We start from the raw sequence: 72,089 nt of genomic DNA, 5'->3' as shown, positions 1-72,089 counted from the left end.
GGCAGAGTCCCCCACTTCAGTCTCTGTGGGAAATTTTTATTCCCTGGTGACTGAAATTTTTTGCTGCCCTGTGCACATCTGAGAATGATTATGAAAGCATTGTGAGTACGAATTTTGGTGTTACAAATAAAGTTTATCAAATAGGCAAATTTGCAAACAGAGAATTGCAGAAATGAGGGTCAATTACAACTCTTGAATCTATTTCTCTCCATTTTTTCCCAAGTAGCATAGTTTGCATTAGCTTAGTAACTACTGACTCATCCACTGCTCCCAAAGTGACTCTTTAAAACATAGATATAGTCCTGCGACCCTTTGTTTAAATCAAATCAGTGGCTTTCTACTTCTTCTTGTTTTGGGGGGGAGTACAAAGATTTTATTATTATTATTATTATTATTATTATTATACTTTAAGTTCTAGGGTACATGTGCACAATGTGCAGGTTTGTTACATATGTATACATGTGCCACGTTGGTGTGCTGCACCCATTAACTCGTCATTTATATTAGGTAGATCTCCTAATGCTATTCCTGCCCCTCCCCCCACCCCATGACAGGCCCTGGTGTGTGATGTTCCCCTTCCTGTGTCCAAGTGTTCTCCTTGTTCAGTTCCCACCTATGAGTGAGAACATGCAGTGTTTGGTTTTCTGTTCTTGCGATAGTTTGCTGAGAATGATGGTTTCCAGCTTCATCCATGTCCCTACAAAGGACATGAACTCCTCCTTTTTTATGGCTGCATAGTATTCCATGGTGTATATGTGTAACATTTTCTTAATCCAGTCTATCATTGATGGACATTTGGGTTGGTTCCAAGTCTTTGCTATTGTGAATAGTGCCGCAATAAACATATGTGTGCATGTGTCTTTATAGCAGCATGATTTATAATCCTTTGGGTATATACCCAGTAGTGGCATGGCTGGGTCAAATGATGTGCTGCACTCATCAACTCGTCAGCACCCATCAACTCATCATTTACATCAGGTATAACTCCCAATGCCATCCCTCCCCCCTCCCCATAATAGGCCCCAGTGTCCATGTCCCTACAAAGGACATGAATGCATCCGTTTTTATGGCTGCATAGTATTCCATGGTGTATATGTGCCACATTTTCTTAATCCAGTAGTGGCTTTCTACCTCTAAATTATAAGGAAATGCACACATAGCTTAAAGACCCTACCTGGACTGGCTCTCCTCACCTCTCTCACCACATTGACCTTCTTTTATTCTCTTCTTGTTATAATCCTTCCTTGTTTGTATAGGATAAGCCCTCCACCTAGATACCTGGTACTCCTCCCTCCTCTTAGCTAACTCCTCCTCACCCTACAGATTTTACCTTGGATGACCTTCCTCTATCAGGGAAGCCTTCTCTGACCTTCAGATAAGACAGATCCTCTGGTTTTGAGCTCACCAAACTCTCAAGAGATCGCTCCATTTCAGCATCACCAACAGTAGCTGTTGAACATCTGCTTGTGTGATTATGTAATGAATATCTTCCCTTTCCCAGTCTGTCGATTGCAGGAGGTTAAGACAGGATGCTCATCTGGTTTTACTCCCTTCTATATTGCCAGACTGGCACAGTGCCTGGTCCCCAGTACATGATTAATAGGTATTTTTGTGCATAAAAGAAGACAAGGAGGGAAGGAAGAGAATTGAAGAAGGCAAGCAAACTAAACTAGGACTTGAGAATGGCATTTTAAGAACAGGGGAAGGAACAAGACAAGAACAATGAAATGAGACAGAAGGTGATTTTGTCAGAAGCTGAGCCCTGACTTCAGGACACATGAGGTGCAGGTCCAGAGTCGCCCCTAACCAGCTAGACAAATTGTGCTGTGTTTCTCCACTTATAAAACAGCCATTGCATATCCTATTGTGGCCTTCTTGGGAGAATATCTGCTGTAGGTTTTGGGGATAGTTATTTTTATTGTAAAATTTACACGGGTTGGACATAAGGTTGCCCCATGAACAAAGAGAGATCTAGTGAATCAGTACAAAGAAGTTATATGGTGCCATTTAAAAAAGCTAACAAGATACGACATTCCTTGAATTCAGGGATGTTTTCTGATATGTTTTCTTCTCATTTCTATATCTTAGCTTCGAAATATGTCTGAGTGCATCTCGGCTGCTTCCCTTCACCCCTGTATGTAACACATGTGTGCACATCTATATCTTTCAAATAAATGTATGAATAATGAATCCTAAGATACATAACAAATCATATACCATGAAGAAATAAAGTATTGTTACCTCAACATTAAATTTAGCAAGGTCTTTCATATTATTCTCCATTTTCTTTAAGACTTAATCTTGTAATATAAATGAAATATGGAAAGTACACAAAAAGTCAAATAAAAGAATTAAAAATGCTTTACGATCTAGACTAATCATATGAGGTGAAGCTAAATGAGTCAACACTTCTAGTTCATTAACAAATTCTACAAGGACTTTTAAGAAAGTATTTGTATGAAGTGAGATATTTTGCATAACTAGAACAAATTCAAGTTAATAGACCTACTGATGGAGTTGAAACTGATTAAACCTTGAGCTCCTTTTGAAATCATATGTCTTTAAGAGTCCACATTTCATTGCAAACTATCCTCTATCCAGTTAATAATAAATATTATTAATAAATTCTAGGATAAAGAATCAGTTGAGTATAAAATGAGGACCAAGCTAGATGATTTAGACTAAACTGGATTTTTAAGTACATACACCTGGTATGTTTTGGGGATGAGGTTTGGCATGTGGAATATCAAAATGGGGTGTAGCTTAGCTGAGAATTCAGGAATAAGAAGAACTTTAGTAATCATTCATATATATTAGAGATGCTCTTTTTCATTTTTTTGAATTAAAACTCATTTCTCATTTCCTCCAAAGCTATAATCTTCTCTGTATCAAAGTGTCTCTTAACTTCATTCATTCCTCTCTTTTATCTATCTATGAAGGTGTTCTAGGAGATAAATAACTCTTATGAATATGTTCTAGGAGATAAATACTTTTTGTAAAATTTTTCTTTCCAGTGAGTATTTCTGGCCCCAGGACCCCTCTCCTTCTTCTTACAACGTTAACCAGTCTCCAAGTCCACAGCTCCTGTGATGGTGACCAAATGTCACTAGATTTTATTTTTTTAGGTACTCTTTTAATTCTTGTTAAAATTAGATTCAGCTGTTCTTTCTCTTTATATTAATGTCACCTAGCACCACATTCGAAGCAGTGATAACTTAGATATTCTTTGAAATACATAGTGCATTAAGTGTGTTTTCCCCGTATTAAGAATCTGTAAATAGTGATTAATTTATTATAGTCCAATAAATCCTGTTTCATACTTTCTTTGCTCTTGATTAGTAGAAAGATGAACGAGATTATTTAAACCTCCGGTAGGATCTCCAAATGCATTCTATAGGTACTTGAATCCACCACCCTGCTGACAAGGGGCTTGGAAGCATTTCCATATGTTGTCATTCTGTCACTTGTAAATCAAGATGTACTGGGTATTGACTCAGTGTTGAATTAAGCATCTTGCAAACAGCCTTGTAGTATGGTGATGGAGGTGGGATTTCTGAGGAGGGTCAAATAAAGAAAGCTAGAAGGCCAACTCCATTGACAATCTCTGTCCTGAGTTCCTGCTTTCCCTCCAATGAGTACACTGCACTGTACTAAAAGTAGGATGAATATGTCACTGGAATACACACATACATGTTATATAACCATAGTTATATATATATATATATATATATATATATATATATATATATAATAAATGTAATATCATCTTGTTAAATCAATTGTTTAATTCTGATCATTCCATAGTTTAGCTAAAAATTTGATTTTTCATATCACATGATACTTTGTCCTAAAAACTTTTTAGTTTTATCAAAATTATCAGGATTAAATTGAATTACCTTATGCTCTAGCTACATGAATATTGGGTGATGGGGGAATACTTTACCATTTTTGTTTAAGTTCAGAGTAGAACTTATAGTTGCTAAAACCACAACACTGCTCCAATGACCCTTCCTACCAAAAGCTGTATTTCCAGTCAGACATGTAAAATCAGAAATAATATTTCTTTTTTTCCCTAAGATTATTCAGAAAAGATTTATTATAATATATTTCTTTAGTATAAAACCTTTACCTAATTAAAACTTTTTTATTTTTAAATAGTGTCAAACTTATGATGAATTTCAAATATAGTTCCAAAAGATTTCCAATCCCCTAGTTGTTAACGTTTTATTTTCACATCTGTCTTTTCCTTTTTGTTATGTCTTCTAATATTTTTGAACCATTTGAAAATAATTTGGCTGGGCACAATGTCTCACGCCTGTAATCCCAGCACTTTGGGAGGCCAAGGCAGGCGGATCACGAGGTCGGGAGTTCAAGACCAGCCTGGCCAACATGGTGAAACCCTGTCTCTACTAAAAACACAAAAATTAGCCAGGTGTGGGGGTGGGCGCCTGTAGTCCCAGCTACGCGGGAGGCTAAGGCAAGAGAATTGCTTGAAACAGGAAGGTGCAGGTTGCAGTGAGTTGAGATTGCACAATTGCACTCTAGCTTGGGTGGAAGAGTGAAACTCCATCTCAAAACAAAAAAAATTAAATAAAGAAAATATTTTTTACTCAATACTTCATTAACTTTAGATACCACAGTGTATATTTCCTTAAAAAAAAAAGTGTTCAACATCGTAAGTCATTAGCAAATTACAAGTTAAAATAACAATAAGATACTACCACATACCTATTGGAATGGCAAAAATCCAAAATAATGAGAATGCCAGATGCTGGTGAGGATGTAGAGCAGTGGTCCCCAAATCCCTGGCTGTGGACCAGTTCTGGTCTGTGGCCTGTTAGGAACGGGGCCACGCAGCAGGAAGTGAGTGGCAGGGTGGGTGAGCATTACCATCTGAGCTCCGCCTCCTGTCACATCCGCAGTAGCATTACATTCTCATATGAGCATGAACCCTATTGTGAACTGTGCATGCAAGGCATCTAGGTCACATGCTCCTTATGAGACTCTAACTAATGCCTAACGATCTGCGGTGAAACAGTTTCATCCCGAAACCATCCCCAAACCTGCATTGTCCATGGAAAAATTATCCTTCATGAAGCTGATCGTTAGTGCCAAAAAGTTTGGGGACCTCTGATATAGAGTGACAGGAATTCTCATTCATTGCTGATAACAATGGAAAATGGTACAGCTACTTTGCAAGGCACTTTGGTAGTTTTTACAAAACTAAACACACTTTTACCGTCCTATCGAGTAGTTGTGCTCCTTGGTATAAATTTAATGAGTTGAAAATGTATGTCCACAAAAAAAAAAATCTTAGACAACCATGTTTATTGAGGCTTTATTCATGATTGCCAAAACTCAGAAGTAACTGAGATGTCCTTCAACAGAAAAACAGATAAATAAATGGTGGTACATGTAGACCATGGATTACAGACATACCTCAAAGGTATTATTTGGTTACAAATCACCACAATAAAACAAAGATTGCAATAAATTGAAGCACTTGAGTTTTTTGGTTTCTCAGTACCCACAAAGGTTATATTTACACTATAAGGTACTCTATTAAGTGTGCAATAGCATTATGTCATAAAATGTGATGTACATATATTGATTAAAAATACTTTATTGCTAAAATACGCTAATGATCATCTCAGCCTTCAGTGAGTCCTAATCATTTTGCTGATGGAGGATCTTGCCTCAGTGTTGATGTTTGCTGACAGCTCAGGGTGGTGGTTGCTGAAAGTGGGGGTGGCTGTGGCAGGTTTTCTTTTTTTTCCCTTTTCACATGGTGTCTCTCAGTGAAGAGGTACAGTTATAGCTCACTGCAACCTCTAACTCCTGGGCTCAGGCAATCCTTCCACCTTAGCCTCCTAAGTAGCTGGGACTGCAATAGGCACCACTAAGCCCAGCTAATTTTTACATTTTTTGTAAAAGCCGGGTCTCACTCTGTTGCCCAGGCTGGTCTTGAACTCCTGTCCTCAAACTGTCCTTCAGCCTTGCCCTCCTAAAGTGCTGGAATTATAGGCATGAGCCACTATACCTCACTGACAATTTCTTAAAATAAGACAACAGTGAAGTGTGTCACATTGATTGACTCTTCCTTTCCCAAAAGATTTCTCTGTAGCATGTGACACTGTTTGATAGCATTTTACCCATAGTAAAATTTCTTTTAAAATTGGATTTTATCCTCTCAAATTCTGATGCAATTTATCAACTAATTTTATATAATATTCTAAATCCTTTATTGTAATTTAAATTGTGCTCATAGCATCTTCACCACGAGTAGATTCTATCTAAAGAAAACGCATTCTTTGTTTACTTATAAGAAGCAACTCCTCATCATGTTCTATCATGGGATTGTAGCAATTGAGTCATATGTTCAGGTTACACCTTTAATTTTAAATACTCTGCCATTTCCACCGCATTTGCAGTTACTTTGTCTAGTGAAGTCCTGCACTTCTCCAAGTCATCCATGAGGGTTGCAGTCAACTTCTTTCAAACTCCTGTTAATGTTGATATTTTGACCTCCCATGAATCACAAAAGTTATTAATGGCATCTGGGATGATGAATCCTTTACAGGTGATGTTTCAATTTACTTTGCCAACATCCATCAGAAAACCCACTATCAATGGCAGTTATAGCCTTATGAAATATAGTTCTTAAATAATAATACCTGATATTTGAAACTACTCCTTGATCCAGAGTTCAGAGTGGATGCTGTGTTAGCAAGCTTGAAAACAGCATCCATCTCCTTGTACATCTCCATTACAGATCTCTTGAGTTACCAGGTACATTGCTAAATAAGTAGTAATATTTGAAAGAATTTTATTTTTCTTAGCAGTAGGTCTCAACAGTGGGTTTAAAATATTCAGTTAACTATGTTATAAACAAATGTGTTGTTATCCGGTCTCTCTGTTGTTCCATTTCTAGAGCACAGGCAGAGTAGATTTAGCAAAATTCTCAAGAGCCCTAGGATTTTCAGGGAGGTACATGAACACTGGCCTCAAATGAAAGTGACCAGCTGCATTAACCCCTAACAAGAGAGTCAGCCTATTGTCTGAAGCCTTGAAGCCAGGCATTGTGATCTCATCTCTAGCTATGAATATCCTAGATAGCATCTTCTTTCAAAAAAGGCAGCTTTGTGCACATCACAAATCTGTGGTTTAGTGTAACCACCTTTCTCATTTATCTTAGCTAGATCTTCAGGGTAACTTGCTGCAGTTTTTCCATCAGCACTTGCTGTTTCACTTGCTCTTTTATGTTATGGAAATGGCTTTTTTCCCTAGGATACCTGCCTCTGCTAAACCTCAAACCTTTCTTCTACAGGTTGCTCACCTCTCTCAGCCTTCATAGAATTAAAGAGATTTAGAAACTTGCTCTGGATTAGGCTTTGGCTTAAGGGGTTGTTGTGACTGGTTTGATCTTCTATTCAAACCATTCAGACTTTCTCCCTATCAACAATAAGGCTGTTGTGCTTTCTGATCATTCATGTGTTCACTGGAGTTGCACTTTTAACTTTCTTCCAGAATTTTTCTTTTGCATTCATGACTTGGTTAACTTTTTGGTGCAAGAAGCCTTGCTTTCAGCCTATCTCAGCTTTTGACATACCTTCCTCTCTAAAGTTATTTCTAGCCTTTGATTTAACCTAAGAGACGTGTGACTCTTCCTTTCGCTTGAACACTTAGAGGCCATTGCAAGTTTATTAATTGACCTAATTTCAGTATTGTTGTGTCTCAGGGAATAGTGAGGCCTGAAGGGAGGGAGAGAGGACTGAGGAACAGCTAGTTGGTGGAACAGTTAGGACATATACAACACTTATTGTTTACGTTTTCCATCTTATATGAGTGTGATTTGTGGTGCCTTAAACAATTACAACAGTTACAGAAAAGACCACTGGACAGAGATCAACAAACAGATATAGTCACTTAAAAACTTTTAAATTTTACACAGAGACATGAAGTAAGCACATGTTGTTGGAAAAATGGTGCCAACAGACTAACTTAATACAGGGTCGTCAGTAACCTTCAATTCGTTAAGAATACAGTATCTGCAAAGCATAAAATATTAGGTCTGCAAACATTACTGAGTGCTGAGAAGAAATGAACTATCATGGCATGAAGGGACATGAGGAATTCTTGGGTGCGTATTACTAAGTGAAAGAAGCCAATCTGAAAAGTGCACAAAAGGTATAATTCCAACCATATGACATTTTGGGAAAGGCAAAACTGAAAACAGTGAAGGGATCGGTGGTTTCCAGGAGTTTGTGGGATGTGAGGTGTGAATTAGTGGGACACACAGAATGTTCAGGGCTGCAAAACTTCTCTGTATGATATTCGAAGGGCAGCTACATGTCATTATAGATTTGTCCAAACCCACAGTTTGTTCATCATTAAGAGTTAACCCTCACGGAAATCTTGGACGTTGGGTAATGACGATGTGCCAGTGTAGACTCATTGGGACTCGTGTAGCACTCTGATGTGGGATGTTGATAGTGAGGGAGGCTCTGGAGGTGTGTGGTCAGAGGTTGTACTTTCTGCCCTTTTTTTTTTTTTTTTTAAGATGGAGTCTCACTCTGTCACCCAGGCTAGAGTGCAATGGCATGATCTTGGCTCACTGCAACCTCCTCCTCCTGGGCTCAAGCAATTCTCCTCCCTTAGCCTCCCTAGTAGCTGGGACTACAGGCACGTGCCACCACACCTGGCTAATTTTTGTATTTTTTCTTTTAGAAGAGACGGTGTTTCACTATGTTGGCCAGGCTAGTCTTGAACTCCTGATCTCGTGATCCGCCCACCTAGGCCTCCCAAAGTGCTGGGATTACAGGTGTGAGCCACCACACCCAGCCCTTTCTGCCCAATATTTTATGAACATGAAACTGCTTCAAAAAATGAAGTCTATTAAAAATGTTGAAAGTATCCTACATAATCAAAGTTCAATGAGCATAAGTAGGAAATTAACATTGCTGCATTATTGACATTGAAAAATCAACATGTCATCTGCAGATTCTAATCTAATTTGGCCTGTTGTCCAAATGGTGCCCTTTATTTGTCCAGGATCCAATCCAGAATCACACATTGCATTTAGTTATTATGTGGCATTAACATCTTTAGTTCCTTTCAATTGGAAAGAGATCTTCCCATGCCTGATGGCTGATCAGCCCTGTTTACATACCCCCAGCCCCTCACTCACCCATGATTGGCTCTGATCAAGGTTGAGGGAAAGGAGGAAGAGAAAAGAAGCAAGGTGAAAATGAAAACTTTAGTTTTTAAAATTATTTTTATGTGTCTCATATCCTCAAAATATCTTTATAGGTAGAAAAAGCATATTCTCTATCCACACTTAGAAGACAGAAAAAGAATGCTTAGAAATTTTAACTGAGAAGCTGAAGCCAAATAGAAAGAATTAAAATTAATCTTTATAGTATTAAAAGACAATTCTTGATTAAAAATAGAAAAGCAAAATATCTTTATATTGTATCTGAGGAAGTTAAAGCACAAATTTTGAAATGAAAAAAAATCTATAGGGGGAAAATGATCTAATTCAATTCAACATACACAGCCTTTCTGATTGCAATCTATGCACATATGTATATATACACATAAACACACACACAAATACTAATATGCATGCAAAATATATCTCTCTATATAGCCATCCATACATACATATGTGCATGTAACTATATATATACATAACAAATGCTGAATGTCGCAGAACGATTAGAGACAAATAAAATATCATAGTCTTTTTTTTTTTTAACGAAGAGCTTATACTCATTTGAAATCTGGTTTGGCAATGTATGACATAGATTTTTACTTTTATTTTTCTTATAAGAGGAATATACCCTAGAAACAGTCTTTCTCTTTTAAGGCAGTAAAACAAAAAAGTAAATTTGAATGCCATATTAATTATTTGGGAATTCTGATTTCTAAAACATACTTGTATGTGCACCTGTTATGAGGCATAGTCTTTTCTTACATTATCTTGTTTTTATGAAATGTACTGCTAAAGCAGTGTTGGATATGTTTATAGAAAAATACTTCTGCATACAGATTGGCTGCCTCAAATACAATGGTAAGAAATGCATGGAAATGGGGGAAGTGAGATTGCTCCCCAAAGAAGGAACCTCTGAGATTATCGCTACCTCGTTAGAGCTGAACACTTAAAGGAAGATATGACATTTACATATCCTGCACTCAGGTGCAGAGAGGCTAAGAGGTATTCTAATTTCCTGTTTCTGGGATGCTTCTGATATACTTTACTTAGTCTTTTACATGACTCTTCCTTAAATACAAACCAAATGTGAAGAAGCTATTTGTTTTATTCAAATGTATATTGTTTTTCAAAGAAAGAAATGTTTGACTTTCATAAAACATTTTTACCGCCTTGTTATTTTCTGTACATCAAAATCTTATGAAAATGGATGGATATTAATGATCTATGGTCAATAAAATTTATTTTATTGAATCTCAGTACCAAGATATACACACGCATAGAAACGAAGATTTCTGTATACTTGCAGTGTCTCTCCAACATCTGTGTGTGTGAATCATAGGAGATCTTATTAAAATATAGATTTGGCTTCAGTACCTCTGGGGTGGAGCCGAAGTTTCTGTATTTCCAATAAGTTCCCAAGTGTTACATATGCTGCTTGTCTTTACATCAATTTTTTTAGTGACAAGGAAGTAGAGAACACATAGAAATATAGCACTTCTATTTTGATTTTCACTTTATGAAGGAAAAAAATACACACCCCATTAAATTACTATTTATACTGTAAATGTATCTTCAAATATCCTGTGTAGTTTTTTCTCTGTCTTTGCTGGATTGATTTTACTGTTTTAATATCTGAAAGTTTTTTCACACATTTTTTCTAATATACAGTTTTCTTGGCTCAAACAATACACAGTAAGTAGGAGATTAAATTGTGCTACTCTCATGGGAATGTGAAAAACCAACATGTCCTCTGGTTTCCAGTCTGGCATGTAAGAAACCTGGAAGTCATCACTTCATCCTATTAACAATTAAAAAGCTGCACAGACTGAAAATCAATAACCTTTCCTTAGATCAGTGGAAGAAATGAGGTCACAGGGCAAACCTCAAATACAGAGAATCAAAACTCACATGAGCGAAAATCCAGCACCTAAACCTCCACGGAAACCCATGCCGGGATAGGAAACCTGTAACTGTAACTGATGAATTACTGGGGGCTCAGTGTGGACGAGTCTGAGAGACAAAACCCCCAAGGGGACCTGGTCATCAGAGACCGCCCCCACCCCTCCGACTTTTGTGAGTTCTACCTCCTGGAGTTCTACCAGGTTCTCACAGTGAATATCAAAGGGAAAAAAATCAATCCCGTTGTGCTTCCACAGGGAGAAGGAAAAAGGAAATATCTTAAAATACACCAGAGAATTCTGTTATTATTAACAAGGTCTGTCCTTAGGACAAACTGCTTAACCAGAGTCTAACCTACTGGGAAATTATCAGAACCTAACTTGCCTGCTAGAAGGGAAATACACAATTCCAACCCTTTCTAACTTTCCTCGTGGAGGAAGAGAAGTAAATACCCAATTTAACTATCCAGTCCCACTTGGGGGCGAGGGAGCGGGGATCCTGAGAAGAACCAGCCAATCTCACGATCCAGGGGCACAGGCTCTGCCAAAGACTGAAATCTGATTGTGAGACTCCAGGTCACTCCCCCAACATACACACCTTGCCACCATATTGCTACAGGCCTATTGATAGCAGTTCCTTTTACTAAGTACAGCGTGCCTGGTTATCAGGCAAAAATTCCAATGAATTTTTGAATGTCTGAATGTCCCCCCAAATTCGTGTACTAAAATTTGATACCCATTATGGTGATATGAAAAGGTGGGGTCTTTGGGGCATGATTAAGTCATGATGGCTGCACCTTCACAAATGGATGAGGCCCTTAGAAAAGAGCTGGAGGGTATCAGCTTAGACTTTTCTGATCCTTTGCCCTTCTTTCCATTCCACCATGTGAGGACAGCCTTCCTCCCCACTGGAGGATACAACTGCAAGGTGCCATCTCAGAAATAGACCGCTGCCCTCACCAGTCACCAATCCTGCTGGCACCTTCGCCTTGGACTTCTTAGCCTCTAGCACCATGATAAATGCATTCCTATTGTATATAAATTACCCAGCATATGGTATTTTGTTATAGAAGCACAAACATATTAAGACACAAGGCAGGCCAGGCGTGGTGGCTCACGTCTCTAATCCCAGCATTTTGGGAGGCCGAGGCAAGTAGATTGCTTGAGCCTAGGAGTTTGAGACCGGCCTGGGCAACATGGCAAAATCCCATCTCTACAAAAAAATGAGAAGTGTTAGTCAAGTATGGTCGCACAGGCTTGTAGTCCCAACTATTCAAGAGGCTTAGGTGGGAGGATAGTTTGATAGTTTGAGCCTGGGAGGCAGAGGTTGCATCACTATACTCTAGCCTGGGTGCCAGAGAGAGACTCTGTCTCAAAAAAAACAAACAAACAAACAAACAAAAAAAAACAAAACAGCAACAACAACAAAACCAACAAGACACAAGGCACATTAAAAGGCAAAATATACAACTTGAAGACAGAGCAAGCATCAAAACCAGGCTCAGGTAAGTCAGGGATATTGAAAGTATCAAACTTGGTCATTTAAAACAGCTGTGATTAGCAAAATAAGAACTCTAATGGGTAAACATAGATAGCATGCAATTTAAGCAGAGAAGTTATTCTAACATAGAACTGAAAAAAATGCTAAAGAAACACAGTCACAGAAATGAAGAATGCCTTTGATGAGCTTATTAGTAGACTGGACACAGCTGAGCAAAGAATATATGAGCTTCCCATATCTCCACAGAATCCTTCAAAACTGAAGCCCACTTTACAACTAATGGAACTCACAACTATGAACATTAAATACCAACTTTTCTTTCAAAGATTTGTATTTCTGCATATAAATATTATTTACTTTCATTCTTATTGTGCTACTTATTTAAAAAAAAACAACATATTTCTGAAGCCCTTGTGAAAGGCGCGGCAGACATTATCAAGAGTGAGGGTGAAAATATGCATGTATTGCAGCAGAGAAAGTATGTTTCCCCCCAAATACCCATATACTTGAAGATAAGTCAATAGTATTCTAATATTAGAGCTGCGAGTGGCAGAAAAATCTTTCAGGGACAATGAAAGATCAAGGCTGATGTAGATGGATAGAAATTGCTAAAGTATTCAAACAAACAAAGATATTCTGGTGCACAGATACTCTCATCATGTTGCACAGAGATGGGAAGTTCTCATAAATTCTATATTTATAATTAAAATTATATCTTTTACTCATTTACTTTTAAGTCCACCACTAATTCCATTATTTTCCAAGGTGATTGAAGCATTAGATTACTAGCAGATAGGACAACTTACGTTAGGGAACTTCTGAAGAAAATTGTGCCCTTGAAATTTCATCTGTACTTCGCCATTTTACCATCTAAGCGAAGAAAATATTGAACCAAAAATCCCGGTATCTAGAGTCCTCGTGTGTCTTCTGCCCCTAAACCATGGATAAAGTGGCCCCCTGTTCTGACTTAAGTTTATTTTCTTATATGCCCAAACACACCCAAATCTTGCAGATGTCTCCAGGCTTTCAGGGAGATAAGGGAAGCAGAAAATTCCGACAAGGATTCTAGGTGAATTTCTGCACAGAGAACATGGAACCCAGCATGAATACCTCAGTAGGAAAAAACAATCTCCGACAAAGAGCAAGGGAAAGGAAATAAGATGCAAAGGGGATGCCTCTATATCTAGTCAAGTCTTGGGAGGAGAAGATTAAACATTTCAGGAAATAGCAAGGAAGATAAAGGATATTTCCCACTATATGATTTTCATTGTATTTTCTAACCCATAATCTGTTATACTCCTTACATTTTTTTTAAAAGGTGCATATTAAAATATTTCTAGCAAGACTTAGACAAAATACGTAGTTAAATGTAAAGAAGGGACAGTTGTTATAAAATGTAGCTTCCCTTCCTGATCCAATGCAATTAAACAGTGAAAAGTTTAATACTCTCAATACAGACATTTGTATCAAGAAATTAAATGACATAAAGCCACCAAATTGCAAAACTATGTGCTAAACAGTTATTTATTCAAATTTGCAGGCAAAACTTAAGAAAATATAAAAGAAATAGATGAAAACAACATAAACGTGATATAAAACCAAACTACCAAAACACAACAGCAAGATCTCATTTTTTAAAATTTAGTTGAATAATATAATCTTTTAATGAAGTTAGAAATTGATAAAACACTGTAATTCTAAAGCTAGCGATGGGTAAAATGTTGACATTGAAGGGAAAACTAAATAGAATGTAGAAGCTAGACAACCTAGTAAAGCTCACAGGCTTCAGTTTTGCATTTAGCAGCTGTATTGCAGAGGCTTCCCACCATTCCTGTGTCATCAGCCTGGAAATAACTAACTAACCTTAGAAACAAAAGCCTACTCACAGAACGTGTCTGCCTCTGAAAGTCATTGCTATTTTACTGCACATTTCTTAGGTGCAATATCCAGAGCATTGTAACTTTTTCATTGTGCTTTAGATATTAGTCTACCTGTGGATGAAGAAAGCTCAGGTAAATATAATGGAAGATTACAACTTTGCACATTGATAATGAAGATGTTTGCCAGATATAAAAATGTTATGGATACAGCTTAGCAAATAAAAAAATATATATAAGGACTTTAAGTTTGAATATATTTATACTTAAAATATATTTCCAAGACAGAATGAACTCCCAAAAGGGACAAATTAGTATTAGAAAATAAGTAAACTCTTTGAAAAATAATTTTGGGTGTCAACTCATTTCATAAGAAATATAAAATAATTACAAAATAATCCCTAAGTTAACATTTATGTGACTAGACTGTAAGTAGTTTGAAAATGTAGCTCAATTTTAGGCATTCTTTCTTAATCATTGTTAAGCCAACAGAAGTAGTATCAAAATTACACTTCTCTTAACATACTAATTATGTATTAAAAAGCACATGAGATCTGCCCCAAAAATAAAATAAAATAAGTCATTCAAAGAATTGTGAGCGAAATCCGTCATTTACCTAGACTTCCAAACTAGAAAACACTTACGCAATAACAGAAACAGAAGTAGTTGTTTTTTTGCTTCCCATGGAAATAATTTCCTCCGGCTATAAAATTGCAAATTGCTTTGAACTGCCTTTTATACTCAGTAGGAATAATGGAAATAATATTGCCTGAACTGTGTTATCATTCACAAAGCATGCCCTTAATACTAATACTTTTGTACTTTGATAGAATTTAGATCCCAAGGATTCATGATCATTAAACATTTATTCATCTTGAAAGAATCTGCAAAATATGCAGGTAACAGATACCGTGTTAACTTAGAAAACAGAAAGAGAACACAAACCCTAAGAAACAACAAAAATCAAGTACGCCCATTTTTATGTTGATTTGATGACACACAAAGTATTTTTCTTATTTGAGGTATTAGCTGTGATTTCTGAGAGGGTTTACCACTCAGTATTGGATAAGTCACACAATAATACGGTGGCAGAATGGGATGATCAGAGACTCAGGTAATGGCAAAAAGAGCAAAAAGGTGGAGAATAGGATCATAGTTTAACTGGTAAAATATATGAAACTTCATGATGTATTGGCAGAGTCAGGTAAGAGACAAGAACGTATGTAGAAGTAATTGGAGTATATTTCTTCATCTTCAGCATTCTTAAACTACCTACCTTCCTAACTAGGATGGGTTTATGAAGAGCAGTGTTCAAATTATTTTCATGAATTTTGGTACCCTCTCCCCTCTAATCCCCACATGATGGAAACCTCAGTCACTGCTGTGGGTTTAGTCATTCCTGTACCAATTAAGAGACAGTGTAATTAAGCCCATGTTCGTGATGTATGCAGCTTGGACCATCTATAAAATTGTGGTTCATTTCTAAGTATCCCATAAATATAATGCCTCTAGGAATTGAATTTCATGCTTGCTTTTATACGGCAGAAATGCAAATTTGATAACCTTATCACTAAACTACTTTAGTTTATTCTTAGGAATCCTGATTCCAATTGTAGCCAAATACAAAGGACTACATATATTTTCAAACCTCCCTGAAGGTGTATCTTTTTATGAGATGAGATTTCTACACATTTTTATTTTTAAAAGTCCTTAGTAAATGAAGGTATATACCATGTTCATGAACTGGAAGACCTAATATTATAAAGATGTGCATTCTCCCCCAATAGATCCCTAGATTCTATGCAATTTTAATAAAAGTGTGAATAGAAATTTTGTTTTGGGTAGAACTCAACAAACTAACTCTAAAATTTGTGAATAGATTCCAAGACAAGCTTTAGAAAGAACAAAATAAGAGGATTTTCCATAACAGATGCTATGACTTACTCTAAAGCAATAGAGATGAGGAAAGTGTGGTATTACCACTCAATAATATGTTTATTAAAGGTAGAACCTAATTGAGAGCCCCAACACAGACATAACATGTAGAAACTTGATTTAGAAAAAGGTTTGATGCTGAGGGTCAGTGGAGAAAAAAAAAATGGTATTTTTAATCAATAAATCTGGGAATACTTAGTATGCATATTTTTATAAAAGAATATTTTTCTTACTATATCCAAAAATAAATTCTAGATAAATAAATTTGGAAGAAAAAACAGCCGGGTGCAGTGGGTCACGCCTGTAATCCCAGCACTTTGGGAGGCTGAGGTGTGTGGATCATGAGGTCAGGAGATCAATACCATCCAGGCTAACACGGTGAAACCCGGTCTCTACCGAAAATACAAAACAAAACATTAGCCGGGCGTGGTGGCGGGCGCCTGTAGTCCTAGCTACTCGGGAGGTTGAGGCAGGAGAATGGCGTGAACCCAAGACATGGAGCTTGCAGTGAGCTGAGATGGTGCCACTGCACTCCAGCCTGGGTGACAGAGCAAGACTCCGTCTAAAAAATAAAAAATAAAAATACATTTTTAAGAAAGTCATTTAGGAAAATATCTCAAGTTAAGGAAAATTCTTTTCAACAGGATACAGAAAGATCTACCCATAAAATAAATTAATAAAATGTTTTATTACATTGAGATTGAGAGTCTCTGTTCATCTAAAACCACCACAGTAGTTGTTCAAAATAATGTATATAGGGTAGGAGAAAGCCTTTACCATACAGATAAACAAAAAAGCATTTATAAATTTATAAATAAAAACAAACAACATACACAAAAATCTCTATACATCAATAAGAAAAAGTCTGATAACCAATAAAAATGAGGAAGTGACTATATAACAGGCATAGCATAATACAACGATTCCAAATGGTCTCTAAACATATGACAAAATGAACTACTTACTTCATTAGTTATCAGGAAAATGCAAATTAAAACCAAAGAGAGCTACTACCACCACTCACCCACCAGAATTGTTAAAATATAAGAAGAAACAGAGGAGGGTAGGGCAAGATGGCCAAATAGAACACTTCAGTCATCGTCCCACCGGCAGGAACACCAAATTGAATTACTGCCCACACAAAATAGCACCTTTATAAGAACCATAAATCAGGTGAGTGATCAGAGTACCTTGTTATAATATTATATCAAGAAAAGAAGCACTGAAGAGGGAAGGGATTACAGTCTTAAATTGCTGACATCACCCTTTCGCCATTCCCAGGCAAGGGCTGCACGGTACAGAGAGAGAATTTGTGCCCTTGGGGGAGAGAGAGCACAGTGATTGTGAGACTTCGCTGTGGAGCTCAGCACGGCCTCCATCACAGTGGAAAGCAGCACACAGCAGACCTCAGCTGGTGCTCATCGAGGCAGCATTTAGACCAGCCCTAGCCAAAGGGGAATTTTCCATCTCAGTGGTCAGAAGTTGAGTCCTGGTAAGCCCTGCCATCACGGTCTAAAGTGCTGTGGGGTGCTAAATAAACGCTAACGCAGTCTAGGCCATAAAGAATGCGATTTCTGGGCAAGTCCTTGCGCTGTGCTGAACTCGGAGCCATTGGATTTGTAATGCATGTGACCTGGTGAGACACCAGCCAGTGTTGCAAGGGCGTGCTTGCAGCACCCCTCCCCCCAACCCCAGGCCGCGCAGCTGTCAGCTCTTCCCTCCACTTGAGGAGAGGTCAGGGAAGGGTAAAGAGGACTTTGTTTTGCCACGTGAATACCAGCTCAGCCCCAGTAGGATAAGGCGCGGGGCGGAGTACTCATTCTAGACCCTAGCTCCCAGACAACATTTTAATCACATTGGGTCAAAAGGAACCCCACTGCCCTGATGGGAAGGATCCAGTCCTGGAAGGATTTATTCTTTCCTAACTAAAGAGCCCTTGGACCATGAATAATTAGTAGTGGTGTCCAGGAAGTACTGGCCGCAGGCATTGGGTGAGACTCAGAGCCCTGCTGACTTCACACCCAGCACATACCCAGATATGATGGCTACGGAGACTGACTCCTGATCGATGAAAGGAGAGGTAAGAGTAAAGAGGACTTTGTCTTAGAGCTGGGGACCAGTGCCTCCACAGTGGGGTACAGCACCAAGCCGCTGTTTGGGTCCCTGATTCCAGGCCTTGGCTTCTGGACAGGTATTTCTGAACCTGCTCTGGACAAGAGGGGAGCACACTTCTCTTGAAAAAGAGACTCAGGCCTGGAAACATTCACTACAAACCAGCTGAAGAGTGAACCTTGAGTCCGCCACAGATCTTGAGTGAACACTGGCGGTAAACAGGCAGTACTTGCCGAGGGCCTCAGGTGGTAGGAGCCACAGGGAGAGACGCCTATTATTATTATTATTTTTTGTTTGTTTGTTTGTTTGTTTTTTTAAAATTTATTTATTATTATACTTTAAGTTGTAGGGTACATGTGCATAACGTGCAGGTTTGTTACATATGTATACTTGTGCCATGTTGGTGTGCTGCACCCATCAACTCGTCATTTACATCAGGTATAACTCCCAATGCAATCCCTCCCCCCTCCCCCCTCCCGACGCCTATTATTTTTATTTATTTGCTTGTTAATTATTTTCAGACAGGTCTTTCTCTGTCACTCAGGCAAGAGTGCAATGCTAGGATCATGGCTCACTGCAGCCTCAATATCCTGGGCTCAAGCAATCCTCCCACCTCAGCTTCCCATGTAGCTGTGGGTATAAGTCACCATGCTCAACTAATTTCTTTTCTTTCTGGGTTATTATTATTATTTTTGTTTTTGTCTTTGTTTTTGGACTCAAGCAATTCCCCTGCCTTGGCCTCCCAAAGTGCTGGAATTACAGGTTTAAGCCGCTGCACCTGGCTTAAGACTCCTGGTCTTGCGGGAAGGGGAGGGAAGAGTGAGGAAGACTGTCTTGCAACTGGGGTACCCAGATCAGCCACGGTAGAGTAGAACACCAGATAGATTCCTCCCAGACAGCATCTCTGGACCTGAATGGGGCCAGGGGGAGCTTGCCACCATAAACTGAAGGACACAAGCCTGGCTGAGTTTCTCATCTGGTGATATTAGAGGCCTTGGGCCCTGAGTGAACATAGGCAGTAGCCAGGCAGTGGTCACTGCAGGCCTTGGGAGAGATCCAGTGCTGTGTGAGAGAGATGACCTTTTAGCTATGGAATTCAAAACAGCTGTTTTCAGTAAGCTAAATGAAATTAAAAATAACACAAAGAAGGAATTCAGGACTCTATCAGACAATTTTTTTTAAAAAGATTGAAATAACTATTAGGTTGTTGCAAATGTAATTGTAGTTTTGGACTGTGAATTTTAAATTATAACTAGGCTGAAACACATCTTTATTAATCAAAATAGGAACCATTACAATCAACACTTTTTGCCAACAAGAAATAAGTTTGTTTATTCCTGTAGTGGAAAAATCTGTGCTTCAGGACTTGACAAAGTCTTGGAAAGCATTTTCTGCATCCTGCTGGTTATGAAAGTCTTTTCTCTGCAAAAAGTTGTCCAGATGCTCGAAGACATGGTAGTTGGTTGGCGAGAAGTCAGGTGAATACAGCAGTTGAGGCAAAACCTTGTAGCTCAATTTGTTCAACTTTTGAAGCATTGGCTGAATGACGTGCAGTCAGGCATTGCTGTGAAGAATTGGGCCCTTCCTGTTGACCAGTGTTGGCAGCAGGTGTTGCAGTTTTGGGTGCATCTTACTGAATTGCTGAGCATACTTCTCAGATGTAATGGTTTTCCTGGGATTCAAAAAGCTGTAATGGATCAGACCATCAGACAGTGACTATGACCTTTCTTTTGGGCAAGTTTGACTTTGGGAAATGCTCTGGAGTTTCTTATAGGTCCAACCACTGAGCTGGCCATTGCCAGTTGCAGAGTAAGATAGTTTTCATTGGAAATTGATAGCAAAAAGGAGAAGATCGTTAGCAAGAGAAGTTCACTAGGAAGTGTAAAGCTTAAAGGAAAGGGCTCTTAGTAATTGGTGTTAAGTGCATTGTTCATAGTAGGACTCTCAAGAAAATGAGGATACACTAAATTTAATAAATATATGAAAAAATGAAGAAATATATAGTGAATGACAAATAATGGGAAGGAGAAGAAATGCTCTCAAGTTAACAAAATAGTATAAATTAATACATTTAGTAAAAGTTAACAAAAGCATTACTCCTCTGAGTAAATGTTCGAAAGAACAGAAAAAACTAAATTATAGTCTTCAACATAACGTATCTGATTGGAGAGTATTCCCATGTAGCCTAAAATCCTTGGCTTCAAATGCAACACTTGACCCTTCTTTGCACAAAAATATGTAAGATATAAAAACATAAAACCCAATCAAGGGTATATGGTGCAAGCTTTAAAAAAATATTTCACCCATGTTGGTAGTTGCCCCACCCCCCACCCTTTTGTTTGGATCCTGAGTGTTTTTATACCTTGCTGCAATGTATTGTAGAAAGGAAATAAAGATTCCTGTTGCCCCATTATAAGAAAATCTCAGGGCAGTCACTTTAAAGGAAGAATCTCTGTGCAAGTTAGCAATCTAGAATTCTCTTAAAACTGCCTCATTTGTGGCTCTCTTGAAAAATGTTTGGGCACTCTTAGAATTTGCATGCCTTAATGCACAGGCCCCTGCTCTAGGCCATTGCATTGACTATGGTTTCAAAGTAGCACTGTTTTAGATATTTCAAATTGAACCATCAAAAAAAATAATAATTATTATTAAACATCTACCATGTGCCAGTCACTATTCTAGGAATTTAAAAGTAAAAGCACATCAAGTACCAATTACAACACTACCTCATATAGATATCTATATTTTAAATCAAGAGGTTATTTCTGATTCTAGGTATAGATTTCCATTGCTTTTGTTTAACTGCAAGTACCTTTATTTCTCACTTACTCAAATCATCTTTTAATCTAGTGTACATAATCTTGACTGTGTTTTCTCCCCAGCATTTGGAAATTATTATAGCATTATTTTCAGACTTCCATTCTATTTGCAAACTATTTTTCTCTTTGCAAAGCCCGCAAATAATTACTCTCTTTTGTAAATAATCCAATTTTTCTTTCTGAATGTTGTGATTTTCTCTGGTTTTTATTCTGTAGCTTCACTATGAAAGTATGAATTGTTACGTTTTAAAATTGCTATTTTATTAAGTTTTAAAATTACTATTTTGCTGAATAGTCATCATGTTTTTCCAGCTAAGAATTTATTTTTTCAGTTCTGGAAAAATTTTCATCCAGTATCTTGGAATTTTGCCTCTTTTTTGCTGCTCTGTCTCTTCAGCATACACTAGTCATATTATCAAAAGGTTATTAGTCATGACCTTTTCATTTTACCTTCTATGAGCTCTTCATTGCTCTTTCAGATTTTTATATGTATCATATTTTTATTGTGTGCCACATGGAGGTTATTTTCTCCAATTCATATGTTATTTGGTTAATTTTCACTCTGCACATCTACAGATGCATTCTTACAATATAAATAAAAAACTCTATTACATATAAGAATATGTTGAAGTAAGTTATACTTTATCTTTTAAAAAACCTCCATTTTATAGTTTTTATAAAAATCCCTAATAATTATATACATTTCAAATTTCCATAAGGTAAGTAATGTATGTCAGTAGTAGAAGGCGGTGGGATGGTGAAGTCAGGAAAGAGAATGTGAAGGATCAGAGAAGTCCTAACCAATCTCTGTGAAGCACTGTTATATGGTGAGTGGAGATGAGCTTGCAGAGAAAGATGTGAAGCCAGGCATGTGCAGCAGCTTCAATATAATCATGAAAAAGAACTGATGCCTAGACGTGTGTCAGGCTCTGCATCAGGTGGTGGCCTTGCTGTTGCTGTTGATTAGCACAGCAGGGGTCAGAGAAAGAGCTGGGCATGGAGGAATGTAGAGCAATGAAAAGTTGGACTTGGCCAGCACCTCTGTGTCTCATCAAAGAAGCCCTCAGAGTATCATTTTTATTATTGCAGTATCATGATTTGCTTCTACCTTCCAAACACTGAACAAACATTCATTTCTGGAATCTGCCCATATTGGGTTATCCATTAATTTTAACATAGAACATGGGATAATTAAGAGACTCCACAGGGAATCATGTGAATTCCAGACACACTTCTCCCTCCTTCATGTTTTAGTAGCAACCTTATTTATTTATTTATATTCATGAAGCCAGTCACTTTGTTCAGTATAATCACCCCTTCCTATGCCTACCATCTTGGGAGTCCAAGGAGACCAAAGTGGCCAAGTGGCAGTCTAAGCTTCTAGATTAATGGAATCATTACTCAGGTCACTAAGGGGAGGATTCTGCCCTTAGAAGCTAAGACCTCTACACTAACAAAGACCCTCATACTCATGAAAAGGAATTTTTTCTAATAAATAAGCAGGTGTAATATGAAGAGGACCTACTCATATTTTCCTCCCTTGATTACCAGACCCTTACATCCTGGCTATGGGAGAAATATAAAGGATGTTCCCTTATGTCCACAAAATGTTGTTATCCAGTTGTCACTATTATCAAGTGATCTAAAGGTCAGCCCTCCATTCCACCAAGCCAGCTGCTTCAAGGTAACATGAAACATTGAGTCCAGTGAATACCATATATCCAAATCCATTGTCATGTTTTTTATATGCAGTAAAATGAATTATCTGATCAGAAGCAATGCTATGGTAAATAACATGACAATGAATAATGCTGTTGTAAATCTTTGAATGGTGATTTCAGCAGGTGCATTATAAACAGGAAGACAAATCTGTATCCAGAGTGTCTACACCCATGTCAACAAAGTCTTGCTCTTTTCTCGATGAAAACGGTCTAATGCAATCAACAAGACCAGTGCAATTAACCTAGCTGCATATTTCCTCAGAGAAGGATGTTGTAGCATAGGGTACCCCAGAACTTTTTGTCACCAATTTTCCAATTGTGTTTCTTCTAAGTACATATTCATATAAATTAATAGCCACTGCCCATGTATTGATGTAGATCTGTTTTTAAGTGATGTCGCTTTCTCTTTCTAGGCAGAACAATAGGTTCACTGCTCCAAGTAATGCCAACTAGGAGGATTTCCTTTCAGCAGTGTTTTTTAGGGCCTCCCATGAGTAGGACTATCATGCTGAAACAGTCCTCTTCTGAGTAGTGCCCATATATCATGCAGAACCACCTGTGCACCATGTCTGATTCTTCATTCTCAAACTCTTTACTGGGGCTACACAACTAACACATTGCTAATACCACTAGCATGTGTGTGCCTTCTGGGCCTCCTCACATCATATTCTTCCTATATGAAGTACTACAGTTCACACCTAAATTGACTCTGCAATGGTGTCATTTAAAAACACAAAAACAAACAAAAGTGAGTCTTCAGACATTTTTTCTGGAGTCTTCTTGACCAGCGTTTCCTTCGGTACTCCTCAGTTTAGGTTTCTCTACTGTTTGATTAAATTTGCTTCATTGAAGGACAGTCTCAAATCTTGAGTAAAAATTTTGTTCTGCCAGTGATAGACTTGCTCATGACAAAAATGTTGCGGTCTTCATTACATTGCATCTAATAACTTCTTTTCATGGTCACTGTCTAAACCAAGTGGAAGAATGGCTTCAATTTTCCTTCTAAGAGGGAGGTCAAGTTATTAACCTAACCATTGTTTCCAGAGGGTGAAATTCAGCCAACATCTGTCTTATATTTGTCTATTCACTTAGATCTGTAGAGAAAGAGAATATCAAAAATAGAATTCTCATGTTGCAGATGGATACTCTTCAAAAAAGTTTTTACCATAATCTTTCAGTTAAGAATTTTATTTTCTCAGGCCGGGCGCGGTGGCTCAAGCCTGTAATCCCAGCACTTTGGGAGGCCGAGACCGGCGGATCACGAGGTCAGGAGATCGAGACCATCCTGGCTAACACGGTGAAACCCCGTCTCTACTAAAAAATACAAAAAACTAGCCGGGCGAAGTGGCGGGCGCCTGTAGTCCCAGCTACTCGGGAGGCTGAGGCTGGAGAATGGTGTGAACCCGGAGGCGGAGCTTGCAGTGAGCTAAGATCCGGCCACTGCACTCCAGCCTGGGTGACAGAGCGAGACTCCGTCTCAAAAAAAAAAAAAAAAAAAGAATTTTATTTTCTCATTTTATTTTCTAATATAGCATAATTTTAAGGTTTTATAACCAACCTATTACGAGTGATTGGCAAAAGTTCAGTGTGTATATTATATTTGGGATTGAATAGGTATCTTTTTATACAGATATAGAGCTATAATACAGACATAAATACATGATCCTTTGCTTACATTGATTTAACTAATATTTAAAACGATATTTACTTGATGTTTTATATAAATGCTAGGCAAAGCTCTCAAATTATTAAGATGCATTAAACCTGCTTAATTTCCTATATATAAATATAGTAAAACTAATGTCACTAGCATGTTATAATCATATAAAAGTTTATATATGGTTATATAAATAGATGCAAATATAATTGGTATGTATATGTATTCACATGTGTGCATATATGTACATATACATTTTTAATATCAATATTTAAATTAAGCATTTTCTACTTGTGAAACAATTTGTAATATATAATGTTATTTAAATATATATATTTGAAACATATATAAATACTTGAAGTGTCAGTTTCATGAATATTCTTGAAGTATAAGTGTAGTTTAGTTTTTGGCAGATAATTTTTAGAGCAATTTTAAAATTAGAGGCTGCCAAATGTCATTTATTCCTTTTTACTAGGAAAATAAAAGCAATGGATAATGGAAAACTGGCTTCAATATTTAAAGTATTTAAATTATTTATTCATCAAATAGAAAAACTGGCCCACTGAATTTTATTATTTTTATTTCCTTTTAAGATGGAGATAAGAATGAATTCCGAACAGTAAAATGACAGGTGATTGAGAAAAGGCAAAGAAAAGATTAAATCATTAAATAATATGTTAGCTGAATATCTATAAATTACTCAATATCAGAAGTAGAATTGGAATAAAACTTCACACTATGTCCATATAAGTGTTTACAAAATGCCTCACTAAAAGAATAGAATTGATTTCTGAAGCATTTATTGTGCAAAGTAACTGTTAACAAGTACAATAAATGAAGTCTAATTTTCCCCTTGAGTTTTTATCCATTTAAATCTACCAACATAATTGCTTCTAGTCCTATTATATATTTGAATATAATTTATTTCTAAAATATCTGAAAAAATATTTTAGACAAAGAATTGGGGTTTTATATGGTTATCTGGCTAAGAATAATCACAAGTATTTACTTAAAGAACAATGCAGAAAGCTTATAGCAACTGCCTGCAGCGAGCTTATGGACCTGGAGGCTGAGGGTTTGTTAGTTTATGTCTGCGATTCTGCCAACTCACTCTGAATCTAAGGCTGACATATGAGATGCAGCATACCTAGAAAAATCTAAATTTTAGATAAACAACAAATAATGTTGTATTAGTTCGTTCTCATACTGCTATAAAGAACTGCCTGAGACTGGGTAATTTATAAAGGAAACAGGTTTCATAGCTCTGCAGCGCTAGGGAGGCATCGGGAAACTTACAATCGCGGTGGAAGGGAAACCAAACGACGTCCTTCTTCACGCAGCATGATAGAGCGGGGTGGGGGCAGGGAAGTGCCAAGGAAGGACGTGGTCCCTGGTGAAGGCTCCTCCCCCGGCCTGTGCCCAGGGACGTAGGTGAGGACAGTCACTCGTGCCTTTACGCCCAAATGTTGCATTTCCCAAGACTACCCTGGCCCACCAGGCTCCCATCCTGTGCCTATAAAAACCTCAAGAACCTAGCAGGCCGGCACATAAGCGGCTGGACGTGGAGAGGAGTGGATCGGTGGAAGAAGACATAAGTGGCTGGACGTCAAGAGGTTGTCGAGCGGAGCACGCTGGCGGAAGAGCACACTGACAGATGCCAGCACGCAGGCGGGCTCAACATTGACTGGTGGAATGATGCAGTTGTTGGGGGGTTGGGGAGCAGGTGTCAGAGAAGAGTCAGGGGCTTGGCTGCCTGACTCCATGGGAAGACCATCTCCCTTCTGGCTTCCCCATCTGCTGAGAGCTACTTCCACTTAATAAAACCTCGCACTCATCCTCCAAGCCCACGCGTGATCCGATTCTTCCCATACACCAAGGCAAGAACCCCGGGATACAGAAAGCCCTCTGTCCTTGCAACAAGGTAGAGGGTCTAATTAAGCTGGGAAACACAAGCTGCCTATGGACGGCTGAACTAAAAGAGCACCCTGTAACACACACCCACTGGGGCCTCAGCTGTAAACATTCACCTGTAGACACTGCCTTGCGGTCGGAGCCCCACAGTCTGCCCATCTGCTCCCCTAGAGGTTTGAGCAGCGGGGCACTGAAGAAGCGAGCTGCACCGCCATCGCACACGCTGCGAGGGAGACAAAGGAACTTTTCCTGTTTCAGCGGCAGGAAAGAGAAGCACCAAGGAAAGTGGGAAAAGCCCCTTATAAAACCATCAGATCTCGTGAGAACTCACTATCATGAGAACAGCATGGCGGTAACTACCCCCATGATTCAACTACTTCCGACCAGGTCCCTCCCATGACATGTGGGGAGTATCAGAACAACAACTCAAGATGAGATTTGGGTGGGGACACAGCCAAACCATATTACATGTTTTACTATAAATATGCCATATGTAAGATTTGGGACATGACTGTAAAACATGATTAACTACACATTCCATATTTTTGTTGGTTAAATCTGATCTATGAAAGCCTTATTCTTTTTTCATTAGTCTATCAGAGATGTTCTTGAAAATAAAGACATTATAGCCTTGTCTTCTATATAGCCTATAAAGACATTATAGCCTTGTCTTGTCCCGTTATTCTTAAATCATGCATGCCCAGATTCTCTGAGTATTAAAATTTACGTGGTTCCTGTTACAGAAATTCTAAAAGAATCATAGCCGTATCACCATAAAGAGAGTTTTCATCATATGTAACATTCAAAATTATGCAATTTTGGAATAGTTGTTCTTATTAGAGATACTCTTATTTGTACATGTGACTTTTTTTTCCTACAAGATATCATTATTTCCAATGTCTTTCCATTTAAACTCAGTATTCAAGGAGGCAAAACAGAATTAGAGACAAGACAGACTCAAAATGTTCTTATGGAGACTATCTATCTTTCTGAATTGGAATCAACTGATAACCCACTCAACTAGCTCATTGACTAGATGATTAACAGCTGACAGGTTACTGATGTTTAGTAAATGCAATAAATTTGAAGTGATGAGGTAGGAGTTACTCTGTAAAACATAATGACAGAGGTTTTGTCTATAACACGTTAGACTATGTAGACTACTAACTCTGTGGAAATCTAATTTATTTAACCTATCCTAAGTTATTTTTAGGCTGCTTTAGGCATTATGTAGTTTCTCCAAGAATCACTGTGAAAAGTGATCACATTTTATTTTTACTGACTTTGATGGTTTTGTTCTGCATTTGTTACTTAAAATGCTGCCTAAAGATAGGAAAAGATACCTTCTACAGTATAATTATCTGGGATGTCTTATATAAATGGTCTTAAAATAGATCTCTGGTATGACAATCTTCTAATGCTCTCTTCAGGTTCTCATAGAACATGCTATACGGAAATTTTCTTTTTATAGTTAATTACGCTTTCATGACAAAAGCCAAAGAGATAGCTAAAAACAAGCAGAATTCCTTATGAATTCTATGAATTATGCAGAATAAGTTTCTCTCTGTTAAAGTAAAATGTCTTTTAGCAAATATACTTGTGCTAAAATATCTTTTACTTATGTCTTATTTTCTAAGTATCATCTGAAATTTTCTCTGTAGATTTCAGAAATTATCAGCTCTAATTTTTTTAGTCATGCTTATTCAGTCATCACTCAGTTTTTAACAATTACCATACAGTATCTGGCATATAATCTAGTCATTTCTGATATTAATTTCCAGAGAGGGGATGCACATAGTGTGAAGGACATCTTTCATTTTATGAAGGTATATTTAAGGAGCAAACAGCAAACTGTACTTAGAGTCTGATAATACTGGGTTTCAACCATAGCTTTCACATTTATAATCCTAAGGGATTTACTTAACCTTTCTGAGGTTCAGTTTTCTCATTCATAAAATGAAACAAAATAGATAATTCAAATATTTAATTTAAAGATTAAAGTCATTTGAAATATCAGCTGGAGTAACTGATACTCAGTGAGTGCAGCAGTGATTATATCTGAGCCTCTGTGGGACAGGCTTTTTTGTGGGTATCTCTCTAACTTTTCAGAAAACAAACGAAAATGAATCAAATGGATATAATTTTAAAAAACTAAAAATTCAGCAATCACACATGGAACTGTTACTGAATGTTCTGTAATATGCCAGATTTCAGATGATTTTTGTCCTTTTCTCTCTGATTGCGTGGGTGTTGAGAACCTTGTGGACTATCCTACAGCAGAACACCCAGCTTCGCCGAATTGAGAGGCCTGTCCAATCCGAATGATTCATTCCACTTTCTCTTTCTGGAAACATCTACGATTTGGGGGGCTGCCCATATTTTCAGCCATATTTTCTCTCTCACTCATACACCTGGAAGACTTCATACACCTATCAGCTCAGCACAGGTATTACAGCAGGTGCTTTTAATGTTTCTTCTACTTTAGAGCAAGTGACTTAAAAGGTAAGTCATTCCAGAATCCTACATAAGCTCTTGACTACCATAAGTCAAGCAACATAAATGTGATTTCAAGGAGTTAGAACTAAAATTGCACATTGTTTCTGGTGTTTTACTCATTTTAATAATTTGGATATTCTCCAAGGTGACTATTCCTTGATTACACAGAATGAGTAGATATTCCCAGCTTCATCAAATTTACTGTCAGTAGAAACTGATCATTGGTTTATTCTGAAATAACTCTTTCAATCATTTTACTTCCTGTTTAATTAACTTCCGAATGTATCCTTTAATTTCAACATGCTGTCAGAGTTTTGACTTTATAACTTTAAAAAAAAACTTTTAAAATTGACTTATGTTTCTCGTAACAATATTCATCATTTTAGAGTGAAAATCTTCATGGTTTTTAGCATGTTTACCATTGTGCAACCATAACCACTAGCTATTTCTACAACATTTTAATCACCCACAAAGGAAACTCTGTATCTATTATCAGATAGCTGTAAATTTCCCCTCCACACATATCCAGACAACAACAATCAAATTCTGTATCTGTGGTTATACATATTCTGGATGTTTTGAACAAATGAAATAATACAATAAGTGGCCTTTTGTGTCTGACTTTTATCACATAGCACAATGTTTGAAAAGTTCATTCATGTTGTAGCATGTAAGAGGGATTTAATCTTTCTATGACTGAAAATCATTTAATTATATATCACACTTTTTACCCATTAATTATTGTTTTTAAATGTTTCTCTTGCCTGCTCACAGCTGCTCTTCAGTCTTTCTAGTGAATTTTTCATTTCAGTTACTGTAGTTTTCAACTTCACAATTCCATATTTTTATAATACCTATCTTTTCATTAATATTCTCAGTCTCATGAAACATCAGTCTCACACTTTCCTTTAGTTCTTTGGACATGATTTTCTTTAGCTTGTTGAATACATTTAAAATAGCTGATTTGAAATTTTTGAGGCATGCCTTCAGTACTCAGGCAGGCAGTTTGCAACAGAGAAGATAAAGCCATTTTGCCCCCAGATGGAGCCTGATAATGTAATTAACAAGGAAAAGAGCAGAGAAAATGAAAGAAGCCAGATTCTGATGATGCCTATTGAGTCAGATAAGCCTTGATAAACCCTGTTTTTTTCAATTACACAAGCCAAAAAAGTAAACCGATTTGTGTTGTATTTTCTGATATTGCATCCAAAACATGCCAAAATGATAAAAACAACCATACCTTTGATAGCATCTAAACAGAGTACATTAATGGTATCTTTGTTAATGTCATCAAATCTGATTCACATACTCATATGTATCCAATTGCTTTTCTCAGGAAGATTCTCTTTATTCTGCTGACTACTAAAATGTCTGATAATTTTTTTCTATTCATTTGACATAGACTTCATTTTAGTAAGTTATTCACAGAATTGATTAGGATTGGTTAGATGATGATTCATGCCATGGAAGTCCCAATGGATTCAAACCATTATTGACTGTAAAAAAACATGATTATTTCATATACTCCTAGAAAGAGATATAAATGTGGGCCATTTTCAGGGAAAAAGCCACCAATGTTAAAACGTATTTCACATTCAGAACTGTTAAAAATGATGGAGACATTCAATGATGGACTTATTCCTGGAAAAATCCATCTTTTTTCTAGCTAATCATATACATACTTTATTAGTGATTTTCAGAAATGTAAACTGATGCTGTTTATCAGGAACAGGAGTGTTCAATTTTGACCTTGTTTGCATAATTATGACATTATGTAATTCCAAGGAGAACAAGAATATATTAATATTTTTCTTGCCAATGGTTTTCTTTCATAAGATTCGTATGTCAAATATAAGCAAAGTTAATAATCCAAGGCAAATTAAACATTGGCTTGGTATCAAGACTTGAGCCTTTTGTCTTGACCTAACTTCATAATTTAATAACTTAGGTGGAAAGTAGTAGAGGGATTCTTTTGTCCAAGCATGCATTTATCTACAAATATAGTCCTTCCCATAAGTAACATTGAGTCCTCTTGATTTACAAGTATTCAGATTTTTGTTGTTGCTGTTCTGGTTAATAAAATTGAGGAATAGTCTTCAGTTAGTCCTTAGATTTTGATCAAGATCTGAAGTTTAGAGTAGAAAAACCAAAACATATGACAACTGTTTGATCTAATGTATGAGGAATTTTATAAGAAATATCTATTTTTTTCTTTTTTATTTACATGATGTGAGATATTTCAGTGTCCACTATGCAGCCATACATTGCATAACCATCACCTATTTAAAGTGGAATTTTAGTTCCTGAGCTGAATATATATCTCCATATATATACTCATTTGAATAAGGTCTGCACTTAGAGTAGGGTCATATTTGAGGTAACTTCTCAAGTAAAGTAGGAGCTAAGTCAGGAGATAGCTTTGACTCTTCCTAATTGTCCTTTGAAAATCTCACTAGTGATCAGTTTTATTTCACAAGAGAGGAGATTTTTTCATCATCCATTGTGACTACCAAGAGAGCCTCATCAGATGCAACTGACATATGCCTATATTTTAACTCACTGTCTTTGTGGAATTAAAAATAAATTTCTCAGGGCCCAAGCTTCTGACATTTTTCATACAATTTTTCAGTGTTCCCAGTGTATCTGTTTCTCTTAATGCCTTGTGTAGATCTTGTAATAAGAATTTGAACATCATAAATATACTGTTTTACTGAAAATAGTATTTTGAAAGAGACTTAGAATGCTTGTTTTTTTATTTAGGATAATTACGTACATATTTAGAACTTTAAAAAAAATTTAAATACCCATGTACAATATTTTTAAGATAATAGCTCCTACTGCTTAATGTTGGTAAACATACAAGCCTGTCATTGACATACCGTTTTGCATGAAATATTTTCTTTCTTTTCTGCCAACATTTTATAATGATTTTTTTTTCTGAGATACAGGAAAGATGAAGAAATGGTACAATAGGCATTGAGAAAGTCTCTACCCAGATTCAATTTCAGTATTTTCTAACATTTTACCTTGTCCCCAGCCAAGTCCTCCATTCCTATCTGTTTCTCTGCTTTTAAGAGTATCCCTGGAGCTTGTCTTAGCTGGGACAATTGGCACTTGCTAGGATAGAAGGGGTGGGATGTGAACAGGCAGCTGAATACCCAAGCTTCCCTATGCCTTCAGGGGAAATTCAACTTGGTTTCTCAAAGCTTTCCCAGTATGACTGTGCCTTAGTTGCCTGCAGCAGTAAGTTGACAGGTAACATAAATTGTATTAGCCTTTCTCTATTTCCTATCTTATTCTTCCTTTCTCTTACTTGTGCTTTCTGAGATATTCTTCCATAGAAACTACATGCACCCAAGTCCTATTTCAGGGTCTGCTTTGAGAGAGACTTCAAATTAAGATGGATTTTTTCTTCATGTGCCCTTTAACTTATCCCTTATTCCTTTTATTTCATAAAAACAAGAAGTCCTGAGGCTACCTTAAATTGGGCAAAATAAAAAGTGAATTTCATACTACACCACATCTGTAGATTAATATCAGTTTTTTCAATACTTGTTATGAAACTTTGACCCTTAGTTACTAGATACAATTCTGCAGCAAACTAAATATCTCTGTATGTATATAAACAAGGTGAATGTAAAACAAGCATTGGTGGCTCTTCATCATGAAGTGATAATTATTCATTTACATGCAAGTTTTCTAAGAGAGGTTTACTGAGGATCTGGTCAACAAATTTGTCAAAATTTATGCAATCAAAAGGAAACTTATTAAATTTGCCTTTGGCTAGTGGGGAAAAAAGTTATTATTATTTTTTCATTACTTTTAGAAACTGTGAAAGGTAGAGAACACCAGAAAGTAAAAATCTGAAAATAATTAATACCCATACAGTCTGTTTTAAGGGTAATATCATTTTAGTAAAGATTTAGGGAGAGAAGTGAAAATAAGACTTTGAAATAATACTTTGTGTGTGTGTATGAAAAAGATAATGCTATTTGTGTACTTTTTTTTTCTTGGCTCACAGAAAGCTTATATTCTGCAGCCTCCCTGTGGAATAATGAGGTTAAATGACTGTGCTCTAAGCATAAAAAACTACAGGAAAGTAGGTCTGTGCCTTTCTGAGCTGGTCCTCTCCCTCCGTATTGCCTGCTTGATGCTTGTAGAGGCTACAAAGGAGGATTCTAAGGTGCAGAAGGCTGTGGAGTTACTAGATTAAAGGGATTTGAATCTGTCCCAAAGCTCCACCCCACTCAGCCATTGGCCCTTATTGGAATTAGAAGTAAATGATGAGTAAAATTGTGTTGTTTAGCCACTGAGATTTTAAGGGTATTATTATAGCAATTAGCACTCCCTGACCAATTCCATCAGGAAGCTGAAGAGGAAAAGTGTGTGATAAGAGGTGGTTTGGTAGAAGATCACTTCCTAGCTAGAAAAGGGATTTAAACAAAAACGAAAACCCAACACTTGTGAGGAAAACACTCCTGGCTATATGAATTCCAGCAGAGAAGGTGACAAATAGTCACTTATGAAAAAGTGAAGTTGCGTTCCAAAGTGAAGGATGAACAACAGGATTGACATTTATACCCACACACTATTTCACACTTGGAGACTTCTGAGAATGACTTTTCAGTAGTCAATGCCTTTATGCCATTCCAAAGCATAGCACTTACCATTTATCCATTGGTTAGTATCATTGATCAGTGTTATTGAACTGTCAATGTATCTCTGCCATTATAATAAATCATTTTCTTGGAAATTGTTGCAATCAGACTTATAAGAAATAAATCAATTTTATCCTGCAGTAGCCAATTAGAAAGTATGTCAGATACACAAATCACCTATATAGATACAGATTTTGATTCTATATCAATGTATCTATGTTTCCATCTGTACATTTCAACATCTCAATATGTGGAATGTTGGTAGACTGCTTTCAAAATAAATATCTTGTCACTTGTGACCAATTTTTATGTTATAGGGTACAAAAAGGATCGTTAATCTGAATCTGATTAACTGGGCCATGAAATAAGGCTGACATGAGAGTTAGAAGAGTGTATTGAGAACTCCCCCAGAGACTCACAGTTTAAAGTCTGAAGACAAAATTAAAGTGGTTCTAGGGCTCAAAAATCCTGTAATTAACAGTGTATAACTAACCACAGTGGCTTGCAGTTTTACATTTCTAACACTTTGTTTTGAATTTTTCAGCACCATTGTGCTCTTTCATAGTTGTAATGTGATTATAGCTTTTCTTTTTTATCATCACCTATTATCCTTTCCCATGCTTTTTCTAAACATTCCAAATTAGATTTGCCTATATAAGATGACACTGCCCATTAATGAATCCTCAAGTTATTTTTAAAATCCACAAGCATCTAAATGGCATTCACCACAAATTTATTCAATTAATAATTGATTATCATTACTTAATAGGATTCCCTATAATTTATTATGTTTGTCCCAGGCAGTTACAGTTTTATTGTAGATAACTTTGGAGAGTTTTAATTACATGGCAGGTAACATATATTTTGTAGGAAGATAAAGGGATTTAGATTACTGCCTGGTGTACAATGTTACACATGATCTAAAATGGTTTGCTAGTTCTTCACCAGAAATGACTGGTTCTGTTTCATATGTTCCCCTGAATAACAGCACAAACAACAGGGAAATTTGTTTGGATGAGATCAAATTGCAAATAGGTATAGAGTATTGCTTGGAGAAATGTTTCTGTCTTTGTTGTGGTTCTTAGTCACTGAATCTCTGACGAGCAGCTGAATGTTGAAGCAAGTGAGAAAGCATTAATAAAAAGGTACCCTGGCACATTTACAGTGGGGGAAACAATCCTTTTACTTCTCATGAAACAGAGAATGATCTAGGCACCCTCCACAAATATAAGCAAGAATAGGGCCTACTTATTGATGTCTTTCCCAACTCATTGAGGAATCATGCAGTTCAGAGGCAGGGGATCATTCCTGAAGTCGATCTCCATCTGACCCATGTATATGAGGAGGGCCTCCCCAGCTCCCCGTGTCTTGGCTGTGATTTGCAGCTTCCTGTTCCTTCACTTCCTCAGTGGAGGTGATGGGGGCCAGGCAGAGTGTGTAGCCTCTTGGAGACCAGTCAAATAAGGCACAGGAGCTGGGGGGAGAAAGGAGGGGAGAAGCACAGCCAGTGGGCTTGACTGAGGGTTGGGATTTCCTTTCTGCTGTAATCAGAGGGTGGAATCTGTCACACCAAAATGGTTTAGGCTGTGAGAAACTAATGACACAAGGTGGCAAGAAATTTCTCAGCTAGGATAATTATATTTTCTCAAAAAAATCAATAGAAAACAGATACAAACAACTGGTTTCATTATTAAAAGTCTATCTTTGGGCCAGATACAATCATTTTCTTTAACTAGCAGAGAAGATTGTCATTTCCTGTAAAGCAGCCTTGCAGATGGGTTCAAAAAAGCTCTATCAGCCTGAAAAAATCACGTGTCCTTCCCACATCTATCAATGTCACGCTAGGAGCATTTCTTAGGCTTTTCCCACACTCATCAATGCCATAATGACATTACAGTGAACGAAAGTAGCCTTAAGATATTGAGTACCAATTCAGCAATTTATATTTTAGTTCATTTTTAATGATTCCTACCAGTTTCTTTTGTGTTGTCTTTTATTCTAGATATATCAGTGTTTTCTAATTTTTTTAAAAATTGTATATGCTGGACCCAATTATTGCCCTGTAACAAAATTTATTTCTCAGAGACCAATTTTGCAGAAAAAAAATTAATAAGATAGGCTTTCTGTTTATTATTTCTGATTCAGTTGAAAATTCAAGCTACATGTGGTTGTGGGAAAGTGTGTTTACCTAGGGTTTCCTTTCACCTCTGCTGCCCTTCTGTTTGATCTTAGACATGGAATTTCATCCAAGGAACTTTGGATTTAAAGATATAGATATTTAAAATAGAGACACTTGTAGTTATATTCAGTTGTAAAGTTCCAGGATCATTTGGCCTAACCTGTTTAATTAAATGCTCAGATACACATAAAGAAAAATAATCACTCGACACTAATCTTCAGTTCTTCTCACTAGATAATTAGCCATATATTATAAATTATCAATTGCAAGAGAGTTAACAAGGGGTTCTGCTTGAATAAGTTAAAGTCACATTTTTGAATTAGAATTTAAATTTTATGCTATGTTAGTTTTAGGATTCAGGTAATTTGAGGAAGTTTTAACTGTCTTTGTCATATAGTGCTGGCACGTTTTTGAAATGGAATCACAAATGATAAAGTTGGTTTACAATTGGCTATTTGCCAAAGTTATGTAAGTTTCTATATCCATATAAGCTTTTAAGTATCTGTTTGCTTTGAAAGTAATTAAATTAATTAATGTAAAGTTTAAGAGGGTAGATCTTAAGTCAAATCAAAGAGCAAAGAGCCCTAAAGTACTACTAAGCATTTTAAAGAATATACATGTTCCAAAGGAACAATTTCAATATTTTTTATGTGGAATGGTAGAGACATTTTCCCAGCGGTAATAAATGGGCTTTCTAGGATTTTCTAAATCTTAATAATTTACTGTTTCTGATTTTTATTTTCCTGTTTGTAAGCTGATACGATATTACATTAAAGTCAGGACCTTGGTTTTTATTGGGACTACAAATCTTATGGTCATATATTAATGTTCTTCATCTTTACTTGCAGCCTTTAACAATCCCAGAAAATGTATTCATTTTTTTTAATTTTAAAAAAGGAAAAAAATGTTTTTGTAAAAAGGGGTGCAGCACAAGAACGGAGGAGACTGCAGCATGGGCCAGTCCTTCAGACTCTCCATAGGTTGGGCCCACGGTAGCACTACACTGTTCCCCTCACTTGAACTCAGGCCTGGCTGTATAACTTGGATTATGTTGCCCATTCAACAATTGTATAATGAGTGTGATGAAGACAAGTAATACTTTTTATTCTAGATGACTCTGGATTAAGAGTCATGTCTAATGAGACATATCCAAACCTGATGAAGGGTGCAAAAACATGGCTTCTAAGCCTGTCTTTGCAAGTGGAGGAGATTTGGGGGGTTATTAAAGCATGGGAATGAAGTGAATACTTGTGGCCACAGGTTGAACTATAGTATTATCAAAATCATGCTAAGTTGAAGTATAAGAAGTTTGCTTAACAGATTAGCCATAAAGTTATTAAATGGAGCAGAGAAACTTAAAACTAGATTAGGCTAAGTAGATTAGATATTCTTACACTGACCGTAGATTTGAGAATTAATATACTGTGTCTAATACCTGAGAGTCTGAGAGGTTGGTTAATTGAAACCTGGAGTATGTGGTTCTGTAAAGAGAGCGGGGTTGAAATACCAGAAGTTTCCTGGCTCAGAATGTTGGAATGGATAGATTATATGGAACCAGCACAGCTACTTTATAACCACATTATCCTCTACTCTATGTAGACTGGAGATCATGAAAGGAGAAGCACTGGAATCTGGCTCTTCGATTTCAATGGAAGAAGAGTAATAAAGATCAAATGGTGATTCCTAACAGTGAAAGACAGAGCACTATTACTGTGAAAAGTAATGGAGACATAGAAATAATGAAAGCGTTGTGAAATTCATTGATTACTTGTGCCTAATTAATCCCTATGAATGAATCCAGAGGAATGAAACATATTGCAATTTACTAAGATAACTTCTGCCTGTACAAGCAAAAAGGTCCATGTTTGGTGGGGAAAAATTCAAGGGAAAAATTACAGTGGAGAATCTCAGCCTTTTACCTAGGTGTCAGACAATGTATGTCTACAGACGCAGAGCTCCTTGATTGAAGGAGAGTCTGTCTTTTTGAAAAACAAAACAAAACAAAACAAAAAAACGGGGAAACAACGCCACCTGTGTACACACTGAATCTTTAGTAAAACATTATTAGCAGATGTGGTGGACATTGATGAAGGCGTCAGTACTTTGGTAGGTGAAATAAACAATCTAGAGATCATTAGATGTTAAATCTGACCTAACATTAATACCTAAAGGTAAAAATGTTCATCAATAAAGACACAAAGTGGTCACTCTGTAATTTATACAGGTTTAGTGAGAGTCTTGACCTGAGTCCATTCTGCAGTTATTTTCTTAATCTCAGAATATGTAAGGGTGATATAAATAAGCTTAATCTATTTAAATTAAAATATCTTAACAGATACTCGTAGGCTTCCTTGATCATGGAGTGAGGGCTATTAAGGTAGAAATAATTGCTTCCTAACCCCTCATTAAAACATTATACTAAAAACAATATTGCATTGGTGAGGGATTGTAGATGTTAGTGCCACTTAACAAAGACTTGCAAGCTAGATTCCTATTGCATCCTCATTTTTTAACTCTGTATTTGGCCAGTGTAGAAGATAGAGAGGTCTTGTAAACTGAAATTGGATATTTGTCCACTTAATCAGATGCTGATAAATTACAGTTGTTATTTTGATCTTATATCTTTGTGCTGCTTGCTGGGACTCTATGTGCATCTATTCACCTGACAAATCTGTTTTCTACCAAAATTCAGGGAGATAATCAGAAGCGATTTGTCTTTATTTCACAGGGCAGCTGCACACCTTCGGTATTTTATTGCAGGTCTATTTAAACTTTTTTGCTCTCAATCATGATGCAGCCTGCAGGAACTTTTAAAATTTTCATACATTCCGGGGATGATGTTATGCTTATTGAACCTGGTGAGAAGGGAGTAGCAAACAACTCAAATGCTTCAGTTGATGCAAGTATGCTGGAAGGTAGCTTTTCACTGGAGGCATCACTGTGAACTCGTGATATGTATATATGACCACTGTAAGGGCCTAGTGCAAGGACCCAGGAGTAAGGAGATACCTAGTGCCCAGATCTTGATTTCCCAATGTTCATTTCCACTAAATGAACCAGAGACTGCTACTCGGAGAAATACAGGATTCCAGGTCTAATATTTCCATTTTCAAGTGAAAATACAAGCTCCATTTATTTGTTTATGGAAATGAATACCACAGTAATGTGTTAAACATATTTAACACAAAAATAATGACTATATGGATAACTTAAAAGTTTTAGACATATAAGAAGAAAAGAAAGATGAAGTTTTTACAGAAAATGCTGGGTAATAAATAAAGAAGAAATGATACTGTTGGAATCTCTTCATTTTAGAACTAACTTTCAGTGTGAAATTGCTTCAGGCAGCGACCTTCAATTGGGTGACAGGTGGTTGGATAACAGAGTACTTAAATGGTCTCAAAGTATTCCACCAAAATGTAAGGATCAATTTCAAAGTAAAATAGGTTCCTTTACTGTGACACAATTGGATGGTGAACACCTTCATGCAATTTATCACCTCCTAAAATGTGAACACATGGAATGCCTCCTGTCTTTATGTGGTGGGGGGTGCTACAAGAAGACTTACTGTATATTACTGTGAAACGTGTAACAGAGCTGGTCTCCAGGAAACACATCAACATATGACTGCAGTATATTCAACAACAAAACTGGAATGGGAATCATCAAAACTTCCCCTATCATAGAGAGAAGAGCTAAAGAGACTGTTGAGATTAAAAAAATAAAAAAGGAACTAAAGATAAGCAACCCAGATAAGTGTGTAAAAATTTATTGAATTCTAGATAAGAAACAAACTAACAAAAAGTCATAAAATGCTCAGGACAATAGAAAAAAACTAGAATGATCCAATATATGTTAGATTACGTTATAGAAAGAATGTTAGTTTTCTTCAACATGGTAATTGTGATTTTAAAAACAATGTCCTATTTGTAGGATATTCATGTCAAAACTTTTAGAGATATGTATCATGAGTGTGCCATACTTTTAATGGTTCGGAAGAAAAAGAAAATAGTAGTCTGAGGCAGAGCTGATCTGAGAGCTACTTTATCTGAATGATGTACACATCATTCTCGAATCAAGAAAAGAAGGGGATTTTATTCTTTGTAACATCTTAAGCAGGATTATTATTTTTATTGTGATATTCATAGACATTCATTTATCTTACAATGTAAGTGTATAGTGTGTAAAGGGCAATTTAATGTTCAGTTTTGCCACCTTCTAAATGTGTACCATCATGTGTTTCTTAACAACAGTGATGCCTTCTGAGAAGTGTGTCATTAGGCAATTTTGCAGCCATCATAGAATATACTTACACAAATCTAAATGAGATAGCATACTACACCTAGGCTACATGGTATGGCCTATTGCTCCTAGTCTACAAACTTGTACAGCATGTTACTGTACTGACTCTAGGAGGCAATTGTAAAAGAATGGCCAGTATATATGTATCTCAACATATGGAAACATAGAAAAGTAACAATCAATATATGGTAGAAAAGGTTAAAGATGGCATACCTGTGTAGGACACTTACCAGGAATGGAGCTTGCAGGACTGGAAGTTGCTCTGAGTGAGTGAGTGAGTGAGTGAGGAGTGGGTGAATGTGAAGGTCTAGGATGGTACTATATACTGCTGTAGACTTTGTAAATACTGTACATTTAATTTATAGAAAATAATTTCTCTTCAATAATAAGTTAACCTGACCTTCTATCACTTTTTACTTCATAAACTTTTTAACTTTTTAACTTTTTTGCCCTTGCAATGACACAGCTTAAAATGCAAACATATTGTACAACTGTACAAAAATATTTTCTTTCTTTATATTCTTATTCAATAAAACTTTCTATATTTTATTTTTTTATCTTACTTTATAAACTTTTTTTTGTTAAAAGATAAGACAAAAACACACACCTTAGCCTAGTCCTGCACAGGGTCAGGATCATCAGTGTCACTGTCTTTCAACTCCACATGTTGTCCCACTGGAAGGTCTTCAGGGTCAAAAACACACACGGAGCTGTCCTCCTATAACAGTATCTTCTTCTGGAATATCTCCTGAAGAACCTACCCAAGGCTGTTTTACAGTTAATTTTTTAAAAAATAAAAGGAATATACTGGAAACGGTAAAATTATATTATAGTAAATATATAAATCATTTATATAATTGTCTATTATCAGTATCAAGTATTATGTACTGTACATAATTATACGCACTACACTTTTAAGTGCAATAGATTTGTTTACACCAGTGTCACCACAAAACATGAGTAATTCATTGTGCTATAACCTTAAAATCACTGCAATATTGCCAGGCAATAGGAATTTTTCAGCTTCATTATATTCTGTGAGACTACTCTTGTGTACATGGTCTGTTGACTGAGATATCGTTATGTGGTGTGGGCCTGTGTTACTAACTATACTGCTGTAAATTTCTAATAATATAAAATATCATCTGTTAAAATTTGTACTGGGCTTCAGATATTGGTTTATCTCACTAAACTGATTTACTGTTATTCTCGATGAACATATATCAAATTCTGGGTTTTCTTTGTTGTCATTGTTTTGGTTTTTTGACATGGTGTTTCTGCCTTTTAGCTTAAAGGATTGAGCCCCTATCAGTTACTCAAAACTAAAATTTGGTATCTAGATAAAACTACAACTATTGGAACATTGATTTCCTGAATATAACTGGAATTTATAATTAGACAACATTAGATAAAGCAAACACATGAGCTTAGAGATATGACAAAATCAATGAACTGATTTAACAGAATGATCAGTAGATTATTAGCATGTTAAAACAGTGTATTTATCATAAATGATATAGTATCAAATGACTTATACTGAAACAATAGTAGCGAAATATGTGGCAGCCATTAGGATTGAATATATTAATGTAAAAATAATGTATTCATATGATTTTATATTACTATGAATTTTGATTAGCAATTTATTTTCAACATTGATAAAGGGAATCTGAAGCATGGATTTATTATTTTTCAGTTTAAGCATTTGTGCTTTTCTCCCTTCTGAATATTTTTCCTTTTTTGATTCATCTTAATTTTCTTTATAACTTAATGACTGTTCCCTGGATATTAGATGCCTTCAGCAGTAATATTTTACTTCCATGTTTTCAGCAGATGCAAAGATTGTTTATTTCTTCTAAGTACAATTAAGTTGAATTTTATCGTGTCCTTAATATAGTTATATAATCACCCAACAAGTTTACTTAGAAGTGAATAAATCATGCTTAGATTAAACCATAAACATTATATTTTTTATTAAGATTTTTAAGTTTTTGTCAAGAAGTTCTTCTTTAAATTATTGCTTTCTCCAAAAAAAAATTACTTAGCATGCTACGGAATGATATTACAAGCTACAAAATCTTCAAGTGTTTTTAAAATGCAATGCATTAGGCCTTTTAAAGTGTCCTCAAAGTTATGATGAAAATCACCATAGAACTTCTCTAATTTCTCTAATAGGGACCCTCACTTTCTCATAAAATACATAATTTGTGGACACTAAAATGAAAATAACACTAATTCTCAATATCTTGTTAATACAGTGGCACAATCATATCCATAGGTCAGAGTGGGTCATTTCAGTTGAAATGGTTGATCCTGATTTTGAGTAAAGGAGATTATGTGATCCCGGATCCATCCTTAAAACCTTAAACTGAAAACCACGTAACTTACCCTTGTTGTATTGCATTAGCCTTTCATAGACAATGGAGACAATTGATAGTAATGTTATTATTTCAACTGGATATTATTACACCAGTGATTTCCCAAAATCCCAGACAACATTGAGAGACCTAATAAAACTAATGAAAATAAACACAAATATATGTCAAAAGCAGAAACACTAGTATTAAATCAAATTGCATTCATTATTTATTCTAAATGTTCAGAAACTAGTATTGTTGAGTAGGTGAAGGAGGAAAGGAACGTGTTTTCTTTTCTTTTTTTTTTCTTTTTTTTGAAGATTAAAGAGAGGTGATTTGGGAATTTTATTTTTTTCCTATAAACTGCATGTTAGAATTAAGGGGTTTTTTCCCCCTATTTTCTTTTTTTTCTCTTCAACTTTTAAGTTCAGGGGTACATGTGTAGGATGTGCAGGTTTGTTACACAGGTAAACATGTGTCATGGTGGTTTGCTGCATAGATCATTGCATCACCTAGGTGTTAACCCCAGCATCCATTAGCTATTCTTCTTGATGCTCTCGCTCCCCACTTCCCTCTCCAACAGGCCAAAGTCTGTGTTGTTCCCCTCCATGTGTCCGCGTGTTCTCATCGTTTAGCTCCCACTTATAACTGAGAACATGTGGTGTTTGGTTTTCTGTTCCTGCATTAGTTTGCTAAGGACAATGGCTTCCAACTCCATCCGTGTCCCTGCAAAGGACATGATCTTGTTCCTTTTTATGGCTGCATAGTATTCTATGATGTATATGTACCACATTATGTTTATTCAGTCTATAATTGATGGGGATTTAGGTTGATTCCATGTCTTTGCTATTGTGAATAGTGCTGCAATGAATATATGTGTGTGTGTCTCTTTATAATAGAATGATTTATATTCCTTTGGTTATATATCCAGTAATGAGATTGCTGGGTCAAATTGTCTTTGTGCCTCTAGGTCTTTGAGGAATCACCACACTGTCTTACACAATGGTTGAACTAATTTATACTCCCACCAACCAAAGCTCTCCTTTTTCTCTGCGGCCTCACCAGCACCTGTTATTTTTTGACTTTTTAATAGTAGCCATTTTGACTCACAATGGTATCTCATTGTGGTTTTGATTTGCATTTCTCTAATGATCAGTGATGCTGAGTTTTTTATTTTTACATGCTTGTTGGCTGCATGTATGCCTTCTTTTGAGAAGTGTCTGTTCCAGTCGTTTGGTACTTTTTAATGGGTTTTTGTTTTCTTGTAAATTTGTTTAACTTCTTTTTACCAGAGTGCAAGAACAGACACATAGACCAATGGAACAGAATAGAGAACTCAGAAATAAGACCACACACTCAGAACCATCTGATCTTCTACAAACCTGACATAATTAAGTTCTTAATTTAAAGTGTCTGTTGCCTTGACATTTTCCTGTTTTTTTTTTTTTTGTTTTTTGTTTTTTGCTTTTTTTTCCCAGACAGAGTCTTGCTCTGTCACCCAGGCTGGAGTACAGTGGTGCAATCTTGGCTCACTATAACCTCCACCTCCTGGTTTCAAGGGTTTCCTCTGCTTCAGACTCTTGAGTAGCTGGGACTACAGGCACCCACTCCATACCTGGGTAATTTTTGTATTTTTAGTGGAGACGGGTTTCACCATATTGGCCAGGCTTGTCTCGAACTCCTGACCTCGTGATCTGCCCGCCTCGGCCTCTCAAAGTGCTGGGATTACAGGCATGAGCCACTGTGCCCGGCCTGATTTCATTTTTTTTTTTTAAACACTCATAAAACATCAATCCTTCTTCACACTCTCTTCTGCTTACAAAATTTTGGTTTGGTAGAAGTCAGCCCAATGTCACAGATTTTTGCATGCTGATAAGAATGCAGATGTGTCTATAAAATTGTATTTTCTCAACTTTTTTCACTTACTGTGCAAACATTTGGCAAATTATGAATATGAGTTTCTATTTAAGTGTGACACAGTTTTTAGTTAGTTTTATTGAATGTGATAATTAAATACAATTGCCTGAGCATAAGTGTGGGTAATGTACATATGATTTTGATATGTATGTACAATAAAATATGAATTGAAAATACATGCATTAATAAATATTTCTATAATGGGGATATGCTACCTCAAAGGACAGTTCAGGGGATTAAATGAAAAGTAAGGGACACTTTGTAAATTGTAAATTGATGTCTAAGTGGTAGTTATATTTTTCATTTGTGATCTAATAATAAAAGTAGGTGGTATTTAGCTTCACTTTAGTGGCATCTTTTTACATTGTCCTTTTAACATTTATCAATATCAGTTATAATGGATATTACAAATGATGGTATAAATACATTCTAATTAGTTGAATATATTTTATTATTAAAAATATTCTTTATTTTTTACCTATAGCTGAAATTCTCATATATGGAAAAATAATATCTTTTATTAAAAATGAATTTTAATGACTATCTCTTTAGTAAAATTTGGTTATCAAAAATAAGACAAGGTTTCTGTAGGTTGTGGTCTAAGAGGAACTGCAGGTTTTGTTTTGTTTTGTATTGTTGCAAGTAAAGCTGTTTTTATCGTCAAACCATCATGACTGCTTTGATATCATGTTAGTTTGATAATGGACTTAGACAATTTGTTTCACAACTACAGAATATGTGTTATAGATCTATGGTCTATAATTTAAAAAAATGTTTTTAAATAGATCTATGGTGGATGATTTATGTTAGATTCACTTTGCATACTGTCTTATTACTAATACACGTTTCTAGGTAATTTTGAAAATTTATTGGAAAAATTAAAATGTTAAACTCTATAACCCAAGTTAACATGTGTATTGTTTATAAGTCAAAGAAAATTAATGATATAATTAAGAAATAACTATGCTACCCTTAATATCTTCTTTAAACATCCATTTTAATATATTTATTTTTCATTGTGAAAGTAATTTATGTTTAAAAAGTAAAATTTGAAAACATTTTAAAAAGAAAATAAATATTACTAAAGTTGGCCAATGTTAGTATTTGCATAGCTGGAATTGTAGTCTTTTTTCTTTGTGGGATTCATACATAATCTCCAAATTGGTATTTCATTATATATCTCTATCTTTGTTTCCCTATGTCTACTCACCTACATATGGTTTTGTGTTCTTTAAATTCTGTATTAAGAATATTTAAATATATTAACACATGTTATATCATAGTATACATATCAAAATTTCAACTAAACTTGTATTAACATTTAAAATTTTTAGTTAGAATATATAAAATCAATGTATGAAGTTTGTTTCTAAATTTTGTTTCCAAGTTTTATTCTTTGATAATAATGTGCTTCTGGGAGTACAGTTATTAAGTTCAACTTTATATGATATATTAAAATAAACTTTAAAGAAATACCCAACTATCTTTTCACAAAATTTGCAGTACTTATATAAACAACATCAATTAATAAGAGTGCGTATATTATTGAATCTTAATGCATTTGATACAACAATGTTCTCTCTTATTTTTAATTATGCAGTTTGATTCCAAAAGCTATTATATAGATTGGCATATGTTCAGTCAATATTTTTTTTCTTTTTTCAAAAAGGTAGTCTTAAGCTGTGTATTTTTTTTCTTTTAGTATATTAGTATTAATGCTATTTTTAGAAAATATGTTAATTGTACTAATGCTTAGTTTATGAGTTTTGTTCCTTGCAAAAACTTTTGCTTTATTTTCCTGGTAATCAATTACATTTTTTTAGATTTGTGATACATTACCTTGCATTTCACTTTTTCCTGGTAATCAATTACATTTTTTAGATTTGTGATATATTACCTTGCAAAACTTTTTTAATGAAAGATCGGTGACATTTTCTCCTATATTTTTCTAGTATTCTGTGTTTTACTCAGCCTAAGCAGAATTTTATCTTTTTTCTATTTATTTATGATAAATAATTTTTCTCAGAAGATGAATTTCTAACTCCCTAATCCATGTATTACTTATCTCAAAATACCAGTTATCCCAAGATTTCTTCTCCACTCATTTGTGATGTCTTTTTTATTGTCTACAACTCTCCCTGGATAAGGATTTGTTTAAGGTCTACTATCTTTCCTTCCTTTCTTCCTTCTTTCCTTTCTTCTCCCTTCCTTTACTTCTTCTGTCTTTTCTCTCCTTTTCTCCCTCTTTCTCTGATATGATTTGGCTGTGTCCCCACTCAAAATCTCATCTTGAATTCTAATCTCCATAATCTCCATAACCCCCATGTGTCAAGGGAGAAACCAGGGGGTGGTAATTGAATAATTTCCCCCATGCTGTTCTTGTGATAGTGAATGAGTTCTCACAAGATCTGGTGGTTTTAAAAGTGTTAGTTATTTCCTCCAACATTCATTCTCCTTCCTGTCGGCTTGTGAAGAAGGTGCCTTGCTTCCCCTTTGCCTTCCCAAATGATTGTAAATTTCCTGAGGCCTCCCTAACCATGCTGAACTGTGAGTCAATTAAACCTCTTTCCTTTATAAATTACTGAGTCTCTTTATGGCAGTGTGAAAAAGGAAGAATATATTCCCTGTTTCTTCCTTTTTTTTCCTTCTATGCCTTTCATCTGTCTGTTGATATTTGCACAAGTATCACTTTGCTTTATTCAAATTATATTGGAATATATGAATAATCAAATATGTAAGGAAAGTCCAAAGCATTGCTCTAGACAATAACAAAGTTTTCTGTTGATTCTTCTGGCTGCACTTTAGAAAAATTGTACCATGCTCTCCCAAAATAAAATAAAACAATAATGAAATAATTGTATTTTTTGGAAGATCATTAATTTGGAAAGAAATTTAACTTTGTTCTTATAATATTTAGTCTCCTTATTAGGATATATGTCATCTCTGCACTGGATTTCATAGTGTGTATATCTTTTGATAATTTTTTGCAGTTTTTGGTCATATGGGCTTTTTTTTTAAAAAATTAACTTTCTATGACTTTCTATATCAAAAATATTGTTGTAAATAAAATATATTGCTTTATTATTGCTCAAACCAGTTATTGCCATATTTTCCATATGTATTAATCTTTAATTTTTCTTCATTTGAACATTTTATTGCACTCACTAATTGTATGGTTTATTTTCTGAAATAGAATCTACTTGATTATTAACACAAGAAAAATTTGCTCTCATCATTTTTACTAGTTTTGTTCCATACTTCTTTTTATTCTTTGTGATCTTCCCAGAAATCCAGGAAGTATATTAAATAATGGTGACAGCAGATATTTTTATGGAAACATCTCTAGTATTTCACTGCATGTATGAGAGGAGTGTTTGACTAGGTGGACCATATGCTTGATTCTAGTTATGTGTTATTGAATACCTTTCTTCAGTTATTGAACTTACCTTTCAAAAATTGATGTATTAATAGATTTTCTAGTTCTTTCTCTTATAACTGGATAATGATTTTCTTAGAGTAGTCCCATCATAGGTGAGTTCAGGTTGTGACATTCTACTTTATACTAAACTTACTTTGAGTTTACTGGACATTCTATTTTATACTCAACTTATTTTAAGTTTACTGGAAGAAAGGCCTGAGATGGGTATGGTGTGTAAGAGATTTACAGAGGTAGTAATTTCAAAGAACAAAAAAAGGAAAATGTAACTGCAGGCAGATCTCCCAGGGAGCTCTGGAGGACAAATTGCAACACAGAGCTTGTTCTGCTCAGATGCTATTCTGTGACCAGCATCCATAAGTCACGGAATAGGAGGAGGCCGTGGGAGTCGGGAGTGGGGACAGAAACTTTCAAGCATCTCAGGGGTAGGAAGTTTCTATCAGGCAAGGGTAATGGTCCAGAGAAGGATGCAGCTGTAGGTGATTAGCATCCAATCTGTAGAACAGGTTGGGCATGGTGCACCTACTCTAGGATGGCATCTGGTTTGGGTACCAACAGCAAACCTTATAATCCCCCTTTCCTACCTCAGAAATGCTTGTTTTTCACATCATGGTCACTTTATGTGGTCACAATTTCTTCAGGGTTCTGGTTGCTTACAATTTCTGGGGAAATTTCCAAAAAGAGGATTTGTGAAAGAAGCTATAGGTCCCACTGCTGTAGTTCATCCTGAAGCCTTAACTGAAACTAATTTCCCTCCTTTCTCCTTCGTTCTAGGGTCTCCTCGCACTCATTCACCTAGATCCCAAAACTGGAGAGACCTGCACTCCTTCGTAGGCTGTTTGTTCTGCTTATCTGGGTAAAGTTGGAACTGGACACGAGAATACCAAGGGGTGGCCCACTTGGTGCCAAACCTCTTCTTCTTTGTCTCCATCATATGGCAGTGGCTGGGACTCATCCTGATGATTGGAATCAATTATGCCTGCAACAGTGTCCTTTTTTGCTTCTTCATCGACTGGTCTACAGACGTGCAGAGGCCAGGATGAACTAATAGCTACCATGGCTTAACACTTAGCGAGAATTAGGTGGAACATTTATGTGGGCCTTCAAGGAATATTCTTCTCACAGAGAAGCAGAACCTCTGGACACACAGAGCCTAAAGATTCACACAGACCTTCACCAGCACAAACGCCCTGCTGATTCGAATTGGTGGTAAGTGGAACCACTTCTACTGTGCTTTTTGTCAGTTTGTAGTGTCAGAGTTATGCCAAATACGTAAGATCAAGAATTAAACTTTCATTCCAAATTTAACCATACGCTTTGTTTTGATATATAGCATTTCCTGTTTTTTTCCATAATATGCATGAATTTTCTGTAAACACAGTTTTATTTTTTGTCCCAATAGGTATCTTAACAGTTTTCAGAAATTATAAATGGTTAATTAAAAAAAATACATTTATCTTAGTCTTAATTTTTGTTGTGGGCAAAGACTAGTCTGCATAGTTTTTGTCTTAAGAAAATTGAAGTTGCATAGAATATGGCATATTGGACAAGTGCTTCACTGATGGTTGCAAAAAAGATGTGTTAACTGTTCTGCAAGTATATAGTTTATATACATAATATTTCAGTATGATCAATTACTCAAATTCTCATCGTTTTTGTTTACTTGATTTTTGAAAGAGCACTATGTAAAAGACCCTCCTAATACATATTTCTGTCAATTTCTCCTTATATATGAGATACATTTTTAAACATATATATATAAATTGCTACATATACTCATGAATATTCTGTACAGATTGTATCTTTTACAAAATGCCCTCTATATCTCATTTAATATCTTTTCTTTTCAATTTCTATATTCTAATATGAATATAGTCAATCTTACTTTCTTTTGCCTGGCATATATTTGCACAACCCTTTACTTTAAAAAATATCATGAATGGAGTTGGAAGCCTCAGAAAACCAAACACCACATATTCTTACTTACAAGTGGGAGCTGAGTGATGAGAACACATGGACACATGAAGGGGGAAACAACATATACTTTGGCCTGTCAGGTTGGGGGTAGGGGGAGGGAGACCAGCAGGAAGAATAGCTAATGGATGCTGAGTTTAATGACTAGGCGATGAGATGATCTGTACCATAAACCACCACGGCACACGTTTACCTATGTAACGAACCCACATATCCTGCCCCGGTATCCGGAACTTAAAAGTTAAAGGAAAAAGAAAAATATATTTTGTGTTTAACATGTCTACTATATGTTATATACACTTGTCTTGAAATAAGAGCTTTATTAAAATATAAATAAATATAGATTAAGAACCCAAATCTTAAGTGTGCAGCTCAAGTAAATGTGCCCATGTAATTACCAGTCAGAGCAATAAATAAGACATTTCTAATACACAAAAAGCATGGCTGCCTCATAAAATTCCCTGCTTCTTTTTAAAAATAACCCATTTCTGTTGTAATTGATATGAAAGTTTTATGTTATCTTATTTTTAAATGACTTTATTTTTAATCTTTTCTCTATATAATTTTTATTTCTATTTTCTCCAACAAAAAAGATGTATCCTGTTTTTATTATGTTGTACAAAAATCAGCTTTATATTTCCCAAAGTATTACCTTTACCCCAATTTCCAAACAGAACCAAATTTAAGGTATATATAATACTTTTGGACCCTTCCTAAAATAAGATCAGGAATTTAGCATGCCTTCCTATTCTTCATTCCCCTACTTCCTGACATTACATATATAAAGATCATTTCCTCAGGAGCTCTGAGCATGAGGACGCTCTGTAATAGAATGCACAGTATCCTCAGGGAAACACCATTACAGCAGAAACTGATACACATGTAACGTTGTTGTTTCTTCTATTATCCTTGAAAATAAGTCAAGCCAAAGGGAAATTCAAAATAATATAACTCTCAAATAGGCAATTGACATAGAGCGCCAAAAAGCCATCATACCTGATCAACGTCCAGGGATAGTTGGATGTGGGGTTGCCGGATCTCATCTTAATGATCTGGTTTTTGTTTTTTGGTTTTTAATGTTTTTATGGTCTACAAAATGAAAAAAAAAATCACTAAATGTAATGTAGCTACAGTGTTCTAGAGAATAAGCAAGAGATCATAACCAGAAAAATATTAAAGTCAACAATAGATTATTTAGCAGGATAAACAAATTTTATACCACTGGGGGGATGCCGAAGTATTGTTTCACTCTGGTAAGAATTTGATAGATATTGAGCGGCAGTGAAATTTTACTCCCTGGAAAGCTCTGAGCACATGGTTTTCCTGAATTAGCATGTTAGTGCAGGAAATATTTTTCAATTCAGAGTTCAGCATGGCAGAGAAAGTGGACTTTTCTTGGGAAAATTGAGAATTTCATGGAAATATTTGTGAACGAAAAGCTACTTCTGTAGTTGATGGTGAACTGAGGAAATAACGATTTATTTTTGTAAATGTCAACATTTTTATAAGTATTACTGTTTGCTACAGACATATTTATACCTGTTTGCATGTATTTGAATTTCATATACAATTTTTTAAAACATTATGTTTTAAAAAATCTTAAACGCATAGAAAAATTATGAAGATAGTACAGAGATTCCACATACCTCACATGGTTTACACTATTATTAGCTTCCTGTATTAGAATGGCTTATTTGTTGCAATTGATGAATTTAAAATGAGACGTTATTATTAAGTAAAAACCATACTTAATTCAGATTTTCATAGGTGTCATCTAATGTTCTTTTTCTATTCTAGAAGAATCCTATTCAAGACACTTTAACTGTACGTTTTCTTAGGCAGCTCTCAGCTGTGAGAGTTTCTTAGACTTTCCTTGTTTTCAGTGGCCATGAGAGTTTGAGGAGTGCTCATCCCACGTTGTGTAGAGAGTCCCTCAACTAGGATGCGTTTGATGTTTCTCTAAAGGTTAGATTGAAATCACATGTTCTTTGGAGAAAGACCATAGAGCTAAAGTGTCACATCATGTCATGTGTTTTCAACACATCATGTTAAAGATGTTTACTATCAAACAGTCTTATCACTGTAGATGTTAAACTCTATTTGGCTGAAGTCCTGTTTGCCAAGTTTTCCCACTGTCATGTTACCCCTTTTCCCCTCTCTTTCCATACTGTATCCCTTGGAAGGAATTCACTGGATGCAACCCACAGTTTTTTTTCTCTTTTTTTGTTTTTTGACAGAGTCTTGCTCTCTGGCCGGGCTGGAGTGCAGATGCGCGATCTCGGCTCACTGCAACCTCCGCCTCCCGGGTTCAAGAGATTGTCTTGCCCCAGTCTCCCGAGTACCTGGGACTACAGACATGTGCCACTAGGCCCAGCTAATTTTTGTATTTTCAGTAGAGGCGGGGTTTCACCATGTTGGCTAAGATGGTCTCCATCTGCTGACCTCGTGATCCACCCTCCTCGGTTTCCCAAAGTGCTGGGATTAGAGATGCAGCCCTCATTTTAAAAATGGAAAGTTGACCGGGGGCAGAGGCTCATGCCTGTAATTCCAACACTTTGGGAGGCCGAGGCGGGCGGATCACGAGGTCAGGAGATCGAGACCATCCTGGCTCACACGGTGAAACCCTGTCTCTACTAAAAAACCAAAAAAAAAAAAAAAAAATTAGCCTGGCGTGGTGGCGGGTGCCTGTAGTCCCAGCTACTTGGGAGGCTGAGGCAGGGGAAAATTATATTCGACCTCTATATGCTTCACCCTTGAAACATCCATATAAAATATTTGGGGATCTTCTGCATAAAATATTTACTTTTTACCACTTATGTAGTTACTTAATAATGTATTTAGAGGAGTCTGTGCTCATGGAGATGTATTTCATATTTTGCATTATAATGCAGTGCTACATCATGTATTTTGTTGTCTCCAATTGTTGCAGATTTGGCCTTAGGTGCTCCTTCATTGGGTTCCTGTGTCCTCCTGATTTATCATCAGCGTGTGTGGGGTTTTATTGGTTTGGTTTTTTTTTTTTTTTTTTTTTTTGCTTTCTTATTTTCAGATATTACACGATACTTCAGGATCATCTTGTATATTTGCTGCCTCTGTCCAAAAATCTGTCATTTCTCCAAGGATCCCTGCTTCCTTTCATAGGAAAATGATATTAGAAAGCAAGATATTAGGTATTCTCATTGCTATGGTGGTATGATTTCTTCTAGAGCTTCTCAGATGGCAAGGCAAGGAAAAGTATCTGTGCATCCTAATTGTGCATATACACATATGTATAAATATTTCTATATGTAACCATCTGTATCTATGCTAAACTAAACACAAGAGTTCATGCTGATGTCTCTAACTCTAGTGCATACCACTTGGATGCTTCTAACCTCCACTTTTTGCTTGTCTGTAAATAACCACTCCAACAGTGAGAAACCAGGCCCTCACCATCTGCCATCCATTTATATAATTGTTCAGTTTTGGTACACACTTAGAGTCTACACATTTGATTAATTTTAAAATTTACTAAAAAGAACTTTTGGTAAGGTTGTGTTGAGGAAAAATCATGAGGCTTTCAGCTCCACTTCTGCCATATAAAGAATTTGGAAGTCATTACTTTGGTTTTTACACAAGCAAAACTGGTTAATCTGAAAATCAGTGACTTTTTTTCTCAACAAAAAACTGAAGTCACAGAGCAAACTGGCACCATGAAATCTGGAGAGATGGGCACAGCCCAAGAGAGAGACATAGCTTAGATCTGCTTGCCTGTTGCATAAAACTGCTACGGCTAAAGCTAGAATATTTAATGGTAGTGTTGAGTAATTATTGGAAACTGAATGTAGACAAACATGAGCCTGAGAACCTCCTGGTGGCTGAAGTCTTTGCACAGGGCTGGGGGTGGGGGACATTGGTAAGCACACATTCCTGGGTTTTACTATCCAGAACCCTAGTAGATTCTCAGGATAAAAATTCTGGAAAGAGCTCATTAAGGCTCTGGGAAGCGCAGAGGAATATTAGTCTGTGTGAAATATACTGAGAACCTTCTCCATAACATAGACCTTCTCTCCAGGGAAAAGGACTTTGTGAGAGCCTTATCCCAGCTGTGGAAAGGGAATCCAGCCAGAGGAAACATGAGAAAAAGTTTATATTAAGCATAGCAACAGGAACTTGAATTAGGAGATACATGCATAATTTAAAACTCATGGAAATTAAATCTATATTGTGTGGCTATGGAAAAAGACAAATATATTTGAACTGAATAGAAAATCCAGAAAATAGATTCCAGGTTATATAAGAATTTAATACATGATGATGTTGCTATTTCAATTTAGTAGGGAAAGAGCAAATGATTTAAAGCTTGGAGATAGCACAAGTTAGTACTTACTATTGTTTTAAAAAATAAAATTGGAAACATATTTTTCCAAAAAGGGGGAGCAGTTCAGTTGAATTAAATAGTCAAAGGGTAAGAAATAAAACCACAGATACTCACTAAGGAAATCTTGAAGAAATTAAAAAAGTAAAACAAGGGAAGAGTTAAGTAACTAAGTCTTCTATCTAGATGCAATAAAATAAAGGAATGATATGCTTGACTATATACAAATAAAAATTTTCATGGGAAACACTCTATAAACAAAGTCAATAGACATTCAGTAGATTTGAGAAAACATAAATTTAATATGGGGTTTAGCCAGAAGGAAAAATTCATAATGAACAGAGGTTTTAAAAGAAGGAAAAAAGTCACCCAATTATAAAATTGAAAACAGCCATGATAAGACAATTCATAGAAGAGAAAATCCAAGTGTTTCACATAAAAACCTGCTCTAACTCACTCGTGCTTAATAGATTAATAGGTTGATAATTTGATGTATTATATTATGATCTTGTTTGTAGTAAAGTTGTTAAAAAAAAACTAGATAAATAGAAGGGTCTGATTATAAAGGATTTTGTGTGCTGTTAAATAGTTTTAACAGAACTCTGCAGTCAATATGGACACAGTGCTGGGTATGGTGGCTCGCACCTGTAATTTCAGCTACATGCATGAGGTGGGAGGATCGCTTGAGGCCAGAATTTAGAGACCAGTTCGGGCAACATAGGAAGGCCCCTGTCTTTAAAAAAAAAAAAAAAAAAAAAAGGAGGTGGTGTCATATTTCAGCCATGAGTAAGAGGTGGAAGTACTACAATTTATAAACCAATAAAATTAGTTTTAAAAGTCTTAAAATCATTTGCATGTGTTTTTGATGCCAATAAATAACATAGGGAACCAAAGACAGAAGACACATTAAACAGATTTGGGGTCAGGATGATAATATCAATTTCTGTTTGATAACTAGGTTAAGATGTTGTTACTAATAAGATGAGCATATTTCTAGGAGGCAGATGGGTTGAAGGTGATGTTCTGAGTCATCAGTACATATAGGTGATAGTTAGGAATGGAAGAGGGTCATCACTCAAGGAGAGTGGAGCCAGACACTGAAAGGTGCTCTTTCTGTAGCTCTGGGTCACCCAGAATCAAGAGTTGTATACTGAGCTGGGGCTTGTGTATCTGTCAGTGCCCACACGCCCAGTATCATGTTCATATGGCTGATGTTAGAGAGAGATTTTTCTGCACCTGTGTTTTGGAATTCATGGAAATAAAAGGAACAGTAGTTTTATTCTTTCTGTTCAAGGCACATCATGCCAGAATCTATGGAGCAAAAAGGCTGAAGAAAACAAAAGAATGCTCTGGATTACAATATAATTCACTATGCATGAGTCCCCATTTAAATGAACATTTGTACTTGAATCCGAAATATGTATGTTTGTAGGCATATGTGTGTGTGTGTGTGTGTGTGTGTGTGTGTGTGTGTGTGTATAGCGCCTCATTTTGTTCATTGGTTTGTTTATATTAAATTGTGATATTTAGGTTGAACTTTCTAGCTGATTGTTTGCAAGAGCAAAATGCTAATTTAGGTGAAAGAGACCTGATATGGTTTGGCGGTTTGGCTCTGCGTCCCCACTCAAATCTCATGTTGAATTGTAATCACCATAATCCCCATATGTCAAGGGACGGACCTGGTGGGAGGTGATTGGCTCAAGGCAGTGGTTTCCCCCATGCTGTTCTCATGATAGTGAATGAGTTCTCATGAGATCTAATGGTTCTATAAGTCAGTTTTCCCTGCTCTTGCATGTTGTCTATTGCCTGCTGCCATATAAGATATGCCTTTTCCCCTTCTGCCATGATTATATGTTTCCTGAGGCCTCTCCACCCTTGCACAACTATGAGTCAATTAAACTTCTTTTCTATAGAAATTATCCAGTCTTGGGCATATCTTTATAGCAATGTGAAAACAGACCGATACAAGACCTGAATGGCATTTTCTCAATTACAGTTGAGTAGAGTGAAATAATAGGATATTAATAGGACTGTTCTGCTGCATAGTCTTCCTAAATCTGTGCTTAAAATTTTTCCTTCTATTCCAAATCAATATGCACCTAATCACCCAAATACAGGGAGAGCGTATGGAGAACTCCTGCTTCTGCCTGTGGATCAATATAATTATTGATGGCTCCCTTTTTCACTTTAAGAATTCTCCAGGTTTGGAAGGCAGATCATGTGGTCGCCTGACCCAAATAATACAGTTCTGTGGCGTTGACTTTGTACTGTGTCTTGTCTTCGTATCTCCTTTAACTTATTTCAGATAATTCCATAATTTTTGTGCAGCTATTTTATATTTACATCCTACCCAGAGTGGGCTGCTCTTTTCTATCATTCCTTTGTATATCTATACAAAAAATTAGTTGATTCAAGATTTATAAAGTATCGTATGTGTCAAGAAAGTGTCCATATTCTTAAGAAAATAACTGTCCAATCAGAAATTATGTCATTAGAGTATGTAGTTCAAATACAAGAAGGTAAATAAAACAAGAGTTGGAAATAGGATATCTTGGTATTGTGGTGGGAGAAATTATTAGCTATAGTTGGTCTCAAGAGTCAGGGAGACCCTACAGAGAACATAAGGCTTCAATTGGGTATTGAGTAATATAACAGTAATTTACAAGCTAAATTTGTGCTGAGCTTGCAATCTTTGGGAACTGACAAAATGAAGCATCTCTCTCAGATGCTCCCTGTGGGTGGTGGGTACCTGGAGAAGTGAGCAAAGTTTTACCTTTATTTTTGTATCCCTGGAACCAAATATAATTCTTGACATATAGTTAGAATATTATACTTGTGGTGTGAATTCAAAGTTAATAAATGGGTTTGGAAGGAAAAAAATTAAAACAACACTAACTCTCCTTTATGCCTCCAAATTCTGCCCTTCTTTTCTAACTTACACCTACTAACCAGTGGCTACTAGGATTTGAGACTATGTAATATTTTTAAATGGATCCTGGAGCCATTTGACAATACCAAGTCTGATCTATATTTTTATTTTTTTTCTAGATTCAGGAAAGTATTTTTGATCGACCTACCATTTTACTTTTAATTTGTAATGTTATTCCTTACAGTATTCAGAGAAATGATGGATTTTCTGACTTCTAATAGTTTAACCTCCAATATAAGAGATAAGATACTTTATTAGGAGATAGACTCTTTAGAGGCAGAAAATGTTTATATTATTACATGAGTGATGCAGTGAATACAAGGCTATATAATTTCAGAAATAAAGGATCACTCAGTTGGACCTCTAAAAAAGAAAAGGGCCTCAAAATATTAAAAATAGAGCTACTTTATGAGCAATCATTCCCACTAATGGGTTTATATTCAAAGAAATTGAAATGAGCATGTTAAGAGATATCTGCATTCCCATCCCTATGGCAGCACATATTCCACAATAGCTAAGACATGGAATCAACCTAAGTGTCCATCAACAGATGAGTGGATAGGAAATGTGGCATATATATAAAATAGAATATCACTCAACCATAAAACATGGAATCCTACCATTTGTGACAACATGGATGAACCTGGAGGACATTACATTAAGTGAAATAAGCCCAGCACAGAAAGACAAATGTCTACATGATCTCACTCATGTGGAATATAAAAACAAAAAAATTGAACCCATAGAAGTAGAGAGTAGAATGGTGATTAACAGAGAATGGGGTGATTAGCAGGAATGAAGAATTGGGGGATGCAGGTCAAAGGGCAGATAATTACAGTAATAGAAGAGGAGCAAATTTCAAGAGATCTATTGTACTGAAAGGTGACTATAGTTAATGATGACATATTGTATTCTTTAAAGATGTGAAGAGAGCATTAGTTAGGTGCTCTTATCCCAAAAAATGGCAATTAAGAGAGATAATGTGTTTGTTAATGAGCTAGATCCATAATGTATATGTACTTCAAAACATCATGTGTACACAGTAAAATCATAAGTTATCTGTCAATGTAAAGGACATTTCTAAAAAAAAAAAGGAAAAAAGAAAAAGAAAAGTTTCCTGAGAGGTAGACTTGAATGGGAAGTTAGAAGTGAAATTATTTTGTTATATCTTAATATGAACAAGAAATAATTTTCTTGTTCATAAATGGCACAAATGCTCTGAGAACTGGATTTATTCTTTGAGACAACCATTCCATTTAGGATATCCAGTCGCCTTCATATTCCACTCGAGAATATTATTAGAAATAATGTCAATGAGAGGTTAAGCATATAGTCCCTCAAGGTGATTATTTTTAAGAACAAAATTAACTGTACACAAAGTTTCCAGTAGGATTATTTAGTATTACTATTTCAATAAAATGATCACTTTAACTATTTAAAAACCCTGAGTAAACATATTCTTTATGGTGAATGCAGAGGCAGGGGGTCGGATGGAGATTTTTTATGTAGGAGGTGTTAACTTTAAATGTTCTGTGTAATTATCTTTACTAAAATTTTAGTCCTCTTTATGCAACATCTCACATGGCTTCATGTAAGCATAGAATAAATGCTTATTCAGTGACTCAGTGAATGAATTATTGAAGTAAAATAATTCAAGTTTTCCAGCTCATTTTATGAACTAGCGCACCAGAGGGCTCTCCAAATATATTTTAATCAGCAGAGTTCTATTATGTAATTTTTTGTATTATAATTAAATCATGAAAGATTTTAAAATAAAAAAGATAATCTCTAATATTAGGGATAATAAAAACAGTGATAATCCTTCTATTTCATCTTGTTTTTGCTTTAATTTGAATAAATATATCTACATCTATAAAATGTCTAGAATTATTATCAATGATCTAATGTGAACTACTCCACCATCAAAAATCTTGTCCATCTCTCCCAATTATTTTTAAGTATGTGGGCTGTAGTATTCTTCTAATTCCAAAGAGTTTCCCACAAGAAAAAAAAAAGTGGTTTCCAATCTTTTTAAAACAAATTATAGTTTTTATTAACCTATCAAAAATGGTTTCCGTTTTTTTTCTTGTGAGAAATTATTTGGAATTAAAAGAAAAATTAATTTGAGTAGAAGGTTGCAACCGAATAACTATCCATGTTGTCCATAAAACCCCATTATTATCACTTATCATTGTTTTTCTTCTTGTCACCTTCAGTACAAAAGTGGATAGGATTTTGCCCTACTGAATTATGCTTTTAAATTCAATTAAAAATGAGCATTCAGATTAATAATTGGAGAAAATGATGATTAGTATAGCTTCCATGTAATTCTTAATATAGAAATTATAAGGCAGTGGTAAGAGGTACTTTTTTTAAAAATGAAAATAATCTGTGTTATAAAAGATGTCTCATCCTGGTCTCCACTGGCAATTGTGTGACCTTACTGTGATTGTGTTACTCTACAGTATCTGCTGTAAATAGGGGTGCTGGGCCTGAAAGAAGAGGCTCAGTGTTTCCATCCATATAAGTGCAGACATATGTATCTGGATGCCTGTTTTTAACTTTGTAAGCCATTTTGTGCTTCAAAAATAACATGGCTTTGAGCAATTTTTGCTTGTTTGCATTCAATGTTTCCCATAGCAGGGGTCAGGAACTCTATCCATGGGGTCACTGAGGATCTCTAAATTGATTGAAAGAGTCTGTTGATAAAGAATTAAGCATAGTCAATTAGCACTGCCGATTCCTGGCAAGAAACCATATGTCAAAATTATCCAGACTTCCCTCTTCAAATCCCATTATCCAGACTTTCCTCTTCAAATTACCATTTTCAGTAACCTCCTCTATCTCCAAAATGACTCATTCTTCACCAACCTTTTCTAACAAAGATCACTACCATTCTGATACATACACAGACCAGCTCTTCTATTGCAACTCTCTTGCAGTGGAGGTGAGGTATTGAAAAGCAAACTTTCACTATCATGGAACAAGTTTAATAATGATTGTTGTAATCCTTTTCTATATATTGTTTTTTCTGCATTTTGGGAGTACTGGAATTAGATACCTAAAATACTTTAAAATTGCAAAAAAGACATGTTAAACAATGTCATTCATTAGAACTCTAGACATTCCTCAATTACTGTGGAGTTAGAATACTTTATTTGGATTACAACAGTAACCTGAATCTTACTTACCAATTATGTTTCTGTCAAATTTTAGGTCTTTAAGAACAATGTAATTCTTAAGATGAAATGTGCATATCTTGATACAGCATTGGTTTTGGTAATCAGTTTTCTACCACCTCTGTTTCTCAATGATATAAAAATAAATCTTCTTCAAACAAATTATAATTTTTATTACCTGAAAAAATACATCAATTTAAAAAATGAATTAAGAAAATAGACAAGAATATTTTAAAATTTAAACCAAATTAAATTAACATCAAATAAAACATGAGAACTAATAGGCTCAGTAAAGTGATGGAAAACAGATATGTTCAATAATCAGGGAGCAGAACAAAAATCATTTTTCCACACTCTAACTAGTAAAATAAAAGGAATTATCAACAAATTTATTTCAACGTAGTTCCAAAAGCAAGATACCAAATTGAAGGTGCCATTATTATATAGCCGGAAAGTTTAGTGGTAGGCCAAGTAAACATTTGAATAAAAGACATACTATTTGACAAGATACCAGTAAAGTATATTTAAAATTTATCTTAGCATCAGGGACAATGTATTAAACCCTTAAAATTACAAGAAAAATGTAGCAATGGTAATTAGTTCCATGTGAGCCAGGATAAGATCAGAAAAAAAATTAACATTTTCCTATCAATAAAGGTGAATTTTAACACTTTTATTTAACTAATACTCAATTAATTCTATTTTTCTGTGCTTATATAAAATATATGTTACTGTCCAAGGGAGAAAAATTGTTAAGAGTCAACATTCTCAAACAAGTTACATTTCATAGATAACCATTAACGGACTGACTCTCTAAACTGAATAGTGAAGTTTAGATCTGTTATATTTAAAATAATTTCAGAAAGCATAGATCTTAAATTTATAACTATTTTCTTGGTTGACGATATTGTAAAATAATAGTGAAATTTATATCTTAAGAAAAAGAAAAAACACTAAAATAAGATTTGTGATTAAAATAGTTGGCTATATAATTGGAATCGAAAGAAACAAATAATCTTCAGGAATAGTAGATGGAAAAATAAATGAGAAAAATAAACCAGTTATTATACATGCACAGTAGAACGCCACAAAAGTAGTTAATGTAACCTGAGACAAGAAGCTTCACTGATGAAAAGACAATTGGTTTTATGTTTGGAAAGGGCAAAATATCTGTTTCAAAAGATTGTAACAGGAAGTTTAACTTGAAAATTAGGTTTTAGAATACTTAGGAGTTTTGTGTCAAATCTCTATTGCTTTGATGAGAACATGGAAAAATTTATTTAGAGAATTAAAAAGAACAGAGTAATGAGGAGTGAATTATTTCTCTTTCAGGCCAGTAGTAAACAATCCTAGATAGACTAAGTGGCTTATATTTTAGAGCTATCTATATTCATGTATTTCCATACCTCTAAAGATACCTTCTGCACTTCAACCCTCCTTTCCTCCTTAAGTATTCCTTAATTCTTAATTAAGAAATATTTCTTGATATTTCTTGATTTTTTATTTCTCATAATATACCACTCATCACAAATAAATTTACACATTTTATCTCCAGGTAAGTATCTCCTCTCTTCCTATAAGTTTTTTGATTTTTCTTTTGTTTTACTGTGTTACTCTCCTCAGGACACTGTAATACCTACTACTCAGTTTTCGAAATGCCTTTTAAAATTTCTCAGACCACACTAAAAGGCAATTACCTGTAAAGAAGTTAATCCCTTGCAAATTTATTTTGTTCATTATATTCAATTCACATGATAAACTAATGTTGCTAATATTGTATGTCTAAATTGTAGTAATGTGTGTAAATATAAACATATTTACGAATTTAAACTTTGTAACCCTCTACCTTCTACATTTGCCTAGGAAAGTGTATTTTATTCGCTGATAATTTTAGAGAAAGTGCTATTTTCATGCTTAAATTTCTTCTCATATATAGTGGTGTATTATGTTTTTAAATAATAAAAAGTAATGCTGTGCTAATTATTATTTTGATTCTTTTAGTTTAAACTGATAGCACAGTACATGGATACTTCCCAATTCATAATATTCTATAGTAAGTTCCAAGTAAGGACCTTTTTTGTTTGACTGATTATTCTTCATTTATTTTCTCAGTTATATTCTCAGTCCAAGTGAAGCATACATTGAGTGTATTTGGTACACATTTTAGTGTATTTAACTCTTCCAAAGCAAAGTTTATATATGTGTTTATATATCTCACATTTATGTAGCGATATCCTTTATTTGTCAATAGATTTGCATTTTCTGTGTTTATTTTTAAAATATACTTAACATATTTTGCTATATTTTTCATCCCTTTTCTTTGCTGTAACTCTGTCTTATATGTTTGACATCTAACTTGTGTTTATAGATGTCAATATAATTATATTACTGCTGTTGCATAGTATTTCAGTTTTTTGCTTATACCACCTTTTATTTATATAGTTCTCTTACATCATTTAAGTAATTTTATTTTTATTTTACTTTTGCTAGCAAAGCATGGCAATGAATCCTATTATGTAAAAATCCTGTGGACCTCTGGAAAGTAATTTTTTTTTGTATTTACTCAGGACAACTGCTGAGCGATAAGGCATACATAATTTCATTAAATACTGCAAGATCACTCTCAGTATGGCTGTGTTATGTATTTCCACCAGAAACACAAAGGTTGTTCATTTATTCCTGTTTGACTGCGCCTGTTTTCCCTCTTTCTAATTTTTCCCATATTACGAGCTTAAACTAGTATGTCATTATTATCATCTGCAGTTCTTCAATTATTAGTGTAATTATTGTTTTGCATATTAGTTAGGAATTAAAGTTTTCTTTCTTTTTAAAAACTTTTGTGGGTATGTAGTAGGTATATATATTTATGAGATACATGAGATAATTTGATACAAGCCTGTAAGGCATAATAGTTACATCATAATAAATGGGGTGTCCTTTCCCTCAAGTGTTTGCCCTTTGTGTTACAAGCAATCCAGATATAATTTTAGTTATATTGATATATATAATTAAATTATTGTTGAGTATAATCACTCTTTGGTGCTATACAATATTAGGTCTTTTTCACTCTTCTTACTACTTTTTGCACCTATGAACCATCCTCACTTCCACTCCACACTCTTCCCTTTCTCAGCCTCTGGAAACTATCCTTCTACTCTCTAACTCCTGAGTTCAATTGTTTTACATTTTAGCACCAACAAATAAGTGAAAACATGTGAAGTTTGTCTTTCTCTGCCTGGCTTATTTCACTTAACATAATGACCTTCAATTCCACCCATATTGTTGCAAATGACAGAATCTTGTTACTTTTTCTGGATGAATATTACTCCATTATGTATATATGCCAGATTTTCTTTATCCAGTCATCTGTTGATGGACACTTAGTTTCCTTCCAAATCTTGGCTAGAGTGAGCAGTGCTGCAACACACATGAGAGCATGAGAGTGCAGAAATCCCTTCCATATGCTGATTTTCTTCCTTTGAGGTCTATACCTAGTGGGATTGCTGTATCCTATGGTAGCTCCAGTTTTTGTTTTTGAGGAACCTCTAAACTGTTCTCCACAGTGTTTGAACTAATTTACATTCCCACCAGTAGTGTATGAAAGTTCACTTTTCTATACATACTCACAAGCATTCATTATTGCCTCTCTTTTGGATAAAAGTCATTTTAACTGAGGTGACATGGTATTTCATTGTGGTTTTGATTTGTATTTATCTGATGATCAATGATGTTGAGTGCCTTTTCATAGGCCTGTTTGGCATTTGTATGTCTTTTGAGAAATATCTAATAATATCTCAAAATATTTTCTTATATTTTTCATCTTGTGTCTTTATGGTATAACTCAGTCTATTATATTTGATTTCTAGCTTGTATTTATATATTTATATTTGTGTTTATATGTAAATAAACACAGGTTAGATGTCAAATGTAAAAGGCTGAGTCATAACATTAACTTTTGCTCATTTTTAATCAGATTATTAGATTTATTCCTATCGAGTTGTCTGAGCTCCTTATATATTCTGGTTATTAACACCTTGTCAGGTGGGTAGTTTGCAAATATTTTTCCCATTCTGTGGGTTGTTCCTTCACTTCGTTGATTGTTTCCTTTCCCATGTTGAAGCTTTTTAATGTGATGTGATCCCAATTGTCCATTTTTGCTTTGGTTGCCTTGCTTGTGGGGCATGACTCAAAATAAAGTTTTGCCCAGACCAATCTCCTGGAGTTTCCTCAATGTTTTCTTGTAGTAGTTTCAAGGTTTGAGTCTTAGATTTAAGTCTTTTATCCATTTTTCTTTGATTATTGTATATGGTGAGAGATAAGGGTCTAACTTCATTCTTCTGCATATATAGCTTTCCCAGAAACATTTATTGAAGAGACTGGTTTTTCCCCAATGTTTGTTTTTGGCACTTTTTTCCAAAATGAATTCACTGTACTTGGATGGATTTGATTCTGGGTTTTCTACATTGTTGCATGTGTCTGTTTTTAGGGCAGTACCATGCTATTTTGGTTATTATAGCTCTGTAGTATAATTTGAAGTCAGATAATGTGATTCCTCCAGTTTTCTTTAGGTAGTATGTACAGTTAAACAATACTGATACTTCCAATCCATGAACATGAAATAACTTCCCAATTTACTGAGTCCTCTTCAATTTCATTCATCAGTGTTTCATAGGTTTCATTGGAGAGATCTTTAACTTCTTTGGTTAATTCCTATTTAATTTTATTTCTAACTAATATTAAGTGGGAATACTATTTTGACTTCTTTTTCAGATTGTTTAGTGTTGGCTATTCATTTTTGTATGTTAATTTTGTATCCTGAAACTTTACTAAATTTATCAGTTCTATTAGTTTTTTGGTGGAGTCTTTAGGTGTTTCCAAATTACAGATTATATCATATGCAAACAAGGATAATTTGTCTTCTTTCCAATTCGGATGCCCTTTGTTTCTCTCTCTTGTCTGATTGCTCTAGCTAGGACTCCGAGTACTATGTTGAGTAAAAGTGGGGAAAGTGGGTATCGTTGTCATTTTCCAGATCTTAGAGGAAAGGCTGTTAGGTTTTCCCTATTCAGGATGATGCTAGCTATGAGTCTGTCATATATGACTTTTATTATGTTGAGGTATGTTTCTTCTATACCCAGTTTTCTAAGGGGTTTTATTATGAAGGGATGTTGAAATTTGTCAAATAATTTTTCAGCATCAATTGAAATGACCATATGTTTTTGTCCTTCAATCTGTTGATATGCTGTATCAAATTGATTGATTTTAATATGTTAAACCATCCCCATATCCCTGAGATAAATCCCACTTGGTCATGATGAATAATCTTTTTCATGTATTGTTGAATTTGTTTTGCTCATGTTGAGGATTTTTTGCATCAAAAATCAGAGATATTGGGGTGTAGTTTGCTTGCATTTTCTTTTTTGTTTTTGATGTGTCTTTGTCCGGTTTTGGCATCAAGGTAATAGTAAACTCATCAGATGAGTCTGAAAACATTCTCTCTCTTCTATATTTCAGGATAGTTTGAGTAGGATTGAGATTATTTCTTTTTTAAATGTTTGGCAGAATCAACAGTGAAGCCATTGGGTTCCAGGCTTTTCTTTGCTGCGAGACATTTTATTATGACTTCGATCTCATTACTTGTTCAGGTTTCAAATTACTTCATGGTTCAATATTGGTAGTTTGTATTTGTCTAGGAATGTATCCACTTCTTCTAAATTCTTAGAATTTATTGGCATATATTTGCTCATAATAGCCACCAATGATCCTTCGAATTACTGCATTTAGGTAGTTCTGATGTTTTTTACTTTCCATTGGTATGGAATATCTTTTTTCATCCCTTTATTACTAGTGTATGTATATCTTTGTATGTGAAGTGTTTTTCTTGAGGTCTACGTTATCATGGTATTTTAAAATAGTGTTTTCAAAAGATCTTGAGGTCTTTTTTTCTTTATCATTAATTCAGCTACTCTATGTCTTTTGACTGGAGAGTTTAGTCCATTTGTATTCAATGTTATTATTTATGAGAAAGGGCTTACTCTTGTCATTTTGTTATTTGTTTTCTGGTTTTCTCTTTCTTCTTTCCTTCCTTGTCTTCTTTTTAGTGAAGGTGATTTTCACTCTGATTTAATTTCTAGTATGATTTAATTTGTTGCTTTTTATTTTTCATGTATCAATTATATGTTTTTGTTTTTAATTTGAGTTTTACCACGAGGCTTGCAAATAGTATCTTATATTCCGTTATTTTAAACTGATGACACCTAACACGGATTGCATAAACAAACAAGGTAAAAGAAAACTAATGAAAACTCTATGCATTAGTTTTTTCTCTTTTTTACTTTTTGTTGTTTCTCTGTGTCTAATTGTACTGTCTATATCTTAAGAAGCTATTGTCATTATTATTTTTATTGGTTCATCATTTTGTCTTTCTACTTAAGGTAAGAGCAGTTTACACACCACAATTACAGTGTTAAAATATCCAAGTTTTTCTGCCAGGGGATGAGGCTGTTGGTGTCAGAAATTCAAGATTGTTTTCCTATCTTCTTCAGTGTCTCCTTCAGTGATATAAAGTTAAAACCAGGTACCATGATTGCTCATCTGATTTTTGGTTCTTATGACAGTTCTTTCACGTGGGTGCTTACTATTACTAGTGAGTTTTGTACCTTCGTATGATTTCTTAATATTCATTAACAGTCTTTTCTTTCAGATTGAAGAACTCCCTTTATCATTTCTTGTAGGACAGGTCTGGTGTTAAATCCCCCAACTTTTGTTTGCCTGGAAAAAGTCTATTTCTGTTTTATGTTTGAAGGATATTTTTGCCTTTATATACTATTCTAGGGTAATTTTTTTCCCTCAGCATTTTAAATATCTCATGCCACTCTCTCTTGACCTGTAAGGTTTCCACTGAAAAGCTTGCTGCCTGACACATGGGAGTGCCTTTGTATGTTATTTGCTTATTTTTGCTTGCCACTTTTAGAATCCTTTCTTTATTCTTGATCTTTAGGAGTTTGGTTATTAAATGTCTTGAAGTAGTCTTATTTGGGTTAAATCTGCTTGATTGTTCTATAGCCTTCCTGTAGTTGAATAGTGGTATCTTTCTCTAAGTTTGTGAAGTTGTGTTATTGTGCCTTCAAATGAACTTTCTATCTTGATCTCATTCTCTGCCTTCTCTTTAAGGCCAATAACTCTTAGATTTGCCAATTTGATGGCTATTTGTCAGATCTTGTAGTTATACTTCATTCTATGACTTGGCTAGGAATTGAAGTTTTTGTGTCTTACAAAGTCTTTCAAGTTTACTTAGAACTCCAGAGCACTTTAGCCCATGGTGGTGAGGCTTGCTGAGGAACTCTAGTTCCAACTGCTGGGAGGGGCATTGTTCCTCTGACAAGGGCTGGTTCAAATTCTCCCTCTAAAGTTGAAGACTGACTGAGCCTAGCACAGCTTTGATCTCTTCTGTGACAAGGCAGCACTGAGTTCAATGCCAAGTCCCCCAGTCACTGTGCTCTCCCTCCCACAAGTGCACAGATGCTCTCTTCACACCACGTGACTTCTGCCAGGGGATGGGGATGTTGGTGTCAGAAATTCAAGACTGACTTTTCTATCCTCTTCAGTGCCTCTTTCAGTGGTATAAAGTTAAAAGCAGGTACTGTGATTGCTATTCTGATTTTTGGTTCTTATGATGGTTCTTTCATGTGTGTAGTTGGTTGTTACAATTTGATGTTTCTGCAGAGGGGATGACTGGTAGAGGCTTCTATTCTGCCATACTGCTCCATCCTTAATCATTAAGTTTTCTACCTCCATGGCTGCTTAAACACAAACTGCTTATAATTCTATTAATTACATATTTCCTGATTTGCTACTCTACGTTATCATGGTATTTTAAAATAATATAATTTTAAATCTATAGCTGTTTTAGAAATTGCACATCACCATCCTGTCTTACATGTGGATATATTTTTGCTGTCTTTTGTTGAACTGGTCTTTAGTTTTGATATACTAATCTGTACCCATCATAGTTTGTCTTTAAGAAAAGATAAAACATATTTCTACATACACATGTTCCAAAACTATTTGATGTTTTATTCTATTATTGTCTTAGTTTTTGCTTTTTATAAGATATTTAATCCTTTTAAATTGGTTTTGGTATGGTGTGATAAAATCTCTTTATTTTTCACAAAATAGTGAACCAATTTCCCCACATCATTTTAAAAAGAAATGTTCTAATTTACCCACTAACTATTGAAGCCACTTTTATTATCTACATATTACAATATATAGAAGAAAGTTTCAGACTCTGTATGATTTTTGATCCTTGTCTTTGCATTTTTCCCAGTTCTTCATTATTTTCACTCTTTGGTCTTCATAAACATTTTGTTTTGAAGCAAGTTTATAATTAATGAAAAAGTTGCAAAAAAATACAGAGGTCTTCTCTGTCACTCCACTTTTCCTATTTTTAACATCTCACAAAAACATACAATTATCAAGAACAGGAAATTAACACTGATAAAATATTACTAACTAGACATGGACCTTACTCAAACTTTTTCTACTTTTTCACCAATGTCCTTTTTAAAATTTTTAAGAGTGTGCTCTCTCTTTGGCTTATTTTATAAAATTATCTGTAATAAACTACCCTATAAACCATGCATATTTGTCCTCTCATATTAAATTTGGACAGTTTGTCATAATTTCATTCCACATGAAATGAATAAAACCACAACAATTTCAGATAAACTTGTGGGAATTTGAGATTTGTATGATACTGACTTGTCACATGCATAAGAAACAGGGTTTCTCTTCATTATTATCAGCTATTTTTTCCTAAAATAGATCTTATTATTTCCCTCCACAAATGTTCCACTTATTTGTAGTTAGATATATTCCTATATACTTTTTCTTTCTTATTATTAAAATTTTATTTTCTGTTTCTGTTTTTATTTTTGTCAAACTTATCAATGAATATGGCTTAAAACATTAAATTGTTAATTAGATACCTTAATAGACAACAAATAGCAATCCCTAGCTTCCCTCCTTACGTCACGTTCTATGTGGGACTTTAAAGAAAGTCGCTCATATTTACCTCTGAATTTCTAAATAACTAAGTTATATTTACATTTTCACTCCTTAAATGTAAGCATAATGTATCTCCTAAGATGATGACTTAGTTATTCTCCTTCTCTCAGCCCCACTACACTCTTGCATATAAAATATGTACAATTCTGGTCAGATTATTATTCATTACCCACACTATTATGTCTGCTACTCAGAGTTAAACTATGTAGTAAAGTAGGATTAGTTATCCTTTTCGCAGTGTTTTCATTTGCATTCCATGGAGTAATTTTCTTTTCCATTGAGTTTCTTGTCCATATATTTATTAAGAATTGAACCCAACTCCCTCTAGGACAATCCTTCATTCTAATATCAGATCACTTTTATCTACTTGAAGGGATGTGTCCTGCCATGTGCCGACCTCTTCCTGTCTGAATTGATTGTTCTCTGATCTCTGTGTGCGTCTCCTATCCTGGAATATCTCTGCACTGCCCATTTTTGGGAATGCACCACATGCCTCCTGGTTTCGGTGTCTTCTACTTTCTTAAAATCCTCCTTCATTAGAATGAATATCATCCTACATGAAAAAACGAGTGTATGGAGTAAATATTTGGAATTATTACAGGTCTTGAAATAACTTTATTCTACCAAAACACTTGACTGATTGTTTAGCTGGCAGTTATTTTCAGTCAGAACTTTCAGACATGGTTTCATCATCTTCTCGTTTCCAGAGCTGCTGCTGAAAATCTGAAATGATTTTGATGCCCAACTATTTCATGTAAACTGTCCTTTTTAATGAAAGTTCTCTGTTGGCAGATGTCATTTGAGCAGGGGTCTGAATAATATGAATGTTGAGCTAGTTCTTGAGATTACGTGAACGTTAGCTGTATTCATTTCCTGTGGCTGCTGTAACTTATTACCAAATACTTGGTAGCTTGAAACAACAGAGATATATTCTGTTACATGTCCAAAGAACAGAAGCCTGAAATGGTTCTTGCAGGCCTTAAAATAAGGTATCAACAGGGCTGGCTCCTCGCCGATTCCAGTTTTGGTGCCTGCAAGCATTGTTTGGTTTGTGGCTATATTAGTACAGTCTCTGCTTCTGTAGTCACATACCTTCTCCTCTTCTGTAGTGAAATCTCCCTCTGCCACTGTCTTAAAAGGAAACTTGTGATAGTATTGGATTACAGTGGGACTGCCTGGATAATCTTACTATCTTAAAATCCATAACTTAATCACCTCTGCAAAGGCTCTTTCAATGAGAAAGGTATCATATTCAGAGTTTCTGAGATTCAGATAGCAACATCTTTTAGGGGGTGAAGAGATAATTGTTAAGCTTACCACAGTAGTCAATCAGAAAAAAAAAAAAAGATAGTCAACGCAAAGATGTTTTCTGATTTATTGAATGTGGTAAGAAGTTAATGTGTCATGAAAGGGTATAACATAGGCTAGAGCAGAAGGTCAGAGTTGACTTTGTGCATGGTATTGAAATTCATTCAGAGGTTCACAAAGAATGAGGGATTTCTTTCTTTAAAATCAACAATGAAAGAATCCTCTTCTTAGAAAATGTAGATGCTAGCCACTTTGGAGTCTATTGCTTCTCACATTCATTATTATTACAAATGAACAACTTAAGGTTTTTAGGGAGCACATACTACTAATTTTGATAATAATGACAACAAAAGCTGACATTTGTTATTTACTTACTGTGAGAAAAGCTCTATTGTCAGCATTTTAAATGAATACTTTCATTCCCTTCTCACAACAATCTTATTATCACCATCCCCATTCTCCAAATGAAGGGTTATGTGACTTGCACAAGGTCACACTAAGGTTTGAAGTCAGAATTGGAATTCAGGCTCCATTTCTTCTGAAGCCACATGGAAAGACCACCAAACATATCCTGAGGGAAAAAACAGAGAGCATTTTTTCCCCCTTGCCATTTGCCCTAGGGAGTGTCCCAGTAATGAAAGGTTGTTTCTACCAGGTCTAATTTGAGTATGCAATGCAATTAATATAGAATAAATAAATTTCTTTTTAAAGGAGTAAAACATAATTAAAATATATTAAGTATAAAATTAAGAATACCATAGTTCTCCCTAAGCATGTTTAATTGATAAACGTCAATCGGTACCATTCAGAGTGGTGATTTAATCCTGAAATATTGAGAATTTTTGTATGACCCAGGTCATGGTTTCCTAATTAGTGGAACTACATATTTAATTTCCAGAGACTAGAATAGCTTCTGTACTTTGCAATCCTGAAAGGCTCTGCCAAAATACATTTTGGCTGTGAAATGCAGTTTTGTTTTATTTCCCTAGGTGCGGGCAAGGAAAAATACAAAGCAATCCTCTTTACTCCATGATTAGATGCTTCCCAGTAGAAAAGACATTAGGTTTTAATGATTGTTCTTCAACTATTCAAAGCAAGTTAATTAATTTATAGAATTTAAAATGTTACAAATTCTGCAATAATACAAAGACCCATCATCTTGGTCAAGCCGAGAACATGGATGGGGTCTCTGTTTCCTAAGTTTAATTTTCTGTTTGACAATAAATTAATCCTCATTTAGGGGGCAGGGGAGTCTTTGTAGTGTTGTTCAAATGAGTTCATCT

The sequence above is a fragment of the Macaca mulatta genome, chromosome 17 (assembly GCF_049350105.2).
Source record: "Macaca mulatta isolate MMU2019108-1 chromosome 17, T2T-MMU8v2.0, whole genome shotgun sequence".
NCBI classification, from domain to species: Eukaryota; Metazoa; Chordata; class Mammalia; order Primates; family Cercopithecidae; genus Macaca; species Macaca mulatta.
This window is presented reverse-complemented; position numbering follows the sequence as displayed.